Source organism: Miscanthus floridulus, chromosome 8 (genome assembly GCF_019320115.1).
Source record: "Miscanthus floridulus cultivar M001 chromosome 8, ASM1932011v1, whole genome shotgun sequence".
NCBI lineage: Eukaryota > Viridiplantae > Streptophyta > Magnoliopsida > Poales > Poaceae > Miscanthus > Miscanthus floridulus.
In genome coordinates, this window is record NC_089587.1 from 37,595,238 (window position 1) to 37,664,117 (window position 68,880).

At 45.7% G+C, this 68,880-nt stretch overlaps 10 protein-coding genes and 2 long non-coding RNA genes across 17 annotated transcripts; 11 read left to right on the plus strand and 1 right to left on the minus strand.

Moving 5' to 3' along the window:
- Positions 1-9,164: 9,164 nt before the first annotated feature.
- On the plus strand, positions 9,165-12,822 carry LOC136471650 (disease resistance protein RGA4-like). Of its 2 annotated transcripts, none has more exons than XM_066469396.1 (2): positions 9,165-10,026; positions 10,299-12,822. In XM_066469396.1, exon 2 carries the CDS (start codon positions 11,365-11,367, stop codon positions 12,325-12,327), a length of 963 nt encoding a protein of 320 aa, XP_066325493.1. In that variant the 5' UTR covers positions 9,165-10,026; positions 10,299-11,364; the 3' UTR covers positions 12,328-12,822. Both variants share the same exon structure in this region, with proteins under 2 accessions (XP_066325493.1, XP_066325494.1).
- Positions 12,823-28,489: 15,667 nt separating this feature from the next.
- LOC136471651 (probable E3 ubiquitin-protein ligase ATL45) lies at positions 28,490-29,191 on the plus strand. Its single transcript, XM_066469398.1, has one exon. It carries the CDS (start codon positions 28,490-28,492, stop codon positions 29,129-29,131), a length of 642 nt encoding a protein of 213 aa, XP_066325495.1. The 3' UTR covers positions 29,132-29,191.
- Positions 29,192-29,787: 596 nt separating this feature from the next.
- LOC136471652 (E3 ubiquitin-protein ligase EL5-like) lies at positions 29,788-30,621 on the plus strand. Its single transcript, XM_066469399.1, has one exon. The coding sequence runs from the start codon at positions 29,917-29,919 to the stop codon at positions 30,511-30,513; it is 597 nt and encodes a 198-aa protein (XP_066325496.1). The 5' UTR covers positions 29,788-29,916; the 3' UTR covers positions 30,514-30,621.
- Positions 30,622-33,611: 2,990 nt separating this feature from the next.
- Positions 33,612-36,142, plus strand: LOC136471653 (uncharacterized). Of its 3 annotated transcripts, none has more exons than XR_010762073.1 (6): positions 33,612-33,651; positions 33,851-33,953; positions 34,025-34,256; positions 34,976-35,052; positions 35,310-35,573; positions 36,028-36,142. It is a non-coding gene; the product is annotated as an uncharacterized lncRNA (long non-coding RNA). The 3 variants fall into 3 exon arrangements; XR_010762074.1 differs by having other exon boundaries at positions 34,151-34,256; XR_010762075.1 differs by having other exon boundaries at positions 34,201-34,256.
- Positions 36,143-37,468: 1,326 nt separating this feature from the next.
- On the plus strand, positions 37,469-39,927 carry LOC136471654 (uncharacterized). Of its 2 annotated transcripts, XR_010762077.1 has the most exons (5): positions 37,469-37,722; positions 38,202-38,339; positions 38,947-39,245; positions 39,459-39,612; positions 39,712-39,927. It is a non-coding gene; the product is annotated as an uncharacterized lncRNA (long non-coding RNA). The 2 variants fall into 2 exon arrangements; XR_010762076.1 differs by lacking the exons at positions 37,469-37,722; positions 38,202-38,339 and having other exon boundaries at positions 38,613-39,245.
- Positions 39,928-40,007: 80 nt separating this feature from the next.
- LOC136468879 (probable E3 ubiquitin-protein ligase ATL45) lies at positions 40,008-40,637 on the plus strand. The gene is made up of 2 exons (XM_066467285.1): positions 40,008-40,018; positions 40,283-40,637. The coding sequence occupies exons 1-2, from the start codon at positions 40,008-40,010 to the stop codon at positions 40,635-40,637; spliced, it is 366 nt and encodes a 121-aa protein (XP_066323382.1).
- A 649-nt stretch (positions 40,638-41,286) lies between these two features.
- On the plus strand, positions 41,287-41,826 carry LOC136468880 (RING-H2 finger protein ATL74-like). The gene has a single exon (XM_066467286.1). The coding sequence runs from the start codon at positions 41,287-41,289 to the stop codon at positions 41,824-41,826; it is 540 nt and encodes a 179-aa protein (XP_066323383.1).
- A 2,993-nt stretch (positions 41,827-44,819) lies between these two features.
- Positions 44,820-45,353, plus strand: LOC136468881 (E3 ubiquitin-protein ligase ATL23-like). Its single transcript, XM_066467287.1, has one exon. It carries the CDS (start codon positions 44,820-44,822, stop codon positions 45,351-45,353), a length of 534 nt encoding a protein of 177 aa, XP_066323384.1.
- Positions 45,354-48,140: 2,787 nt separating this feature from the next.
- LOC136471655 (uncharacterized) lies at positions 48,141-48,951 on the plus strand. The gene has a single exon (XM_066469400.1). It carries the CDS (start codon positions 48,255-48,257, stop codon positions 48,939-48,941), a length of 687 nt encoding a protein of 228 aa, XP_066325497.1. The 5' UTR covers positions 48,141-48,254; the 3' UTR covers positions 48,942-48,951.
- A 1,704-nt stretch (positions 48,952-50,655) lies between these two features.
- LOC136468882 (RING-H2 finger protein ATL39-like) lies at positions 50,656-51,294 on the plus strand. Its single transcript, XM_066467288.1, has 2 exons — positions 50,656-50,880; positions 50,986-51,294. Exons 1-2 carry the CDS (start codon positions 50,656-50,658, stop codon positions 51,292-51,294), a joined length of 534 nt encoding a protein of 177 aa, XP_066323385.1.
- A 5,679-nt stretch (positions 51,295-56,973) lies between these two features.
- Positions 56,974-57,886, plus strand: LOC136471656 (E3 ubiquitin-protein ligase Os04g0590900-like). Its single transcript, XM_066469402.1, has one exon. The coding sequence runs from the start codon at positions 57,015-57,017 to the stop codon at positions 57,699-57,701; it is 687 nt and encodes a 228-aa protein (XP_066325499.1). The 5' UTR covers positions 56,974-57,014; the 3' UTR covers positions 57,702-57,886.
- A 1,154-nt stretch (positions 57,887-59,040) lies between these two features.
- On the minus strand, positions 59,041-67,446 carry LOC136471657 (fatty-acid-binding protein 3, chloroplastic-like). Of its 2 annotated transcripts, none has more exons than XM_066469404.1 (5): positions 67,177-67,446; positions 64,940-65,038; positions 60,667-60,810; positions 60,380-60,594; positions 59,041-59,398 (listed from the first exon to the last, which is right to left on the minus strand). In XM_066469404.1, exons 1-5 carry the CDS (start codon positions 67,373-67,375, stop codon positions 59,324-59,326), a joined length of 732 nt encoding a protein of 243 aa, XP_066325501.1. In that variant the 5' UTR covers positions 67,376-67,446; the 3' UTR covers positions 59,041-59,323. The 2 variants fall into 2 exon arrangements, with proteins under 2 accessions (XP_066325501.1, XP_066325500.1); XM_066469403.1 differs by having other exon boundaries at positions 59,041-59,441.
- Between the last annotated feature and the right edge of the window lie 1,434 nt (positions 67,447-68,880).

Consider the following 68,880-nt stretch of genomic DNA (forward strand, 5'->3'; position numbering starts at 1 on the left):
TGCGGCCGTTGGCCTCTTTGTTGCATAGAATGTCCCCTAGAGGGAACTCGATAGCCACGGCGATCTTGTAATATTCAAAGTAATGGTGGAGCTTGTGCGATGTAATTAGGATGGCATATAGCAGCTTTTGGACCTGAGGATAACGAGTTTTGGGTTTGTTAAGGACCTCACTGATGAAGTATACCAGACGTTGCACCTTATAGGCGTGCCTGGCCTCCTCGCGTTCAACCACGATGGTTGTGCTGACGACGTGAGAAGTAGCGGCGATGTAGATCAGGAGAGTTTTGTCTGGCCGTGGTGCCATCATGATATGAGGCTTTGTTAGGAACAACTTGAGCTGCTCGAAAGTTGTGTCTGCCTCCTCTGACCAGGAAAAGCACTTGGAGGCCTTGAGGAGTTTGAAGAAAGGTAGCCCCTTTTCACCGAGGCGTGATATGAAGCGGCTTAAGGTAGCCATGCAGCCTATAAGCTTCTATATATACTTGACGCATGTTGGCCGTTTCATGTTGGTGATGACGGAGACCTTGTCAAGATTGGGCTCGATGCCTCGTGCGCTGACAATGTAGCCCAAGAGTATACCAGATGGAACTCCAAAGATGCACTTTGAAGGATTCAGCTTCCATTGGTACCTTTTTAGGTTGGCGAACGTTTCTTTGAGGTCGGTGATAAGATCATCAGCGGTCTTGGACTTGACAACCACATCGTCGATGTATGCTTCGACGTTGCGGCCAATCTGTTGATCGAGGCATATCTGGATAGCCCATTGATAAGTCGCACCGGCATTCTTGAGTCCAAAGGACATGGTGGTATAGCAATACGCACCAAAGGACGTGATGAACGACGTCTTGATCTGGTCTTCTTTCTTGAGGGAGATCTAGTGATAGCTGGAGTAACAGTCAAGGAAGGAGAGAAGTTCGTAGCCGGCGGTGGAGTCTACAACCTCATCTATCCGAGGCAAACCGGAGGGGTCTTTAGGGCAGTGTTTGTTAACATCAGTGTAATCAACACACATTCTCCATTCTTTATTCTTTTTTCAAACGAGAACAGGGTTTGCTAACCACTCAAGATGATACACTTCTTTTATGAATCCGGCAGCTAAGAGCCATTTTATTTCTACCCTAATAGCCTCCTTCTTGTCTGGCGTGAATTGGCGGAGTTTCTGCTTGATCAGTTTGGCGGTCGGTGAGACATTCAAGGAGTGCTCGATCTTCTCCCATGGTACCCCCAGCATGTCTACAGGTTTCCAAGGAAACACATCGATGTTGGCACGTAGGAAGAAGACGAGCGCGCTTTCCTATTTTGGGTCAAGGTGAGCCCCAATCTTCATAGTTTTGGAAGGGTCATCGAGGCTGAGGCTGACCTCCTTTACTTCCTTGGACTTAGTAGATGTGCGAGGAGGCTCCAACTCTGGGATCTCCATGTCGTCGGTGGGCAACGTCTTGGTTTCGGTGACCACGCTGACCATCTAGATGGAGAGGTCGGTGGCTTCAGTGAGGGTGAGCCTCTCTTCTCGCAAGCGTAGGCGATGGAGAGGTTGGCCCGTAGGGCCAGAACTCCTGCAGGCGAAGGCATCTTCAACACTAGATACGCATAGTGTGGTATAGCCATGAACTTGGCCAGAGCTGGCCGACCAAGTATGGTGTGGTAGGTGGTGTTGAAATCAGTGACGTAGAAGTTGATGTGCTCTACGTGGTAGTTGCTTGCCGTGCCGAACTGTACTGGTAGGGTGATCTCTCCAAGCGATTTGGAGGCCCTGCCAGGTACCACACCCCCAAAAGGAGGAGTCGGAGGGTGTAAGATCTGCTAATCCGAGGCCCAACTCCTTTAGGACTCCGGCGAAGAGGAGATTCAAAGCGCTCCCACTGTCGACGAGCACTTTCCTAAAAAGCACCTTCTGGACGGTTGCGTCGAGGACGAGGGGGAAACGCCCTGTGTAGGGAATGTCTGCCCACTGGTTAGCCCTGCTGAAGGTGATGGGGACCTCAGACCATGGGTGATAGCTAAGGTTGGCAATGGCGTCGTCCGTAGTGACGGCGAGCACTCGACATGCGGTGAGCTTCCGTTCTTTTCTGCTCTTGGTGGAGGCGAGGCCCCTAAAGATGGTGGCAACCACCTTGTCATGGTCCTAGAAAGCATTGTCATTGCCCCTAGGTAGTCGGCGACCTCTGGCTCCGTCGTTGGCATCGTCATCCAGCTTTTTGTCCTAGAACTCCTTAGCCAAACTGAGGTAGTTCTTCATCTTGTACTTGACATTCTTATGGAGAGGGCACGGGCCATCAAGGATCTTTTGGTACTGCTCGTCATAGTTGCGCTTGGCGCAAGGTTCATTGACAGCAGCGATGATGTGGTCTGGCCGTCGGCGGTGATTTTGACCAGACTTGGGCCCTTCTGGCCAATCACGACTATTGTCACGATGGTAACTGTGATCGTCGAAGCGGCGATCGTTGTGGCGTCGGTCGTCGGGGTGGTCATCATAGCGACGTGTTGGGCGATGAGTGTCCGCATCCTCATTGAAGCGCACCTTGGCTTCCTTGGCATCGGTGTACCGGTTGGCGGTTGTGATCATCTCGCCAATCCCAGTGGGCGGCTTGCGGATGAACTTGGAGCGAAGCTCACGGTGATGGAGTCCTCGGATGAAGGCGGTGATGACCTCGGCTTCCGTGATGTTTGGAATAGAATTCCTCATTTCGGAAAAGCGTCGAATGTAGCTACGGAGGAGCTTAGATGACTTTTGGTTGATGCGGTTCAGATCATGCTTGGTGCTCGGTCGAGTACACAAAGCCATATAATTGTCGGTGAAGACTTTTTTTAGCTCTTCCCAAGATCCGATGGAGTCCGGGGCAAGGCTTGTGAACCAGCTCATGGCAGCCAGTGTGAGCATGATGAGGAGATAGTTTGCCATGAAACTAGAGTCTCCTCTGGCAGCGCGGATAGCAGTGGCGTAAGCCTGTAGCCACTGTGTTGGCTTCATCCTTCCTTCGTAGGGCTCAACCCCAGTGATTTTGAAACCGTGAGGCCACTGGAGTGTTCGGAGCACCCTTGTGAAAGCTGGCGGCCCCTTAGGGTTATTGGCACCATCGTCTGTAGCATTGTTGGTGGCGATTGGCTCGAGAGCTAAGTCTGGGTTACCGTACTCTCGCTCGTACTCCTGGTAGCAGCGTACTTCGTCTTCATGGCGATCGAAGCAGCATTCGTCGATACGTCGTCGTGCATCTCGGAGATTGTTGAGGTGCACTCGGACGTCCTGGTCGACCTCCTGGTCGTGTTGGCGGTGATGTTCGGTGCGGTTGACCCTAGCTCCACCCTGGAGGGGTTGCCTATCGTCGCGGTGCTGGATGATGAAGCGACTTTGGCGGTGATTGGTTCTTGTGGCGACTGATTGGCAAATCGAAGTGGTGAAGTATGAAGGTCTTTAATTCTGGCGAATCTCATTGACCTTGCAGTGCGCCGCTTTAAGCATGGTGGTGACCTTGGCGAGCTCGGGCATCTATAGGAGGTGGGCAAGCTCGTTGGCGGCCACTGCCAGATTGGCGCTTGGAGTCTTGAAGACGTCATGGCCGTCAACGCGAAGAAACTCTTCATCGAGGTTGCGCTGGAGTGGCCTTCCTTGAGAGTCGAGCTACTGCTTGGCCATTGCAAGGGCATTTTTGTTTGGTCAGCATTGTGCGCGGATGACATTCCGGTTCTCATGAGCGGCGCGTTCCTCCTCAGTCTCGCCATTCCAAGGGGGGCTGTCGATGCTGACGTTAAAGATCGCACCACCCCGGAAAGGAGGGAGATGAAGTTGCTCGGTGAAGGTTTCGGCAAGGGTCTCCATAGAGCCTTGGGACTCGGAGTCTAGATTCTCCTCTATGATGGTCTAGAGGGATGCTCCATACTGTCGGCCGACGTGGAGCATGTTGACGGTCGGCGGAGGCTTGTCGGCGATCTGGTCGGCGAGAGGATGGATGTCTCCCTCCTAGTCAGCGAATTTGCTTCTTAGGGTGTCTTGGAAGGTGGCGGCGACATTGGTGACCCTGAAGGGCAGAGCCGCACCTCCTAGAGTTTCCCAAGTAGCCTCTGATAGAGTTGGATCAGAGGGTGGTCGGCGCTGAACCAAAGTGTCTAGAGCCGATTCGACAATGGAGAGGCAATCGGCGAGCTTCAGACCGACCCGATCGATGGATTCGATCAGATCATTGTTGTTGATCTGCCTCCTCTGGTAGCGAGGAAGCGGGCGGCGAGTTATTGATGAAGGCAACCTTAGAGGTGATTCTGAGATCGGATCTACAGTCGTAGGTGCGGGGATGATCAGCACAGAATTGATCTGTGCCGGCTCGAGGAGCTCTCCAACTCCATTAGCATTGATGATCCAGGAGATTGATCCGACCGTGGAGATCTGGCTGGGCTGCGGGAGGGACAAAGAGCCTATGGAAAAAGCCCCTACCTGGCGCGCCAACTGTCGATAGAATATCGTCGGCAGTCCTCTGAGGGATATCCCACGAAGGTAGATTGATCGGTAGAGGAGCATGAGATCAAGAACAAGAAGGCAATAGAGACACATGAGTTAGATAGGTTCAGGCCGTCAGTATAACATAATACCCTACTCCTATGGTCTATTGGTTTGTATTAGCTATCGTATGATATTGCATGAGTTTGGAGGGGTCCCTGCCCGCCTTATATAGTCCGGAGAGCAGGGTTACAAGTCAGTTATATCTAAGAGATAACAGGAAAGTAATAACTGATTACAGGAATCTTGGAATCATACATATCCTAACAGATCTCGTAGTATCTTCAGGATATCTTCCAGATGTCTTGCGGGAGGCGCCGAGTAGAGTCGTGCCCCGCAAGGCTTCATCTTGTGGGCTAGGCCACCCCTGGGGGCGTAGCCCATGTGGTCTGCCATGTGTATCCGGGGTCATGCCCCCCACAATAATGGAAAATTTCTGGCTTCAGCCTTCTTTTAAAAAGAAGAAGCATTAGTCCAAACTTATTACAGTAGCACACCCATAATTAAAACTTATTACATGTTCAAAACTAAAGTCCAAGATGGTAAATGAAAGATCATCCATGCAATGCGAAGAACTCCATGGCTCTTGATTCTAGTAGCTTGCAAGCGTCAAGAATTCGTTCCTTGCCGTCATCCGAGCGCTGCAATAGAGCCCAAAACCGTAACTAGTATGTTCCCCTAAAAAGAACCTACAAAAAAGTTTTTGGGTGGGGCTATATCTACCCCTGAAACCAGCTAATACAAGTGTGGAGGAGTTGGGAAACTATACCAAGGTGTCGCTACACTATTTTAGAGCTCTTCATTTTTATAGTGCTTAGTGATACACATGGTGATTAGTTTAGGTGCTATTACAAAACGCTTAGGCTAGTTAGACCACCTCTAAATGTGCTTGCTATAGGTTTAGACCTAGTATTAGTGAGGTTTCCATACCTCTTGCTATTAGGGGCTTGCGCGCACCATGTTTGTATATTGGAGGGCCTTGTAGTCTTGTGAGACCACACCAACTGTGTATGTGGTGTGGCCACCATTGTGTACTGGAGGGAACGAGGCCCACAGTAGTTTGGCTAAGCTCGATAGTGAAGACGGTGGGGAGCGATCTTGGAGAGGCCATCTTGGAGACCCACTTGCTTGTGGGGAAGGACCGAGGGCTATCCACGAAGTTGCCTAACCGGGAGCTTGGCTCTTGCGAGGGCATCCTTGCGAGGGACTCCAACGAGGACTAGGGGAAGCGTGAGTTTCTCAATACCTCGGTAACAATACCGAAGTCATGGATTGAAATTTGCATCTCTATCACCCTTTTACCTTCCACATTTATATTATAACATTGGTTGTGTGCTTACTTTCATAGCTTAGTTTGATAGGCTAGTTGATAGGTTTGGAACCTAGGGTGCATATCTCTTTTACGGTAGGGACAGCAAACACACCTAGCAAACCTTAGTTGCACATCTAGTTTAGTGCCCATAGTTTTAGAAGTAGTTTTAAGTTGCCTAATTCACCCCCCCTCTTAGGCGTCATGGTCCCTTGAATGGTCGACCTTAATCGGTCCAGCGAGCAACACCATTCAAGACATCTCCCATCTTGCGATGGCCCAATCCCTCGCTAGCCCTTGATTCCATTCTCGTTATCTTGGTTAAGTTTTAGATCATTACTCCATCTCGTGTTGCTTGGTGGACAAATAAGCCCTACGTGCGCGGGAGATGAGAAACCCATCACCTTCTCGACTTCTATTGTCTAAGCAAACTAAGCATTGATTATGTGAAAATGAAAGTAAACAATCAATAATACAAGGTAGCGGATCAATCACAAGGGATGAAAGCTCAACTAGGTACTTGTTAGGTAACTAGTCATATTGTAACATAGCATGCATGTACTTAACATTTGTTCACATTATACAATTTGCAAAAAAAAAGAGTTAGAATGCTTAATTGCCTGCCCTGGTTCTTGGTTTGGGGCTGCTTGGTAACGACGTCGGTCACGGGGGGTCTCCTTAGGTGAAACTTCTTCGTTTGATTCCTCACCTATAGATGCATGATGCGAATTAGTACAATGATGTTAATCAATGTAGATGTCAAGCTTGCAATGATGTATAACATATGGGCTAGTAATATATACAACATTTATGTTATAGTGCAATTGATTAGGTCCTGTTACTGTCATGTCAGACTGTTCGGTTGAGCTGCCGGACTGTCTGCACGAACATGGTTTGTGTGGCTAAATAGTGAAAACAGTCTAGGTGAAATACTACTTTAGATACTAAATGTGTGTTTACCAGACTGTTCGCCTGAACAAGCGGACTGTCTGTGTGAACACCTTCTAGAAAGTGAGCCTCAAGAATGTAGGGAGCGAATTATTGGAACAGTTCGAGGGTACTTTTGGACTATCTGCGAGTGCATTGTGCCCATGAGATTAGTGAAGTGGTGATCTAGAAGGACATTAATGGTGTCAAGATGAAGCATCAAAGGATTGATCAAAGAGCAAGCAAAGCACCCCAAATAAAAGCAAACATTGAGAACTCACAAAGTGGAAATTATCAATTGGTATCTAGAATTGGTTCTCTTAACAAGTGGTATTGAAAAGAAATGAAGCAAGCCAACCACAATAAGAGAAACACTTGATCATAAGTGGTTTTCAATTCAAGTGTGAAGAATGGATTATATCTTTGTTGATTGGTCTTCACCAAGCTACTAATTGGACTTCAGATTGCTATTGGAGAAATGCATTGGAATCTAATGACTTTTCTCTTCTCTAAGAAATCAAAGGTATAATTCAAATATGCATGATCATTTCATCCCTTGCTAGTATGCGGTTAGTGCATATAGTACAAGCTTAATAGGATCATGCATAACAAATGAAAAGTTTATATTCATACTCTACCACTATTGCTTGAATGGTTGATTGATCTAGTGGTAGTATATGAGTTTGTTCATGAGCTAGTGAACACAAGTACTTGATCTATATTGGATTGCAATCAAGTGAAAAGTACAACCTCAATAAGATAATTGCTAATGGCGTGTAAAGAAGCTTAGGGAGGGTTCAAACCAAACCTAGAAGCTTAGGCAAATCAATTGGTTCAAGTCAAAATTGAGAAGCTCATGAAGATAAAAAGAGTTCAAGAAGGAAGATTACAAATGCAAAATCCAACAAGTGGTATCCACATCACCATCAAGATTTAACAGTGGAATCTAGATTATCATCAAGTGGTATGCCTCCACAACTAATGTCTAGATCATTCTATAAAATGATGTCAATGGGTGGTAACCACAAGTGGTCCTCAACTTTAAGTGATCTCCAAATGAAGAGAAGACTTCCCTCACCTACATGACTTCAAATTGTTATCAAGTGGTGTCAAGACATACATCATATAGGTGGTGTCCATAAAAAAATACAAGATTCAAGTAGTGTCAACCTTCTCGAAGCTTTGATGCAACCTTTTTGTGGCAATTAATGACGAAGGGAGAGAAATTGGTACAAATATATATGCAAGGGGGAGAAACTACACATGAACAAAGGGAGAGTTCGACATGGACATGGACTTAGGTGAAGCTATTGATCAATTGAGATAACAACTAGGATCACAAATACAAGTAAGATTGAAAATAGAAGGGGATCCAAATTCTTGAACAAAGAGAAGCACACAAATAGGGGGAGCAAGCTCATGAATACATGTTTGATGCATTTGGTTGTGCATTACGTTTTCTTGCTTGCATATGCATAGTAGTTTTATCATGTGGTATCATGCTTGTGTGCAATGTTTGCTGGAACTAAGACTTGAGTGATGAAATGTTTAGTTGGTATCTAGAGCTCTAGACTTAGCGTGCAAGTGGTAACTAGAACCTTGTTTACATTGTTGATCTGCGTGGTATATAACTTCACTCATTTCTAGCAAGGTATCAATGCTAAGGATGGTTTTCGACACCTAACTATGCACGGAAATCTAAGAATATAACCTATCCAATGGCGTTGGTCTATGTCAAAATTCCACAGGAGTCAACGGGGATCGTCGAAACAAGTCAGCGTCCAAAATCTACCAAGGTGCTGTGACACCGTCTTTTGGTTTGTTGTGTTATGTATCACCTTAGAGGCCATTAGGGGGCGTGTCCCGGGGTTATACACTTCCCCCAAAGACTTTATATTGAGCCACCACTGCTCACGTTAAGTTTTGGATTTTGCTTTAGATCAATCTGTCTTCAAATAGTCAGTGTTTATCGGTTTGTGAAACCCCATATTCTAGTGCTTAATCATACATCCGTAATTATCACTTCAATTGAATTGTGTTCTTTCGAGTTCTTGCTTATGTTCTTCAATTCGCATACAGGGATTAGCCTCCTCAGCGAGGTCAAATGGATTGTGATGCGGTTGATAACTAGAGGAGACATCATGTTAAGGTTGCAAGGTTGGAGTCTTTTGATATAAAGCCGGATTGGTGTGTCGCATCTCCACCAAATCGATAGTTACCTCCGTTTAACGGAAGATCGGGAAACCGTTACTGGAGATGCTCTAAACATTTTGCTAGGCTCATTTAAAAAACACACAACAAGCTGAGCTAAAGAGGTAGAGTTTTTTGTCCAGCTCTTAATCATTGAAGCCAAGCACATAGACCCAGCCCTCTACTCCTCTAGTGAGAAGCCCGCATTACATGTTGTCTTGCCACTTCACCTACTACCTCTTCCCTTCCCAAGTCAACCAGCACATAGGAGAAACCAGCACAAAGGGGGAGAGACTTGACTCCATGATCAATCGGCCTGCACGCCGGTAAGAGAGACGGAGGCTGCCCTGGTGAGTGGATTCATCAAAATTATTGTGCCAAGGCTGTTTTCTCTCTCAAGTGAGAAGTACAAGCTGCACAACAGCGTCAAGGGTAATGTCGAATTCCTGCAGCATGAGCTTGAGATGATTGCTAGAACTATTGATGACCAGATCTCCAGGGGAGAGCATCTTAGCTCAGCTCGAACTCAGTGGATCCAGGAGCTGCGTCAACTGGCCTATGAGATTGAGGACTGCATAGACCGCTACGTGTATCGTCTGACCTACAAGCAGCAAGCATCGTCCATCCGTCGGGCCACCATAGTACTCGCCAGCTCGCAGTTCGCCGACGAGATCCGGAAGCACCGGGACAAAGTCAAGGAACCATACGAGCGCATACGGAGGTACACATCCGACTCCCAGTGGTCTACTCCGGTTGAGCCGCCAGCGCCTGCGTATGATCCGCACACCAAGAAGGCCGACCTCGTCGGAATCGACGTGCCGCAAGAGGAGCTCTTGGAGCTCCTGGAAGATGACGAGGTTGAACGGAGGAGGAAGGTTATCTCCATCGTTGGGTTCAATGGGGTAGGCAAGACCGTTCTTGCTGAGCAGGTGTATGAAAACGATGCTGCTAACCAGTTCAGTCCGAAGGCTTGGATTGATGCACAGGAGAAGGATGCCAAGGCTGTTCTGTTATCCCTTCACTCAAGTCTTGGTCTTCACAATGAACCACAGGGTACCAGCAACGTCAAGCTCCTAAGCTCAAAACTTGAAGGATACTTGCAAGATAAGAGGTACAGAATCATACTAATTTTTGAGAAAATTCTCTCAGATCAGGCATCAATTGCTCTCTTCCCAGTACATGATTAGAAATAAATTTTAGTTAGCATTGAACAAACTAAAAAATACAATACCTCAAATGATTACACCCAATTGATGCCATCGTTTAATGCTGTCATGTAATAATGTTGAGCCGGTTAATTATCCTGCAGTAAGAGAACCCCATTGGTTACGCTGGCCTTAAAGCAGTTTGATAACTGTGCATTGTCATTAATTTTACTGTTAGGTACCTTATTGTGATTGATGACATGAGGACTGAACTACTCTGGAGTACTATAGGATCAGCTTTCCCTGATAACAAGGGTCTCAGTTGCAGAATAATAGTGACAACGCCTATTCAGTCAATAGCTTATGCCTGCAGCTCATGACCGCTATATCTACAAAATGAGAGGACTTGGTAAGAAACATTCAGCACAACTGTTCAAGAGGAAAGGGCCAAAAGTTGAACTCGAGCAAGCACAGATTTTGAAGAAATGTGATGGTCTACCACTACTTGCCCTAGTTAGCATAGCACAGTTCCTGTCCAAAAAGTGTGTGCCAAATGGAACAAGCTGTAAAGATGTGGCTAGGCTACTATTTGGAGACGGACAAAGATACCTTGGCAAGAATGCAAGGGGTGCTAGCAAAGAACTATGCAAGCCTACATGGACATGAGCTCAAAGCATGTTTGCTATATTTGGGTTTGTTCCCAAGTGAGCATCCAATCAGGAAGAAGAGGTTGTTAAGGCGTTGGTTAGCTGAAGGCCTTGTAGAAACACAAGACCTCGCAGTGATGAATTTTCAGGAATTCATAGACCGGAATATCACCAGGCCCATTGATGTGAGCTACAATGAAAAGGTGAAGACATGCAGAACTTGTGGAATAATGCTCGAGTGGATTAGACGCAAGTCCGTCTCTCAAGATTTCATTACCCTATGTTGTGACGGCATAGTAAAGTTGCTCTGTGATCAGGGGGGGCAACCTAAATGTGTCCGTCGGCTCTGTCTCCATCGTGATGGTACAGCCCATGTGAGTTTAGGTAATGTATCACTTGTCCGTTCGCTGACGATCTTCAACGAGGCAGATGAAACTTTGGTGGATTTTGGGAACTGTCAGCTACTACGTGTTTTAGATCTTGAAGAATGCAACAGTTTGAGTGAAGAAAAACTCAGGAATTGGCAACTTGCTGCTGCTGAAGTACCTTAGCCTGGGAGGAACAATTACAAAACTTCCAAGAGAGATTGCAAATCTGGAATTTTTGCAGACACTCGACATAAGGAGAACAAATGTCAGAACACTGCCCATAGACGTCATGTCGTTTCCCTTTCTCGTCCATCTGCTTGGAAAATTTAGGCTCACTGGTAAAGCCAAACAAATGAGTAAGGCAGAACAGTTTTTATCATCAGGGAAAAGCAACTTGCAGACATTGGCAGGATTTATCGTTGGTGAAAGTGAAGGATTTCTGCAGCTACTGACTCATATGAACAATCTGCGAAAGATCAAAGCATGGTGTGAGTCTATTTCCGGCAGCAATGGCACAGTTCATCTTGTGGAGGCTGTTCAAAAGTACATCCAAGATAACGATGAGGAGGAGCAGACTAACCAGGATGACCGCTCCATGTCACTTCATTTTAAGGTTTCCTCTTTGGACTTCCATTCTTTGAAAGGCCCCTGCTATCTTAGCTCACTGAAATTGCATGGCATGTTAGGGACGGCATTGCCTCCGTTTGTTTCATTATTGCGTGGTCTCCGTGAGTTGTGCCTTTCAACAAGCACCCTGACAGCAGATATCCTGGCTACAGTGAGCAAATTATGCTACTTGCAATATCTCAAGCTGATTGCAGACCAGATTGAAGAATTCTTCATAGAAGCAGGGGCATTCCCGAAGCTTCTGCGCCTGTGCCTTGTGCTTCAACATCCGACCAATAATATCCTGGTAATCAATGAGGGCGCTCTATCAAAGCTTGTCGCACTTCAGCTGCTTTTTGAAGGTCTAAATGGTCCTTCTGGCATCAATATTGCACACCAGAAATCCCTTAAGGAAGTTACACTTCATCCTGATCAAACTATAAAACTGGATCAATGGCAACAAGCAGCTAGGGATCATCCGAACAGGCTCAATGTTGAACTTATGGGCACCATTGATCCAATGGATATTGATGCTGCAGAGAATTCTCCTCTGCAAGATGAGAAATCAACTCCTGAGAACGTCACACAAAGGCCACTTCAGGATCATTCCAGTTCATCTACCAGACTCAAAGTAATGATGACGTGATGAAATGTAGGTTTGAAGAAATCAAGAAAGTGAGTCCCGACCATGAGCATTCTGTTGAAACATCGGTTTCTAACAAGAGTGAGAAGTGGGCGGAGGCCTTCGTCTTAGGACGGGGTCTCCGCCCGAGATGGGCGGAGGCCGGCCTCCACCTAAGACGGGCGGAGGTCCCTGAACGCAGCGCACTCCTGTCGGACAAAATCCTCTGTCGGAGGCTCCAGACAGAAGGTCGCTAAACGAGGGATTCAGTAGGCTTTAGCCAAGTAGGAGTAAGAGAAAGGGGCGGAGGCCCTTGGCTTTGGCCAATGCTCCGGACTCGGGCTTTGGCTCAGGCTCTGCCTGAAGGAGAGAGTGAGGATCAAGTACCGACTCACAAGAACTAGGGTTTCATAATTGCTTTACCAACCTCCCGCTCACAGTTACAAGTGTTCCCTATTTATAGGGCTCAACTACCACTTTACAGAGTTTACAACAGTGCCCCTCAACTGCTACGGTACATTCCAGGAATATTCCAACCCTAGTGTCTAACCTCAGGGGTGTTCTCATCACACCGTCTCGCGATGTCTTCATCTTGGGCCTAAGCCGACGCCCACTAGAGGCCCATCAACTGTCCCCACGTATGCCTTGCTGACCTGATCGTTCCTTGATGGGCCTCCACCGCCCTGGGGAACACCTTCGCCATGATTACTGCGCTTGGCCTCTGCTGTCCTGGGAGAAACTCCACCGTCATTCTTGTACTAGGCCTCCGCCGTCTTGGGAAGAGCCTCCGCTAGCTAGGCCTCGCCGTCTTGGGGAGAGCCTCCGCCGGCTAGGCCTCCGTCGTCTTGGGGGGAAGCCTCCGCCGGCTAGGCCTCAGCCGTCTTGGGGGGAAGCCTCCGCCGGCTAGGCCTCCGCCGTCTTGGGGAGAGCCTCCGCCGGCTGGGCCTCCACCGTCCTGGGGAGAGCCTCCACCGGCGAGGCTTCCGCCGTCTTAGGGAGAGCCTCCATCGGCCGGGCCTCCGTCGTCTTGGGGAGAGCCTTCGCCGTCTAGGCCTCCGCCGTCTTGGGGAGAGCCTCCGCCATCTTGGGGAGAGCCTCCGCCGGCCGGGCCTCCGCCATCTTGGGGAGAGCCTCCGCCGGCCGGGCCTCCGCCGTCTTGGGGAGAGCCTCCGCCGGCCGGGCCTCCGCCGTCTTGGGGAGAGCCTCCGCCGGCTAGGCCTCCGCCATTATTCCTTCATCAGGCCTCTTCGAGGGGGAGTTGACCTATACTCCGTATGGGCTCCCCCAACAGTAGCCCCTCAGCTACTAGGTTATGGATGGTACTACATGACCTGGTAGATGTTCATACAAGAAGAGGCACTATACAACCCAGATCTTGGTAGCGAGGATTGCCCTCCGCAACCCGTTCATGCACGCCTCGCTAAAAACTCCATCCCAAAAACCCTGTGGGAAAAAAGGGCATGGAGAAAAGAGCACGCGCATGACTCTAACCTATACATGCACTAATTCCTTAGGCTTTCAGCTCTGGGTGCCTTTATCTTCTAGATTTCTTCATCTATGGCCTTCGGCTCCTTCTGCTGCTTCTATGGCATGGTTCATCGGCTTCGCTCAGTGCTCTAGTCTTCATTTCTAGGACCTTCACGATGCGTAGGTCTGTATCCTTGAGGCCTTTGCTTCTGATGTCTTTTTGGCGCGTAGGTGTGTCTCCAAGGCCTGATTGTATGAGCCTTCGTCTATGTCTCTTCTCGGTGCAGAGGTCTTCACCTTCGGGTCTTCCGCCATTGGTGTCATCTCGGCGTGCGGGTCTCCGCCTCCGAGGCCTCCCCAGGTCTTCATCTCTGGGGTCTTCGCCTCTAGTGCCTTCATGATGCGTAGGCCTTTGCTTCCAAAGCCTTCGCAGGTGTTCATCTCCGAGGTCTTTACCTCCGAGTCTGGTATCGTCTTGGCGTGCTGGCCTCCGTAGGCCTTCGTCTTTTCTTCGGGCGGAGGTCTTCATCTCCGATCCTTCTTTGGGTGGAGGTCTTCGTCTTTTCTTCAGGCGGAGGTCTTCGTCTCCGATCCTTCTTTGGGTGGAGGCCTTCGTCTTTTCTTCAGGCGGAGGTCTTCGTCTCCGATCCTTCTTTGGGTGGAGGCCTTCGTCTTTTCTTCAGGCGGAGGTCTTCGTCTCCGATCCTTCTTTGTCCTTCAAATAAATCTTCGTTCACGAGCGCCAGACAAAAGGCATCACGCTCCTGAGTGGTTGGTCCTCCGGTGCACTCCCCTAGCCCCTCTTGGCTGGCGTTTGTGGTCGAGTTTTTAGCCACGATTGGTGTAGTCGACGTAGTCATAGTAGTCGAGGTAGAAGGTTGTTGTGAGGCCTTCAAACCGTTGCTCACGAGCACCAGGCAAAAAGACTTGATGCCCTAGAGAAGCTGGTCCGTGTGCTTCCCTAGCCCCTCTTGGCTAGTGCTCGTGACCAGGTCCTTAGTGACGCTTGGTGTAGGCGACGCAGTTGTAGTAGTGGAAGTAGGTGTTCAGAACCAAGTTTGCCGATGTAGACGTCGACGGAGGTTCTTGAGCCATATTGCAAAAGTTATTTGACAGAGGCGATGTTGTTGTACACGATGAAGGTGTCGATGAAGCCCCTCGTGCTGTCGCGTTGGCGGAGGCTAGTTGTCATGGTTTTGCCGAAGGTCCTCCTGCAAAGCTGCTTGGCGAAGGCCAAAAGGTGTTTTTGGCGGAGGCGATGTTGGTGAAGTTACCAAAGATGGTTGCGGAGCCCCTCATGCCGAAGAGCTTGGCGAAGGCGATGCCTACATAGACGCCGACGCCGCGTGTCGAAGTCCGGAGAAGTCATAAAAATGCAACTGAGTTGATCTCCTGCATTTTTAGGGACTTAGGTTGGGCATTATAGCTTCGTCGAATATCGACTTGCTTTGCAAGTCTTTCGACACCCGGAAAGGCACTGGCTTTCCCACTAGCTGCAAAAGATGGTTAGTCATTTATATGATATGTGAAGGTAGCACGAGAGCCTTAGCTCCGTGACCTGGTGCCCGTGTTGGTTCAGGACTTCTTCCAGGATTTGATGTCTCAGCACGACAGCCTTAGCTTCGTGACCTGGTGCCCATGTTGTTTCAGGATTTCTTCCAGGATTTTGATGTCTCAGCACGACAGCCTTAGCTTCATGACCTGGTGCCCGTGTTGTTTCAGGACTTCTTCCAGGATTTTGATGCATAGAGTCATGGCGCCCGTGTATTCTCGGGACTTCTTCTGGGTGGCCCGGGCCATGCATTGCAATGTATTTACGCGATATATGTATGCGATGATGAGAATGATAGCATTTGCGCAAAAATATTTAAAAGGTGTAAACTTATTATGCATGCTGCAAGAATGTTGGTTAAGTTTGAATGAAAGACAAGCTATGCATATAAGAAATAATGTCCTCAAATGAGAGGGTAATAGTTTTAGATGGCTAGCAAAGGCTGCCACTTGATAGCCTGCATGAGCACAGGTAAGATTCATAGCAGTGACTATAGTAAGGATTAGTTCCCTGTGAAGGTTAGCTCAAATATTTGATTGATATAGATATTATGAAGATCTTCAAAGAATTTAGTCAGTATAGCCTACAAAAAAGAAGAAGAGGAAAACATGTTAGTGTTTGTGGGTTCGAAGGTTGGTTGGATGTCGAAAGTCAATTTTTGATGGAGATCTCCGACTAGAAGGCTGTTAATAGGCGAAGGCTGTAGAGTGACGAAGGCTACCAACCGATGAAGTTCAATGATTGACGAAGACCAATCAATGACGAAGGCTGCTGAAAACCAATGATAGATGAAATCCACTGATTGATGAACGAAGACCATGACTGACGAAGGCTCAAAAAGACGAAGGCCAAAGACTAACAAAGGTTATTGACTGGTGAAGGCCAATACGTGTCAAAGGCACCGGCGAAGACCGTTGAAAGATGAATAATCGACGAAGGTCCTTACTGACACATGCCCTGCTGAAAGTTGTAGAGAACCTTGATTGATGAAAGCCACTGACTGATGACGGAGGCTGTTGACTGATCGAAGGCTGCCCACTGACTGACGACGGAGGCTGCACTGACATATAATAAAGACCAGTCTCCGCCTAAGACGGGCGGAGGTTGTTGGCTGTTGAATACCACTTACTGGAGAAGGCCATTTGTAGATGAATATTCACTGACTCATAGAGGATCACTGAGTTATCTGATAAGTGTTGAATATTCCATGAGAACCACTGACTGGCGGAGGTTATTGACTGATTCATATAATTGTTGGACAGATATGTGACGAAGGCTGATCACTTAATGAGAAGAATTGCCTGCTTAGGTGTGGTGCATGCGTTGGATCGCCAAGGTTGCAAAGGTAGCATATATGTGATCCAAATCTCTGAAGGCTTATATAGATTCTGCACATCTTTTCATAAATAGAGTAAAGGCATCATAGTGGCTAGCGGAAGTTGTATGATCAATATGATGAGAAGATCTGGTTACGAAATCCAGACTCATAAAACTTTTTACTGGATTTTGCGAAGTTATTAGCAAAAATAGAAATAAGAGCAGAGTACGGAGTTATCAGAATATAAAAATGTGAGCAAAGATGAAATCAGAGGGTAGTGCTGCTTTTATTTCTGAAAGCCTTCTAATCTTTGTAGAAACTTTTTTAAGTAGTAGCGGCCGAAGGCTTTAGGAGTTCGGCTAAAAATTCTTCTTTTCTTTCTCTTTAGATCTCAGATAGTCTTTACGGAGATGTAAGTATGTCGTACACTCATACCTTCACCCAAAGGTTCTTACCGTCCTTTGAGGTTCACTGCCAATCTGCTAATGAAGTCATTGCAACAAAGGCTAAGCCGAAGAAGGTGCGCCGACGAAGGCAGGTCGGAGAAGGTCCTCTGATGAAGGTCTAGCTAGAGAATGTCGGCGATGAAGGCCAGTGGCGACTGGCGAAGGATGGGCTGGAGAAGGCCCGCCGACGAAGGCTCCAACTTCTAGCTCTGCAAAAAATTTCGTGCCGAGCACGGTGGGCGCCACTGTTGAAACATCGGTTTCTAACAAGAGTGAGAAGTGGGCGGAGGCCTTCGTCTTAGGATGGGGTCTCCGCCCGAGATGGGCGGAGGCCGGCCTCCACCTAAGACGGGCGGAGGTCCCTGAACGCAGCGCACTCCTGTCGGATAAAATCCTCTGTCGGAGGCTCCAGACAGAAGGTCGCTAAACGAGGGATTCAGTAGGCTTTAGCCAAGTAGGAGTAAGAGAAAGGGGCGGAGGCCCTTGGCTTTGGCCAATGCTCTGGACTCGGGCTTTGGCTCAGGCTCTGCCTGAAGGAGAGAGTGAGGATCAAGTACCGACTCACAAGAACTAGGGTTTCATAATTGCTTTACCAACCTCCCGCTCACAGTTACAAGTGTTCCCTATTTATAGGGCTCAACTACCACTTTACAGAGTTTACAACAGTGCCCCTCAACTGCTACGGTACATTCCAGGAATATTCCAACCCTAGTGTCTAACCTCAGGGGTGTTCTCATCACACCGTCTCGCGATGTCTTCATCTTGGGCCTAAGCCGACGCCCACTAGAGACCCATCAACTGTCCCCACATATGCCTTGCTGACCTGATCGTTCCTTGATGGGCCTCCGCCGCCCTGGGGAACACCTTCGCCATGATTACTGCGCTTGGCATCTGCTGTCCCGGGGAGAAACTCCACCGTCATTCTTGTACTAGGCCTCCGCCGTCTTGTGAAGAGCCTCCGCTAGCTAGGCCTCGCCGTCTTGGGGAGAGCCTCCGCCGGCTAGGCCTCCGCCATCTTGGGGGGAAGCCTCCGCCGGCTAGGCCTCCGTCGTCTTGGGGAGAGCCTCCGCCGGCTGGGCCTCCACCGTCCTGGGGAGAGCCTCCACCGGCGAGGCCTCCGCCGTCTTAGGGAGAGCCTCCGCTGGCCGGGCCTCCGCCGTCTTGGGGAGAGCCTTCGCCGGCTAGGCCTCCGCCGTCTTGGGGAGAGCCTCCGCCATCTTGGGGAGAGCCTCCGCCGGCCGGGCCTCCGCCGTCTTGGGGAGAGCCTCCACCGGCCGGGCCTCCGCCATCTTGGGGAGAGCCTCCACCGGCCGGGCCTCCGCCGTCTTGGGGAGAGCCTCCGTCGGCCGGGCCTCCGCCGTCTTGGGGAGAGCCTCCGCCGGCTAGGCCTCCGCCATTATTCCTTCATCAGGCCTCTTCGAGGGGGAGTTGACCCATACTCCGTATGGGCTCCCCCAACACATTCTCTCGTTTCAATGGACCTGTCCAATGTTGCATGTGCTACTAATGTTAATAGTACGACATGCTAGTACAAGGATCACAACTCTTACGCCTGTTCGTTCAGTGTTTTCCCATGTTTCTGTTGTCCGGTCGTTTCATCGTTACTTAGTTAGTTGATAAAGTAAGTGGTGTGCATTCTAGACATCCCTATTGTCTTGTTCAGTGCAGCATTGAGGATTGATAAAGGCTCTTATCCCATAACATCAATACTTGGTAGCATGTGGGATTTCTTAAGATTGCGAAACTATCAAACGACCACTTAGGAATAGCCATTACTCATACCACCAAAGTACCTTCATACACAATAAATCAGTGGCCTGGTAAGTGGATTCCCAGCAAGGGTTGAAAAGCTCAGGGAACTAACCAAGGTTACCCTGGCATAGATGAATTTCAATGTCTCAAATTCCTTGTCATTGAGTGCTCAGGTGTGACTGTCATCAACTTTGGCGCTAAATCCACTCCTAAGCTCAAGAAGCTAGATTGAATTTCCACTGGGTCGCACAGTATCTTACTGGAAGTGAGCAACTTCTGAGCCTCAAAGTGGTCAAACTTACAGTTACCTTCAACATCAAAAGGATGCAACAAGCAATTGCAGCAAACACAAATTGCCCCATCTTGGAAACAAATTAAACTGATGCCTAGAGTAAGACCAGCTGTCCCCGTTGCTCTTTGACTGCACTGCATGCTTGAATGTCAATTCTGGAACGGAAAGCAGCTCGAGGGAAGACTTTCTGTTGCAATTGGTGACCCAATGCTACATGTTTGATTGTATCTTGCTCTATATGTACTTTACCTTGATGAATTGTTACTGTCCTGTGTCCTGTGTCCTTTTACCCCATATGCCATTGTATGCTGTAAATTTGGACTGGTGTGTTGTATTTTATGGCATGATTATCATTCACTCTTCAAATCGTTTCAGCAAGAATCTGACCTGTGCCTCATATGTCTAAAAGGTAAAAGAAATAGCATTAAATTGTGTCAAACATCTACTTCTAAAAAACACCTGCAATGTGCCATATAATATGGTTATATATGTAATATGCCATATATGCCTCAAACAAGCAAAAATTCCCAATTTCAGTCAATGTCTAGAGTATGGTTCAGATGCACCAATAATCTTATAAGGCAAGGCAAACATGGGTGTTATTTTGGCAAGAGTAAAATTCATGGCCGGTCCTCGAACTTGTGTGGGTGTGTCATCCTGGTCCCTAAACTCAAAAAGTATGTCATTTCGGTTCTTAAACTCTATTTGGGTCTATATTCATCCAAACGGTATGAATCCAAGCCCGTGTAACACTTGATTGCTTGAAATAGAAGATTAGCAGAGGTTATATACAAAACCGAGATAACACTTGATCCAAGCTCCAGCTCTACGAGACCTTCCATAGCTTAGCCGCTGCTGCCGCTGCCGCATAGGGCGCACGAGCAACTCGCTGCCGCTGCCGCGCACAGGCGAGCGAGCAGCTGCAGAGTGAAGGAAGGAGACGACTGTTTTCAAAACAACCCTCATGAAGTTTATAAATATTTGTGTAATTTTTGTGTCTTCACGATTTTGTATATAACCCCTACTAATCTTCTATTTCAAGCAATCAAGTGTTATCTCGGTACTCGGGCTTGGATCCATACCAGTTTGGATAAATATGAGACCCAAATAGAGTTTAAGTACCCAAATGATACACCTTTTGAGTTTAGAGACTAGGATGACACACCTCTACAAGTTTGAGGACCGGCCATGAACATTACTCTTTTGGCAACATAGGAATATCTTCTCTTTATTTTTCCTCTTTTTACGTGGACTTTTTTCTGTTATTTTTATTTTCCTTATGTCTCGTTCTATCTTTATTAATCTTTCCTATTTTTGATATGTTAAGTTATTTATTATTTCTATATATTTTATAGATTTTCTCATTCATTTTTCATCTATTTTAATGATATTATAATACCATTCACATGACCATATATTGTTTTTATCCTAAATCTAAATATTATTCTCCTTAACTTAGAACATTTGTTTTATGATGACGAAACATTTAATCATGGACCTAGAACATCATTGTACTCAATAAAAACAATTGTTCTATCATCATGAGATAATTATTCGTTAATAAAATTTTATCTAAATGTATCTATGTGAGATCTTGTTTTGAAGAGATTATTGCAAGAAATATGATGGCGAATTTAATTTTGATGCTTGGTTTAGTAGCTATGATTTTTTTTTTGTTTACTTCAAAAGTATTACACATGTGCTGATGTCAGTAATTTTGGATTTTTCATGCATGCCACGTTGCTATAGTGAAAAATGGGTCCAAAAGCGCATAACACGCTCCCACAATTAGCGTCTAGCGAAGTTCCGTGCGGAGAGGGCCGGCCCATGCGCGGAAGCAGCGAAAGCCCATGCGCAACGCGTTGCCGCCTCGGAATAAAATCGTCGGCGCGATGTTAGCGTCCTGCCGGCCGGACCCTAACAGGCTAACACCATCCCAGGAGCACCGGAGGCGTGAGGTCAAAAGCTCGTGCTGACCAGCTGGACTGCCATGCGCCGTGGTCCACTTCAATTCTAGTGCGGCTGAAAAGTAAAGAAACAAAAAAAAAATGAAACATAACACAACATCAATAAAAACCGAGTAAAAACAACTCAGAAAAATAACCGGCAAAATCAACTCCTTTGGTAATTGGTACTTGTAGAAAAGAAAAGAAAAGAAGTCCACATTACCCCCTCAACTCTTCGTATAGTCTAAAAATCAACCTCCCCCCCGAATTACACAAACCGGGTACGTGAACCCCCCCCCCCCCCACCCCACGCCCATTCCAGCTGGTTTTGATCCACGCCGGCCTCCACGTCGCCCAGCCTGCCGTCCGCGTCAGCTTTGGGCTAGATAAAAGGAGGAACAGATCACTCTCCCCTTCCAGCCGCCAGTCCAAACCTAGCAACTCATGAGCTCATGTTGGTGAAGATTAGGTGATTCTGCACCAAACTGAAGGAGATGTGGTAAGACTTGAAGAGATCCTCGGTGATTTAGGTGAGTCCCTTCTCTATATGCTCTAGATCTATATGCTTATCATGATAGGGTTGGGAGCTAAGATTTGTTCCGGTGCTTTGTATACCTCAGATTCTCGTCAATTTAGATGGATGATATGGATAGCATTGCTGTTAAATTTCATTTTGGAGGAGAATTTTTCTTTGATGGGAAGATGATGCATTATATTGGTGGGTATGAAGGAATGTCTTACATAGATCGGGATTTAATTTCATTGCCTGAGGTTAATGGTCACCTTAGGGATCATGGAGTGGTCTCAGATGAGATTTTGTTGCATTGGTTATGTCCTGGTAAAGACCTAGACAGCGGGATTCGGGTCTTGCATGATGACAAAGTGTGCCAATTAATGTCAGATTGTGTCACGGGCAATGGAGTTGCAGATGTGTTTGCTGAGTCAATGTCAATGCAACTAGAAGCACCTGCAGATGATGAGAGAAGTGATGGTGAAGCAAATGACAATGCAGATGAGAAGGGGGAAAGAGCATTTGTTGATGGTGGTGATTGTAGCTCAGATGAAGTGCAATTCATTGAGGAGAAGAAGGTTACTACTATCAAATCCCCTCCTATCAAAATAGAGGAGCCAAACCAGGAGGTGCAGCTATCCAACTACAAGGTTGGAGAGGAACAAGAAATAGACAACAGTTCTGATAGTGATTACCTCCTTTCTAGTGAATTTTGTTTATCAGAAAAGGATGAGGAAGCACAAGAAATCAACAAAAAAAATCATGGATTTCAAGAAGAAAGTTAAATCTAGTGAATTGAATAGTTTAGATGATGCTATTTTCAAATCTGCTCCTGTCAATGAAATTGGTGAACTTGAAGGATGTGATCTTGTAGAAGGAAATTCCACTCCATATGGTAACTCTAGTGATGAAGATGAATCATTTGAGGAAGGCCCTGATAGAGAGATTATTAGAAAACAAGACATGTTTCCTAGGTTTGATAGGAAGGCTCATGTTCCTAAATTTGTTATAGGAATGAAGTTCAGTGATAAGAAAGAGTTCAAGGATGCAATTATTAAGTATGGTCTCGCTGAAAGAAAGGTTATGAAATTTGTCAAGGATGAAGGAAATAGGGTTAGAGCTATATGTGATTGGCCTTTTTGTCCTTGGGTGTGCCTTTTGAAGAAGACATATTTGGCAGAGAGTTGGCTTGTGACTAGCCTGCATGATGAGCATAGCTGCCCCAAAAGGAGAGACAATAAACTAGTGACATCTACAAGAATTGCGGATAGATTTGAGAGTTTGATTAGAGCAAATCCAGCATGGAGCTTACATCACCTTCAAGCAACTGTTCAACAAGAAATGTTTGCAAATGTCAGTTTATCTAAGTGCAAGAGAGCCAAAGCAATAGTAATGGCTAGACGGTTGGATAGGACAAAGGGAGAGTGCAGCATAGTGTATGACTACCAGGAAGAACTTTTGAGGAGCAATCCAGGAAGCACAATTGTTGTAAAGTTAGACAAAGATTATCAAGACCCTTTGTTTCAAAGGTTCTATGTGTGCTTAAATGCTTGTAAGAAGGTTTTTTTGGCAGGATGTAGGAAAGTAGTTGGTCTTGATGGCTGCTTCTTCAAAGAGAGGAGGAGGGAAACTCAAGAGAAGCCAAAGGGCAGAAGATTGTCCAAGAGAGGAACTGTTACAGGTGCAGGAAATGCAAACAAACTAGGCATAACAGGAGTACTTGTGATAGGAGGAACAGTGGAACCTCAAATATGGGAGCATCTCCACCAAATGTGCAGCCAGCTCAGTCTCAATCAAATGTGCAGCCAGCCCAATCTCAAGCACATGTGAACTCACTAAATGCAATGGTATGGACTGATACTTCATCTATTTATTCACAGGTACCTTTCCATGACATGTATATTTAAATAATTGTTGGTGACTTAATATGCATGTACACAGGTATCTTTGCCAATTTCACAACAGAGTGTCACAAGTGGCAGGAAGAGGAAGGGTCCTTCAAGTAGTAATGTCAGTGCTCCAAAGAGCAAAAAGAAGTGCTCTGGTTTAGGAATTATCTACTCAGAGAGGACAGGAACCACAATACAAAATGTAAGTTAATGTACTAAAATATCAAACATAAATATTAGACCATTGCTTGCTCACTTGGTAACTAATTACAGCCTGGGATGTCAAACCAAAGAATTGTTATGTCAACTGCACAAGGAAGGGTGGCAACTATACCTGGTGGAACAGCTTCAATGAATATAGAGGCCAATCTGCCATCATCACAAGCTAGAGCAAAAGTGTCCATTAATGTCACATCAGGGACTGCAAGTGCAAGGGTTAAGGCCTAGGAACCATCCAGTCAGAAAGGCTGCATCCACATCTTCTGTTGTCACCCAGGGGATCACATGTGTTAAACAACACACAGTGATGTAATAAGATAGATTATAAGCTATTAAGAAATGTAATATGCCAGACAATAGGCTGCTAAAGTCATGTAATCTGCCAAACCATTGGCTACTACTTTCGGTAATATGCTGCCAACTTGTAGGTTGCCACTTCCTGTAATATGCCAAACTAATGGTCTTATGCCAGTGCAGTGCAATGTTATTGTTGTACAAGCATGTTGATATTGGTTCATTGTTGTACGCGCTTGACCGGGATGAGCTCGCACTCCGGGCACTCGCCATCCCCCTCTGTTGACCGGGCTCAAGATGCAAAGAGAGAGGAAATGAGAGAGATAAGAAGAACGCCACCGACAGAGAGAGATAAGAACAGGTGCTGAGCGTTGATGTGGAAGGCGGGTCGGGTGACGTGGAGGCTAGCGTGGCTCAAAACCAGCTGGAATGGGCGTGGGGGGTTCATGTACCCGGTTTGTGTAGTTCAGGGGGTCAGATAGACGATTTCGTAGTTGAGGGTTGATATTTAGACTATACGAAGAGTTGAGGGGGGTAATGTGGACTTCTTTCAAAAGAAAACTATCCACCAGTGAAACACATTATAAACAAATGTTCATTTTTTATAGAAGTCTGTTTTGATCCATAGTTAATAGCTAGTTGCTTAGTGTAGAGTAGCTCATGTAGGAGTGATTCCATTGAATTCCTCAGAGGGAGCTGGGGAGCTAATGAGAATTGATTCTCTGCGAATCAGGGTGAAATAGGTTTTTTTTAGCTTCTAGCTCCTAATGTAAATGATGAAGTGATTCTCTCCTGATTCACGCCTGAATCTATTGGCATTTTGGGCATTTGGCTGGTTGGGAGTGATTCTCTTCAGAGAAGCTAGAGCTGGAGCTCTCCCAAATGGCCCCCGTAACAAATATATGCCATATGCATGGGAAGCCCCAAACACGTACTCTCCATCTATGATTCTGATTTCTCTCCCTTTTCTGTACAAAACAACTGTTATGTGGTTGGAAGTATTAAGAGGACACAAGGGAGTTTTAAGAGGACTCCACACCTCTCTCAAAATTTTGGGGAGGTTTAAGAAGACTCCCATCCGTGCAATTTTACATTGCACGACACTTTTTGATGGACACCATTAGCGCGCAATGACTCATCTTCCTCTTCATGATGCCTTCTCCCTTCTTCCTCCCAGCGCCCCTCCCCCACCCTCCACCACCGGTGGCTAGTGGCTCCCGCTGCCCCGCCCACCTCCCGTCTCCACCCTCGCCCTCACCCTCCCCTAATCTCATGGAAGCTCGCCAGCGTCATCCTCGCCCCTGCCTCCACCATCGGCGGGCGACGGTGAGCCGCCTCGATGCGCCACCCTCAACCCGCTCCCACCCCTTGACCCCGTCAACCCCAATCCTAGGGCAGGGTGCCGGCGAGATCTGCCATGACGCCTAGGCCACCGGCCCTGTCCAACCGCCTTATCCCATCGCCCCGACCACAGCGGGCGGCGCCACCGCCGCCCCACCCCATCACCGTCTCTCCTGCCACCACCACTGTGTCATGGCCGCCTCCCCCCAATCCCTCTTCAACTACTACATAAAAGATTTTGCAAGGCGGTGACCTTTTAATATCTGAGGTAGGCGGGCTAGGTGGCCGCCTCGGTTAAAGACTAACGGAGGCAGACAGCTTTATGCGTCTACCTCCATTAATGCTCGATTAACGAAGGCTCTACTAATGTATTAACCGAGGCGGGCACCATCAGCGAACCGCCTCGGTTAATAGAGCATTAACCGAGGCGGACGCCTTATGCCGCCCGCCTCAATTAATCCATTAATGGAGGCAAAATAACTGCCACCTAAAATTGATTAATGGAGGCGGGCCTCTCCAAAAATGGAGGCCATATTCGGAGGCGAACGCCTTATGAGGCCCGCCTCGGTTAAAAGGCCTGAGGCCAACACAACAACCCACTCCAAACCCTAAGTAAATATACGTAGCCCCTCTCTCTCCACATCCAATTCTCTCCACCTAGCTGCCGCACCGAAGCCGCACGACATCTCCCTCTCCCTCTCGGCGCATAGAAGCTGCACCCACTTCTCTCTCTCCCTCTGCTCCGTCTTCGTCTCCCTCTCCTTCTCTGGTCCCTCTCTCTGCTTCCTCTCCATCGCGCGTCCTTCCCCGACTATGGCCTGGAGCTCGGCCCGCGCGGGTCTTCTCCACGACGGCTCGTGCCAGGGCTCGGCACGGTGCCCCTCCGGCGGCGGTCCTCATCCGGCGGCTCCTCTCCTCTGATTCAGCCACCACAGACGCGACACAACGGCGAGGGCATGGATCCAGCCATCACCGACACAGATACGGCCACCAACGGCGGCGATGGCGCGGCTCCGGCCACCAGCGGCGGCGAGGGCGTGGATCCGGCCACTAGCGGCGGCGAGGGAGCGGATCTGGCCACCAGTAGCGGCGGGGGCGTGGATCCAGCCACCAACTGCGGTGAGGCGTGGATCCGGCCACCATAGACGCGGATCTGGCCACCAGAGGTGGCGGCAATATTCCCTGAAGTGGGCTCAACGTTGGGCCTGTGGGTGGACTCGGCGTCAGGCCTGGGCTTTTTTTGTTTTAATCGATTTTCGCAGGCGGGCCCCTAATGTGCCCGCCTCCGTTAATAGATTAACCGAGGCAAGCCAGGCAACCGCCTTCGTAGGTCCGCATTAACGAAGACCTGTGAACGGAGATGGTTGCGTTGCCCGCCTCCATTAACCAAAAAGGCCTACCTCCATTAAGCTATCTGTGGTAGTGTTCTAAGCCTACCGGAGAGCATATCCCTAACGCGCCAAAACCCTAGCTGCGGGCGTCTTCTTCTTCGTCTCCGGTGGGACAGGGGCAAGTGGAAGAGCGTGGGAGCGGGAGGGGAAGATGGAGTGTGGGAGCGGGTCACGCCGTCGCGCTCCAGCGTGACGGTCGTGTATTTGTGTTTCCCCTTTTGGATAGAACAAATGGTTTTCACTCTTAAATTGGGACCTAATCTTTAAATAAAGTGAATGATCATATTTCTTTTGACTAACAAAATAACTCAAGACTCATATGGACTATACATTAATGTTCAAAGAATGATGCCATGTGGTAAATTTGAATTTAAATTCAAATCATAACATCTGAATATTTGAATTTGAATTGTTGTTTAATGTTATACGATGAAATATTTGTGATGGCTGGCAATGTTCACATGAACTAGAGTGTTGTCGTAGAATGAAAGAGAAAGGAAAAGACAAGATGCATAGACGGCACAAACCATTGGGTACTATACTTTTATCGTCCCTCTATTTGTTTGAAAGAGCCATCAAATACACACAGATGGGGACAACAAATGAGGCAAATGGCTGGAGCTGCTGGGTTATTTGGATCCACGGGCTAATCCTCCATCTGTCCTAAATTATAAGTCATTTTAATTTTTTAGAGAGTCAAAACATATCAAGTTTGATCAAATTCATACAATAAAACAATAATGTTTATAATATTAAATAAGTAACATTAGATTCTTCACTAATCATATTTTCATAGTATATCTGTTTGATGTCATAAATCTTTATAATTCCCACTATAATTTAAGTTAAATTTAAAATATTTTGACTCTCTAAGATAGTTGGAATGACTTAGAATTTGGAAAGGAGCGAATAAGTGATTGGAATCTTAGAATTCTTAATGCCCAGTCTTTAGTGTGTCCACACATACTGCATCGGAAGGGGAGGTGGGAGCGCTGCTCGGCTGGGAATTTCTTCGTAGAAGCAACAGCCGAACAAACTATTAACTAGGTGTACAAGTCTTTTGCTATTCTCCTTGTGTCCTAAATTTGTCTGGATGTCAGTTTGCCTCACTGAATGTAAATGCTGCCATTGGATAACAGCTATCTAAATGCGAATCATGCAGTGTGAAAATAGCTCTGTAAATGTGAATGATGTTGTGTGAAAACAGCTCTATGAAATGTGAATAATGCAGTGGTGAAAGTAGCACTCTGAAATGTGAATAATGCAGTGGTGCAAATAGGTCTGAAATGTGTTCACGCGTGAAAGCTTCTAGTTTGATATACTCCATTTCATATCCTATGAATATTCAAGATAATTAAAATATTTTCATTTACAACGTTAATTTGCCATGTGACAGTTCTAGTATAATACTACAATAATATCAAATGGCTACATAGTTAACATGGCATACTTGATCACTACAGAATGCAGGAATTAAATGCTGCAGCTAGCCTATGAAACAGTGAAATAAAACTGTGCATTGAGAAGGTTTATTTCATACTCAGTATCACGTCTTGAAAATAGTGAGACGAAACCTACCATTGAGACTGGCCTTATGCTTTGTCCTGGAATGACAGGATTGACATCCACGAAACCAAAACTGCGGCCATAGGCAGTTGGTAAGAGCAAATCCTGAAAACCACGTGCCCAAACTGCGCGCGCTATGCCAGTCGTATTGGCAGTTTGTAAAGCAATTGTAACCTCAGTGTCAGGCGTTCTCATACTCATAATGGGCAGTACCAGCACGATTATGCTCTCCGCCGCGAGTTCGGCCGGCGGCAGCGATGACGACGATGTCGAGTGCCGCACCTGCTACGGCGTCGTCGTGGCCTGCGTGTCGCTGCTCCTGTTCTGCGTTCTCGCGGCCACCGCCGGCGTTGTTAAGGCCTGCGCCGTCACCGGATTCACCGTGGTGTTCTTTGGCATAGTCGGCTGGTTGGTACCCTACGGCGCCACGGCTACCGGGCGAGACGCCATGGGCGCGCGGCGAGCTACTCATCATGATACAGGCGCCAGGGTCGTGATGGCGCTGCGGCGGGCCGGCTACTCCTGCCCGCTCGGTGGCGCGGCGGCGACCGACGTGCCGCCGGCGTTTGCCTACGAGTGTCCCGCCGACGACGAGGGCAGCGGCAAGTCTGCGGGCAGCACGCTGTGCGCGGTGTGCCTGGAGGACGTGCAGCAAGGCGAGACGGTGCGGCGGCTGCTGGCGTGTGGGCACCTGTTCCACAAGGAGTGCATCGACATGTGGCTGCACTCGCACACGACGTGCCCGCTGTGCAGGTGTGACCTCTCGCCGCGGCGGCATACCACGAAAACCATCGTGACGACGGTGGCGGCGCAGTCGTCGGCTGACGCGCTGCCGCCGGTTTAGTTTCCCTTTTTCAGATTGTTTGCCGCATTTCTTGGTCCGGCACATTATAGCGGGCCATAGTGTCTGTCTCATGTGATCTGTATATTCCTATGTGGGTTGTACATTGTTCGTAGGGTAAATTTGGTCCACGGTGAATGTTCAGAATTCAGATAGATACAGGTTCATCATCAAGCCTACCAAGGTGGTGGCCAAACTATTCGATGATCGATATTCCTATGTGGTGAATGAGCGAACACTGGTAAGCATTTAGCAAATTAGTATAAAAAAAAACTTGTTGCAGCTAATGAAGCCACTGACGTATATGTCAAGCTCTAAAGTTTTCCTGTGTAAGAAATGCTGAAGGCAGTCTGTCAGTCGTTTTCGATTTTGATATCTGAAGTCTCGATCAGGCTGGGAAAAGGAACATTTCTCACGTCTAATCAACGTGCCCCCCTGACCAAAGTGAGGAGATAAGATCTTTCGCCCAAAAAAAAATGCGTTTACGATCCGCCAAAAGCGGCCGGAATCAAAACCAAATCAAACAACCAAAACTGCGGCCACCAGCGGCTAAGCCAATACCTCGGGCGAAACCAAACCTGCCGCCGTGCCGCGCTCGCAAATGCGCGATTGGAATCGGAAGCCGAACGCGGCCGGCACGCCGCGGAGTCCAAGCACTAGCTGCCTATTTCTTGCGGCCGCGACGCTGCGCCATGCCAACCTCGTGTCGTGAGTCGTGACGACACCGCTCGCGCGTGTGCGCGCGCACAACGCTTAGCACTTTTTGGCATCTTAGATTTGCTTTTCTAATGCTCAACCCGCACCACCAGCGACCGCTGCCGAGCGGCGCCCGACCCAACGACGGCTCCCTCGTCTGCTATGGCATCGTCGTCGCCACCGCGTCGCTGATCCTGCTTGCCATCCTCGCCGCCACGGTCAGCGTCGTCAAGGCGTGCGCCCTCGCCGGCGCGGTCGCGGTGGTGTTCATCGCCGCCGGCTGCGTCTCCCGGCGATGCGCGGCAGACGGAACGGCTCCTGCCCGGCCCATGACAGTGGCGATGCCAGCCGCGCGCGCCCGCGCCGCGTGTGGCCTCGTGGACGCGGCGATCGACGCGCTGCCGGCGTTCGCGTACGCTCGCCATGCTGGCACGTGTGGCGCGGAGGGTAGTAGCAGCAAGTCCGGAAGATGCGCACTCTGCTCGGTATGCCTGGAGGACGTCGAGGCCGGCGAGATGGTGCGGCAGCTGCCGGCGTGCGGCCACCTGTTCCATGTGGGGTGCATCGACATGTGGCTGCACTCGCATGCGACGTGCCCTCTGTGCCGGTGCGACGTCTCGCCGCAGCCAGTTGCTGTGAAGCTGACGGCAGCTGCAGATCCACGGGATGGTGCGCTGCCGCCGGTGTGAGCCGCTGACATCATACTCACGGCCGGGAGTGGGTCCTGTTTCGGGAAGAGACAATGATTCTTCAATTCTTGTGACCGATTTGTCTGTTTGTTATATACTGGGGCTTGAGAATTCAGTAACCACAGCTGATAAACTGAAGAGACTCACTGGAACCATTACATCACGTGTTCCTATGAACAGTGATCTAAATTTTAGATCATTTTAGCTCTTAAAGGTTTCAAACAAGAGGTCTAAAATGTTGCCTAAAGTTTAGCTAACTTCATAAAAACTTTAGATCACAGAAATAAGGTAAAGTGGTATAAACATTTATCTATCAATGTTACTTTCTTTTTTTTTTACTTAGTTAAACTTTAGATTAGACAATCCAAACATACCCTTACATTGCAAATGCATACGATGAGTGGTTAGATGCAATTATTTTAGGCTCTAACCGATGACCCACGTCACTGTTGGGCTTCCAGGTCGTTGCTTCCTCTGTAGAAACAAAAGAGGAATGCTATACATTGCCCGTGTGTTTTTTTGTTTTGCAGCACATGAATTTTGTGGCCGCTGGATGGGCATCATGTGTCTCCATGCCACCGTGCCGTTTCTGTCTATGATTTGGATGGCCCACTTGCTATCGCCCCACGCGCTGGCAATCCCGGCCTCGGTCATCTCCTGGGCCGCGCTGTCCCTCCCCTCCGGTGTTGCCCAGATACACGCGCTCCCCGCCGTCGACGCCTCTACCCGCTTTCCGTGCTGCTGACCGCCTACTCCTGTCCATTTCTGAGCATTTCATTTCCTCTTCGCCTTCTGTACCTCGACGCGCGCCCAAGGCGATTCCATTGGCGCTGCGGCGATTGCTCCGGCGAAGTCGTGCTTCCCCGTTTCCGAGTGCTGGCGAAGGTCTGTTCTCGATCCCGTTTCGTAATGTGGAGTAGGTTTTGTGGATTCGTACTGTGATGAGGTGGGCGGGTTGGAGATTTGAGTGGGGGATTTTGAGATGTAGCCGGGCGGCGGGGATCAATGGGGTAGCAGATGGGAGGACCAGCGCCGCCGCCGACGCCTCGGCTGCCTCGTTGGGGCAGGTGTAGACGAGGTCGGATTTTGCGTTGTATTTTGCTCCTTTGCTTGCTGTTCATGGATCTATGGAGCTGGAACCGTTGGCCCCTTGTTTAGCTGTGGATTTGGTTGCGGCAAGGGTTGTGGCAGGGGCGGCTGCTGGAGGTGCGTGTCGCATCGTGCCAAGTGGGACTTGCCTGCGGGGCATGCCTATGGCAAGCAGTGGCATGGATTAGTCATTTAGATATTGCAAGGCTTTGTGCTTCTTTTGGTGCTTGCTTATGGTGTTGTATTCAGACTTGCAACTACAACTCAAGATCTGTTTTGACATTTTTTCCTCCTGAACAAACAACAATTTTCTGCCTGCAAAATCCTTGTGGAAATTTTGTGTTGACTGAGCATTTCCAAATCCTTGTGGGAATTTTGTGTTGACTGAGCATTTCCAAATCCTTGTGGGAATTTTGTGTTGACTGAGCATTTCCTACCTTACCAGCTACTACCTACCAGTATACTAAATGGACGAATAGGATAGTTGAAAGGCAGTCTCTGAATTATCTTCTTTTGTACTTAGCATATATACATATGATCCATACGCTTGCTGCTCTTTTGCTCATGAAAGAGGCATGACTCCTGTTCTGTGAACATGGTCTGAGAGCTAGCAATGAGGTCATTAACATGATTTTTGAAGTTCTTTATTTGGTCCAGTAACTGAAGTAGCATGGGTTTTGTCATTGCTACATTTTGATGCTAAAGGGTCGTTTACTCTGAGGCGGTGTTGGTTAGCTCGAGCATGGCATGTAATTATGGTATATTTAGCATTCTTATGTCAGATAGCTCTTGGATGTGTGATCTTTTTTTGTTGCTTTCGTCCTTGATCTGTTATGATCACACTGCAGCCAGGTAAGGCATATTTTCCACGTTGGTGTTTCTCTGATGAGTTAGTCTGTACTCTAATGGCTTGAATTAGTTACTTGTTGATCCACAATTTATGAGAAAAAAACACTTTTCATTATTGGATACCACATGTTTGGACGTTTCAATATTACTTGAGTGACAACTAAAGTTATTTAAAGTTCAGGACACAGGATCAGGCTCTATTTGTCCATGGACACTTTGGCTTTTTATTGTTGAACTAGTGTGCTTGCTGATGATATATAGACTGCGTAGTCTCATGTATGACACTGCTACCAAGCTTCTTAAGGGTAATTTATTTGATATGAAATTGATATGCACAATCTGATAGCTAGTGTGTTCAGCATACATCACTACTTTTGAGTCTGCTTTTAATTTGCTTTCTGTTTTTAACTGAATCTTGTAATTCCATTGCTAGGCGATGCTTGTCACTCTATCCATCGGCAAATTGTTCCTAAACTCCTGATTGGTGTTCAGTAGAACATCCTTTAGGCTTTAGCTTGATTGCTTGAACCTATTAAGTTAGAACTTTTCAGTTGGCAATTTGAGCTGATAATATTTGGACTTTGTGTATGCATGTGTATGCAACCGGCATGTTGGAAAGTGGGAACATGTGCTTCTATTGCCTTTATTTAATTTTCAATTCTTTGTTTTCACCTGATCACAGTATTGCATTGCTTTGCAATAGCTGCATCCTATAATTGCACATTTGAAACAAATAACATTACAGTGATTTCTGATTCCTGTGTATCCACCTCAATCCAACTTTCTGTTTCAGAATCTTGTGTTTCCTTTGCCTTCCATGTTTTAGTGAGGAACACATGTCTGAATAATCCTAATGTGTAGTACTGTAGTTTGCGTAGGCCTAAATTTTTTCTGTAGCTAGGAAGCTAAGGTTGCTCTATATATAGCCCAAAGGTACAATTGTTGATTAGTATTGAACCACATTTTTTATTTTCAGCTCTATTTTCTGTAGGTTTGAGCAGCAGCTCACCGTGTCCTCTTTGTTTTCTATCTTTGTGCAGACTTGTGTTCTCTTTGTTTCTAAATGTAAACTTGCTGTATTTTTGTCATTTTTGTGCTCTCTAGTATGGTCTCTAGTAACTTTGATTGGACTACTTGCAGAAGGAGTTTTCAAGCCCGGAGTTATTCTTGCCTGAAGAATGTACAATGGCCCAACCAAAGGTATTTTGTTCTTAAACACTAGGAAAAGAACAAATAATGAAATTCTAATGTATGTGAAGATACTCCAGAAAGTTATCGTGTTAGATTAGCCCATTGATCTGTGTTCCTCATTTGTTGCTTGATTTCCTCGATCCCTTTTCCTGATGTGGTGTCGATTTGCTTGATTAATTGTATTTTTGTTTTGTTATGGCTCCACCAGTCTAGTTCATGTGAGAGGAAGATGGCACTGATTATGGTGGTGGAGACTAGTTCATGTGAAGCTAGAAGATTTACATGCTCCACTCAGCTGTGTATAGCCTTGGGTAAGCTTTTTTGAGTTAGAACGAGACATGCACATTTTGGTACTGACCTGAGATGTCATTCAACTATGCAGACATATGAACTGCCACTCAACTGCAGTTTAGTTTAGTGTTGAAATGTCCAAAATTTCAGTTAGGATGGCACTACACATTGTATACTTTCATAATAGAAATTTGATATTTTTTCGATACCCATGGAGGAGGATGATTTCATTTCTGACGGTGAATCTGTAAATGGTGACAATGACAGTTGGTTTTGATATCAACTCAGAAGACAACAACTCTGCTTCTCTTTATACTGGCAAGGTAATAACTTTTGCAATGCTAATTTGTAGATGCATGCCAATTGTACATATTTCTGAAAATTTTGTTTAGTTTAAACATGTCGTATATATACACATGCTAATATCTCCTCGTTTAGGCTTCCTAGGATGAGCTACTGGAAAACATAGTTTACAATATCATGTCCAACACATACATGTTGTACTGTCCAGTAAGCAGAAAATTAACCAAAAATCTTGAGTGCCGATCTTAGGTTGCTTACTTGGATCAAAGGCACTTATCGCAATCACTGATAATGTAAATTGCAAGTAACGAGCATTGCAATTTTAGTTATGAGCATGTGCAATATGTGGAACTATAATGAACGTGAAATATGTGCAAATTTCATGCTTGTCTTAAGTCAGAGCTCAAGGTTCATGCTTGTATGTGTTTGTGATCTTTAAAAACTTTACCTGTAAGTTTTTTCTTCTGTTATATAGTTTTCCATATGAATTGTTGCTGGTTTGAGCGAATCAAATTTGGTTGGTCAGTGCCTCCAAGTTAATGCATGAATGTCTTATTCTGTGGGCTAATCTACGCTGATTGTGGTGCATACCTAGCAGTAAATTGGCAAGTATGCATTCCATTGTCTCCAAGCGTGCTGTCTTTTACTGGCCCATCTTTGTCCTAGCTGTTCATTTCAGTTATTTGTCTTTGTCATACTATATAAATAAATTTAACATGTCAATTGTGATTTGTGCCAGCACACAAGTGAATGTTTTATCGCTCTACGGTGAAGCCAGAAGATTTACATGCTCCACTCAGCTGTGTATAGCCTTGGGTAAGTCTTTTTGAGTTAGAGTAGGACGTGCACATTTTGGTACTGACCCTGAAATGTCATTCAGCTATATTGTACGTCAGCTATATATTAGGTCTTGTCATTCAACTATAGACATCTGTATAGTTTCTGTGGTCCATATGCACCAGTACTATGTGTTTGTCTTTTGATTGTTCTGATCTGATGCCTCTCCAGTTATGTCTAAAGCGGCGATGCCATGTTGTAGTAACTTCTGTAGCACATGAATTTTCTGGCAACAGGATCAGCAATCGACGCCTCGGCGCACCTAGCTTTCTTGTGACACTGACTTGCCGGCCCCACTCTGGATGTTACTGTTTTGAATCAGAGTCGCGCCTGTATGATTTCCCCCATAACCCATCGTCGTCTCCCTCCGGCAGCTTTCCTGGCCGGAGAGGCGATTTGAGAGGCGACGTCGCCGTTCCGCCCCTCCCCGTCTCTGTCCATCGTCTCGCTCCTGGTCATCACCGCTTCGCTCGTCGTCTGCCATTGCTAGAACTCTGGAGGTACCTGGTTTGGCACTTGCTCCCCTTGTTTTTGCACTTATTTGTGATTTGGGTGGGGGATCTGTTGTTGGAGATGTCGCCGGCGCTTGCTGATGATATATAGACTGTAGTTTGCCATGTCATACTATTCCCTAGAAATGAATATATATTTCAGTCCTATAAATTTAGTATGATAGTTCTACTCCCTGGAAATGAGTATATTTTTCACCCACATTTCCACACAGCTAGTTGTTTCTAAGAAGGAGATATTAGTAGCAGTGCATTAGGTTCTAAGGATTGGGTATTTCACCCACATTTTCTATTTCACTGTATGTGCTCTATATTTCATATCTGTATGTTCTATCTTTTATTTATTTTTTTTGCCTTTGTGTTGTGCCTTGGTACTGCTATACATTGGACCAGCAAAGTTGGTTAAACAATAATGTTCTGAACACACTTTCTTTCACTTTTTCAGGTATTCTGTATCATCGGCAATGGATCTACTCCATCCACTTTGGATCTACTACATTTGACCAACTTTGTGTTGTCTTTGAAGATGTTGCAGCCCCTAATTGCCTAATGACCACTCCTTATATGTTAGTTGATGGAAATGCCTTATATATTGTTGTGAAATACTTTTCTGTGAACTTAAGCAAATCTTTGTGTAAACTTGTGATTATGAGGTTGCTTGCGTGGTCCAACTTAGTCACCATTTTCTTGATTTCAAACTTGTTACCAGTAAATTGCAATGTTAAACTACTGCAATTTTGGTGTGTCTATTGTGCAAATTTGGGCCATGAGTGGAAACTCAGTCTTTTTTGGGTCTAGGTCAATTGTTTGGCTTTTACTTTTGTTTTTCTATATTTCTGGGCAATCTCTTCGGACCATATTTGGGCCTTTAATCTTTTATTATACCTTCTTCATGCTACTTATAGACTTATGGGTGCTTTGTAATAAATTGTTTTTTATATGCATACATATATTTATATTGTTTATTTGTTTGTTAAAAGTTTTTAACTCCGCCTATGGTGGGTTACCTATCCATATATGTCTGTGATTGTGTTGATTTCTTGACAATATCTGTCTATTGTCCTTCCATAGAAAAAAAAATTGTCTATTGTAATTGTTTTTGTGCTGTTGCTCCCCATCTTTGCTTGTAATTGTGCTGGTCTGGGGAGAAAATGTTGTCTATTGTCCTTCCATAAAAAAAAATTGTCTATTGTATTTGTTATTGTGCTGCTCCTCCCCATCTTTGCTTGTACTTGTGCTAGTCTAGGGAGAAAATTTTGTCTATTGTCCTTCCACAGAAAAAATTGTCTATTGTAATTGTCTCTTGTAATCTGTGTTTGTGTTAGGTGAAGTAAGCTGGAGGTAGAAGATTAGCTTAGGATTGTGTTAGATGAAGGATGTTGGATGTAGGACAAGAGTTGGGACTTGTTTCTTGTGTTTTCTAGTTATTAAATCCAAAATTTAAAGGCCTATGATGCAAACTATTGTTAATGAGGTGGCTGCCTAGTTGCTCATTGGCTGTGAGCTTCTAGTTCCACTTCTTCGGAATTGGTATATCACACGTGTGTGTTTTCTTTGTTTGCAACACGGCTGCCCGATCTGTCTCTCGCTCCATCTGTGCACTCCCTCAGCCGCATCCGCTCCTTGGTTTCGATGTGAAGCTGATGGGCTGGCCCCACCACCTTGTGCACTATTTGTATCTCGGGTCTCGCTCTGGGAGCCGAGCGGTCGCTTCCTTTCCCCATTTCTTCTCGCTCATTTCACATGGCAGGGAATGGATGGTTAGATGGATTCCATGGTAGCCACCAATGGTTATAAAATTCTTGATGACTCCATCTGAATGTTCAGCTAAGGCCAAAGTGCTACACATGCCACTGAAGGCTGGCGGTTTTGCATTTTTTTTTGCCATTCTAGATGATTTGATTATCTAAGTGCATGTTTTTTTTGTCTTTGCTCTATGGCATGCTGCCATTGTAGCTCTAATTTAGTTTTTCTTTTGTGTGTGTTCATGTGTATGTAGACCTCTTATTCACATCCTTGGTGATTGATTTCCATTGCAAGTTAAGTCAGATATCCTATCAATCCTGACAATCATCATCATGAAAGGTGGAATTGCACTTAAGCCCTTCTCTATCTCCAAGCTCAAGCAGCTTGAGGACCTGTAAGATCTAGCTCTCTCTATTCCTATTTCCTGACTGCCTTTTACCAAGAGCTGTCTTTTGAGATATGGTCACTTTTGCACCCAGGCCATCTTTATCTTAGTGTGTAAATTGCATTAGTGGCAATTAGAAGTTACACTATGTGAAATGTGCAATTTTTATATTTGTGTTTTGTAATTTATTTATAATAGGAATATGTTTGTGTTAAGTTACTCCTTTGTTTCTGTTTGTCTTTTGTTTTCTTTTGTGTGTAGCATACTTAGTCTGTATTTATAGCTGGCATTATAATGCATTTGTTAATGCAAATGGTTTTGTGACACCAAATCCATCAATATAACAAAGTGGATATTATTAATTGAATATGGTATCTTTGTGGAGTATAACAGTTGAATCTGATATTTGAGAATATTCAGAGAGATGTTGTGCACTTTTATTATTTTATTTGTTAAAGAGATGGTGTCACTCACCTTTGTTTTTACAGGTCCAGAAGATTACTAGTAATATTCAGTTTATCTTGGAAATAGTCATCCTAAACGTTGTGGAAGTCTTGCCTTGCATCTGGAACAATAATCAGCATGGGACATCTGTATATTTTATTTTCTTCAGTTTTGAGACAATGGTAACAGAAATGTGCCAATTAAAAGCCTCTCCCATCTCCGTATTTCTCTCCCAAAACTTGTTTAAGACTGTATGCGCATTAAGCTTTGTTAAACCAGGAATCAGTTGAGTTAGCATTGTGTTGGATTTTTTTAAAAAAAAAAATCTTGTGCAGCTATTTTGTTACAAATGTAGCCTAGTAATTTGTAACGACTCATCAAGTACTTGCTCTTGTGTGATTTATTGGTTGATTGATATGATCTAACTGAATTAGAAGTTTGCCGTATATTAGAAGTCTGCCATGCAGCAGTATTCTTGCTGCTTTGCTGATAAATCAACAACGAAGGAAGAGTAGCTTTATCTCAAAGAGAATTTCTATGGGAGAGTATCTTTGAGATTTTTAGCGCTGTAGTTTATAATTTTAGTTGATTCTAGCTACGGCAAAGCTTGAGATCAGCACTGAAGATATTTCTTACATAGAGTTCAAATGTGAAGTTGAATATCTTGTTGTGGCCTAGCCTAGTATCTTTCTTGTATCTATTATATACTCTGCTTTTAATCTAGAATTTGTATGGAACTTATCAAAGAACGTTATGCATTTGTTGATAGTTGTCTCTTGATTTTTCCAGAGGGTGCCTCTGAACTTTCTGACGTAGAGTCCTCAATTTTGTCATAGATCAGAGAAATAATGGAAGAGTTACAAGATTGCAACTCAAAAAGCCTGGTTGCCCTTCTGGGCTCTTTGGTTCTGCATCTCTGTCGGCTGTTTGGCCAGCAGGATCAGAGTTGATGGCAGAAGTACATACTAGCTTACTTTCTGTTGGTCAGGAATGACTACTTAGATTTCTTTCTTCCATATGCTACAGATTTGGATAGTGAAGAACTGAAGGACCTATTCCGAAGGCTCAATCGGGAGGTGATTCAAGTGGTAACAGATCAAATGATCGCTACTTCCCAGGCCTTCATTATGACCTGTCTCAAGACTGCCTTTCTTGCATAACAAATATGTGTGGTGTGCCTGCAAAGTATATAGAGATTGGCCAAGAAAATTGTGATTTTCTCTCTACGTGTGTGAGATTATGCTATCTATGTGATGCTCTTATCTCACGTAGTGTATGCTGGATCCTCTCCTTATTCACAGTGAGGAACTAGGACAATGCCCTGTTGTTGGATCAAGCACAAGTGCTGATGCTGAAGGCCATCCTGTTGCCCTCTCATGACCACAAATTCCATGGATCTAACACATACAAGCAGATTGGATTCAAATGATGGGTGTGCTAACCATGTCTGTCGAGGTGAGTGCTTTTTCTCCTTTGATCTGTTGCTTCTTGCCCCTCAGGAGACGAGAACAGAGGTTTTCCCAAGGACAACTAATCTGTGTATTTTCTTCTCAGACAGAATACAACAACAGAGTACAACTACAGCAGAATACAAGTACAAGTATAAGTATAACTACAAGTAGATTCGTGTGTTGTTTTCTTGTAAAACACATGGTTTGTCTCTCAGCATGGAATTTGTGTGCTACTGAGGGAAAAAACACACGTTTTTTCCTTTGTAAGGTGGGACTTGCTTGTTAGCTAGGCTGCCCAAATTTGGGTGCTAGGTTGCAAATAAACACACATTTTTTGTGGGAGAAATCTCTGTGTTTTCTTTCCTGAAAACACTTGTGTGTTGGTTGGCTTCAAAACACATGGGTATCAGGTAGACAGGCTCGAAACAAAAATAGAAAAAAACAATACGAACCTACAGGACGACGACTTTTTCAGATGGGTTCTAGTGAACTTGGAAAAAACACACGTTTTCTGATCTCGGATACCTTCGGTATTATTTATTACTCCCTCCGTCCTAAAAAATAAAATACAATTCAGGAGTTTAAAATTTATCCCTAGCACAGGCGGTGCAATCGAGGCCCTTGCCGTGGGCTGCGCTTGAGAACGCGCTCCTCTGCTGCGTGCGTTGCACCAGATGGCTGCTCTGCCTTCCCTACCGGGGCGGCGGCAGCAGCGGCGGAGGCAGCACCTTGCCGGAGTATGTGGTGCAGAGTCGAAGTCATGTCATGAACGAGTTTCCGGGGGAGCCCACGACGCGCGCCGGCGGGGCACGTGTAGCCGCAGCGGCTGACATCCCGGCGTACGAGCAGCGCGACGCCGGGCAGGGGCAGGCAGATGGCGCGTCTGATTGCGCGGTGTGTCTTGGCGAGATGGAGACGGGCGAGATGGTGAAGCGGCTGCCGGTGTGCCTCCACGTGTTCCACCAGCAATGCGTCGACAAATGGCTGAGCAACAACTCGACGTGCCCGGTGTGCAGGTGCGGGTTATAAACTGAAGAGACTCACTACAACCATTACATCACGTGTCCTATAAACTTATGAAAATGTTAGATTACTTTAGCTCTTAAGATTCCAAACGGGTAGATCTAAAGTGTTACTTAAAGTTTAGTCAACCCTACAAAAACTTTAGGATATACAAATAAGTTAAAGTGGTCTAAAAATTTATTCGCCAACTTTAGCTAACTAAACTTTGAACCGGAAAATCCAAACAGGCCCTTACCACACAAATGCATATGATGAATGGTGGATGCAATTATTTTAGGACTTGAACCGAGATGACCCACGTCACTGTTAGGCTTCCTGATCGTTGCTTTCTCTGTAGAAACAAAAATAGAAAAAAAAAACAATTCGAACCCACACGACGACGGCTTTTCAGACGCGTTCTAGTGAACATGGAAAAATCATACGGTTGCTGATCTTGGATACCGGCGGTGCAAGCGAGGACCTTCGGAGTTTCCGTAGTCTTTAGCCTTTTCCGCTAGTTAATACGTACAAGAAAGACAAGAGGTCCAGCAACCCAGCCGGCATCGCCAGACAAGACTAGCCACCGTCGGCACGGGCGGCCGTGAAGAAGCATCCAGCTAGCCAGCTAGGCCTGACAACCAGGTCGAGGCGAAGCACTGCATCCCAGTTCCCAGCCATGGACTGGTGCGACGGCTGTGTCCGCGTGTTCATGCTGGCCTTCGTCAACTCGTTCTTCCTGGGCAGCACGGGGACTTTCTTCTACGTGCTCGTGCGAGATCACTCCGGCAGCACGACCGGCACCGTCGGGCTCTCCGTCTTCCTCGTCTTCTGGGGGAGCATCGGCGTCTTCTTCTGCTGCGTCTCCTGTGGCGCCTTGGTCCCGTGGGCTGCGCTTGGCAACGCGCTCCTCTGCTGCGTCCGTCGCATCGGCTGGCTGCGGCGCCCCAGCGGCGGCGGATGCGGCAGCACCTTGCCCGCAGCGACGGCGGACATCCCGGCGTACGAGCTGCGCGACGCCGGGCAGGGGCAGGCAGATGGCGCGTCTGATTGCGCGGTGTGTCTTGGCGATATGGAGACGGGCGAGACGGTGAAGCGGCTGCCGGTGTGCCTCCACGTGTTCCACCAGCAATGCGTCGACAAATGGCTGAGCAACAACTCGACGTGCCCGGTGTGCAGGTGCGACGTGTTCGCGGCGCTGCCGGGGCAAATGGTGTGACCTTGATCTATTTCCCTGTTCTCTTTTCGTGATGTGGCTGAGAAAATAGACCCCAGCTGCCTTGATCTATTTCCCTATTCTCTTCTCGTGATGCGGCCGAGAAAAATAGACACCAGCCCAAATCCACGGACCACTATCTTTTTATACCGCCGTATCACTGCTGGTTAGTGACACTTGTTATATTACTATTGGTTGATGCTTTCACCTAACAGTGATAACATGCATATTCCCACTGTTGGCTCAATACCCGGTAGCGTGATAGGCCACCCCCATTACTGTTGATTGCCCTCTGCCAAACTCTATTCCTGCAGGTGATGCGGGGTTTAGGTCAGATAGTGATCGTCTGTTCTGACGTACGGGAGGGGGGTGGTCAAGAGACTTGTCACATGATGCGTCGAGCAATGGAAACAGGAGGAAGAGGAGGTTCCTTCGTGTACCTCGGCATCGATCTCCATACAACCCGACCCAGGGGCGCACACGACGGCCAAGGCAGCCCTCGGGCATGCCTGGCCAAGGCAGCGCAGCCACCACTGCTACGTGGAGGGAGAGAGAGGAGAGAAGAAGCTCAGGGGAGAGAGAGCTAGGAGCAGTGTTTTAAATCTCCAGCTAAGTCATTTAGCCCTCGACCTTAAGAAACAACAAATAGCTGGCTATAGCGGTAGCTAACAACTAAATTGTGTTAAGATATGACGTATGTATAGTTCGGCTAGGTTGTTCCTACTTTGTTGTCCAAGATTGTTTGGATAGATCTTGTTGAAGTTTATCTGTTATAATCCTTGATTGGTGTACACGTCACGCCAAGGGCTTTTCCCTCTACCTACTTAACATGCAACCGAGACCCCAAGGCAACTCGTTCAACCACGTTCAACTCGTTCCACCGGATGGTGCGCTGCCACTGGTGTGAGCTGTTGAGATCATACTCACGGGAGTGGGTTCTGTACTCTTTGTTATGGTGCAACTAAGAGCATCTCCCGCAGTACTACCTAAAACAGGCTACCTATTTTCTTATTTAGGTAGCCACCTATTTTAATACTATCTATTTTTGGCTTCCAACTCCGGCAGCGCTACCTAAACCATGGCTCCAAAATTCATTCTAGCAGTCCATAACATGTGGAACCCACATGTCATCCTCTTCCTTATCACCGCCGACAAACTCGACCATCGGGACGGCGAATCGGGAGTGGGCCGTCGCCTGGGGAGTCATCGGAGAAGAATTGGGAGCGGGAGAAGGTTCTGCGGCGAAGGGAGCCACCGGGGAGAGACTCAGCTGTGGATCTGGACTGCGTGGCCCGTTGGTGCGACTTGGAGGCGGGGAAGAAGCGGGGCCGGCATGGAGGCGCCCTCGCCGGGAGGCACGCCGCACCGGAGAGCGCCCGTTCCGGGAAGGAAACCGGCGGGGAGGATGTGTGACCGGCCGTCACAGACGAGGCAGCTCGACCACCGTGGAGGAGGAGGCACGCTCGGCCAGTGTGGAGCGATGGTGCCGACGAGGAGGAGCCGCGCGCCGCCCAGGTGGGAGATAAGGCCGGCGTCGGAACATGGAGACGCCGCACGTGGAGATGCGGCCGACATCGGGAGGGAGGCGCCGCATGCAGGGGTATAGGAAACTGCTGTGAAAATTTAGGTAGCCTGATTTGTTGGCCCAATATAGAAGTAGGCAATGGGAGGAGGAATTTATTAGGTCAACAAAAGTAGGTAGTCTGATAGGTAGCTTGTTGGAGTGTGTTTTTTAACCTTCACTACCTAAATTAGAGATAGGTAGTGGGTTTAAAGAGCCTGTTGGAGTTACTCTAAAGGTCATCGATTCTTGTTAAAGCAGAAGTTTGTGCATGTTAGGGTGTAAACCATAAAAAACAAAGTCATGTCTCAGGAAGAAACAGTGTTTCTTCAGTTCTTGTGACTGAATTGTTTATTTGCAATATACAATATGCTGGGACTGAATTCAGTAACCACAACTTATAAACTGAAGAGACTCACTACAACCATTACATCACGTGTCCTATAAACTTATGAAAATGTTAGATTAATTTAGCTCTTAAGATTAAAAACGGTAGATCTAAAGTGTTACTTAAAGTTTAGTCAACCCTACAAAAACTTTAGGCTATACAAATAAGTTAAAGTGATACGAGGACCGAGCCTTAGCTCGGTTGGTCTGGCTTTCAGGTGCGAAGAGATCGCTCGTGTGTTCGATTCCCGGTGGAATCAACTTGCTTGCCTCACCGGGGTTTTTCCCCATTAATTAATTTGCAGGTCATGTTTATCTGCAGCCTCACGCGTGGATGTGCCACAATGATCAGTGTGACGTGCCCGTCACGTGCGAAGCCTAGTGGACTTCCGATATCTCTCAGCCACGTGCAGCCTCTTCGTGTAGGTGTAGGTCTAGCGTGCACACTAGTGTGTGTGTGAGTTTGTATGCATGTGATGATGTGAGTTAGTGTGTACGTTCAGATCCTACAACTTGTACTCGAAGAGTTGAGGCATAAAAAAAAGTTAAAGTGATCTAAAAATTTATTCGTCAAACTTTAGCCAAGTAAACTTTGAACCGGAAAATCCAAACAGGCCCTTACCACGCAAATGCATATGATGAATGGTAGATGCAATTATTTTAGGACTTGAACCGAGATGACCCACGTCACTGTTAGGCTTCCTGATCGTTGCCTTCTCTGTAGAAACAAAAATAGAAAAAAAAAACAATTCGAACCCACACGACGACGACTTTTCAGACGCGTTCTAGTGAACATGGAAAAATCATACGGTTGCTGATCTTGGATGCCGGCGGTGCAAGCGAGGACCTTCGGAGTTTCCGTACTCTTTAGCCTTTTCCGCTAGTGAATACATACAAGAAAGACAAGAGGTCCAGCAACCCAGCCGGCATCGCCAGCCAAGACGAGCCACCGTCGGCACGGGCGGCCGTGAAGAAGCATCCAGCTAGCCAGCTAGGCCTGACAACCAGGTCGAGGCGAAGCACCACCGCTGCATCCCAGTTCCCAGGCATGGACTGGTGCGACGGCTGCGTCCGCGTGTTCATGCTGGCCTTCCTCAACTCGTTCTTCCTGGGCAGCACGGGGACTATCTTGTACGTGCTCGCGCGAGATCACTCCCGCAGCACGACCGGCACCGTCGTGGTCTCCGTCTTCCTCGTCTTCTGGGTGAGCATCGGCGCCTTCTTCTGCTGCGTCTCCTGTGTCGCCTTCGTCCCGTGGGCTGCGCTTGGCAACGCGCTCCTCTGTTGCGTCCGTCGCATCGGCTGGCTGCGGCGCCCCAGCGGCGGCGGAGGCGGCAGCACCTTGCCCGCAGCGACGGCGGACATCCCGGCGTACGAGCTGCGGGACGCCGGGCAGGCAGATGGCGCGTCTGATCGCGCGGTGTGTCTTGGCGAGATGGAGACGGGCGACATGGTGAAGCGGCTGCCGGTGTGCCTCCACGTGTTCCACCAGCAATGCGTCGACAAATGGCTGAGCAACAACTCGACGTGCCCGGTGTGCAGGTGCGACGTTTTCGCGCCGCTGCCGGCGCAAATGGTGTGACCTTTAGCTTAATCTGTTTCCCAGTTCTCTTTTCATGATGCGGCTGAGAACACATGTACAGCTGTAAATTGGTGACTTGTGTGAATCTCAGCCTTTGCCTGGTGCCCGCGTTTCACGACTCGGCTGAGAAAACGGAAAACTAAGATCTTAACATGTAACTGTAAGTATGTGAATGTCGGCATTTGATGATCAAATTCACAAGCCTGTATATATTGGCCAGTCAGACTGGCTCAGTAGGATTTTATAAAAGTTTATTATGTATTAAATAAGCTACCAACTTACACCCTCATTCCCCATTATAAGATATTTTAGCTTTTCTAGATACATAACTATTACGATATACTCTCTCTCTCTCTCTCTTTCTAATTATAAGACGCTTTGACTTTTTTAAGATACACTAGTAAATGTTTTTTTTGAAGGGGTATACACTAGTAATTGTGTCCATGCATTACAATAGAATTTAATATATAGATGCGAGTTAAATGTTATGAGTTCGGGTCATATATATGAGACGCTGAAGGTGTTATGGTAGTTTGAGAAGTTAAAACCCTGGTTGGCTACTTGGCTCCCACAACCCCCGGACGCCAGAAACACTGAGGCGTCGCTCTCGTTCGTACATGTTGAGAATCATTATTAATGATAAATTAAAAAATCATTTGTGTCTTTTCACTCTATCTCTCTTTGAGATTGCCTATCTGGGCTACTGTATATATAGACAATCACTATTCAATAGCTAGAAACACAAAGAATGATTTGCATCATATGTTAGCAACCCAACTGGATTGACTCACAGATAACTTGATTTAGAGCAAGCAGAGTATAGGACCTCAGGGAAAGGGAGGTCGAAGCAAAGAAGAAAGGGGAACCGGGTACAGAGATAGACTTAGGCGGCGTTCGGTTACGCCATTCCTGGCCGTTCTTGGCTAGGAATAGTTCCCGCTCTATAGAAAATATTGAAAGAAACCGCATGCCAGGAATCCTTCTGGCCAGGATTTGTGGGAACCGAACAAGGCCTTAAGGAGGAAGGAGAACGGTAACCTTGGGAAGGAGAAGTATTCCTGCTGCAGCCTCAATGCTCTCTTGTAGATGTTGTCTAGCGGTCCAGCAGGAATCACTTGACCAGGCCAAGGCCTATGGCCCATATGAAGGCCCAACCATGGTGTAGATGAGTTGGGTGTCCACGCTGGTCCTCTTCCTCTCCTTAGCTGGTACTTGAAGGAGTGACGTCCTCGTCAAAACCTTTCCCCTAAACCCAAAATTTCTAACTCATGGGATCTAATACTAAGTCATACGCACCACATTCTCTTTATCTTATCCTCTTGTCCTCCTGAGTTCCCTCACCTAGTCTCCCTCCCAAATACCCTCTCTCCCTCACCCACGGCACACGATGACGAGTGACGCGACACCCCCTTGGCTTGGTAAGGCTGGCCGAATCTGCATGGTGGAGGAGGATCCCGTGTTTTTCTCTTGGCCGTCAGCGTCGAGGCCCCGTACCCTCTCCCGGTGCGGCAGTGGTGATGAGATATATGTATTGTTGTAAACCACCGAGCAAAATCTGCAGTGATGGGATTTTGAGGTCCGGTGGTGATGCGATATACTCCTCTGTTCCAAATTATATTATTATTTTGCTATGTATCTAAATATATTATTATACTCTCTCCGTCTCTGAAAAGATCAATTTCTAGCCCAAAAATTTGTCTCCAAAAGAATTGATTTCTAGAGGTGAATGGTCCACAAATCCACATTAATCTCTCTCGTTGTCCTGGTCGCATTAACACAACATCTCTCTCCTGCGCTGCTATTGGATACCCCAAACAACACTATTTAATTAGGCTTCTCGGTAAATAGAAAGGTACTAAGGTTCAACAGTTTAATGAGGGGCAGCATGGTATTTTATCTTCGTTGCTAATCTGTTCTAAAGTTGCTAGGAATTTATTCTTTCAGGGACAGAGGGAGTATCTAGATGCGTATCAAAATGGATGTACAAAAAAGTCAAAGCGACTTATAATTTGGAACGGAGGAAGTATGTACGCGTTCTTGTTGCAAGACTATATTTGGTTTGAGAAACTATCCATCCTAAATTAGACAGTGTGCATGGTGAATTCATCCAATAAAATTTGATGAATGTCTTAATTCAAAACGACTATGCTAATTATTAGCTTGTAAAGGACAATGCGGTAACAATCAACATATTTCAATCTACAAACAAAAAAGTAAAAAAAAAAGACATGTATATAGATATGTTAGCTTAATCTTTTGGCTGTACTTACAGGATAGGGTTTACATGTGTGTATTTATAGGGACAAGTGAATACGTGTGCATTTGTGGATGTCTGTGTGTCTTTATCCAAACAGAAAATAAAAAGCGAGAAAACGTCCAGTTTCTCAGATCAAACACACCAATCATATAATGATTCTATTCTATAGACGGTAACAGCGGCAATTCTCGAACTACAAATCGCGATCCGAGGAAACCATAGAAAATACCGTCGGCCGGCGCTAGACACGAAATCAATGGGCCCAGTTAGAATATAGGCGTGTAGAATGTTTCTGGTTCTGTGATGGTTCCTTCCTCTCAAGTCTACGGTTTCGTTCTCAACTATCGAAAATTCTTGCCCGACGACACTTTCGACTTGTGAGTTGTGAGTTATGACATGTGAAGCCCAGAATTACCACGCGGCTTCGATCATCATCATCTCTCCGTGTTGCCATTCCGCGGGCACGAACTAGCAATAACCTCGTAAATTCCCGATGAACTTCTGTGCTGTTTACTAATCCAGTCATCTTATCATACCATGCGCCCTCCGATCCATCGGTGAATTGAAGTTGGCTGCCGCGCGGGCAAGCTGTGAATCATCTAGCTCGATCGGCCAGAGGCAAGTCGATCGATCTCGCGGTCGCCATGGACTGCTGCCTCCGCGTGTACGGGCTGGCCATCGCCAACATGGTGTGCGTCGGCGGCACGGGCTTTCTCGTCTACGCGCTCGTGAAGCTCGCGAGGACGCCGCACAGCACGGGCGGCATCGTCGTCGTATCCATCTTCCTCGTCTTCTGGCTGGGCGTCGGCGCCAGCATCTACCCGGCCTTCTGCGGCTCGCTCTTCCCGTGGTCCGCGCTGGGGCGGTGCCTGGAGCCGCCGCTCAGCGCGGTCCTCTGGCTGCTCTGCTTGCCCTGCAGGTGCGCGCGCGCCGCGCGGCGTCGCCTGATGCGCGGTGGCGGCGGCAACGACGACCAGGGCGCCTTGCCGCAGTTTATTGTGCAGAGTCACCAAGGCTACAGCATCGGCATCGGCGTGCTTCCGCGGGAGCCACCAGTTGGTAGCAGCAGAGCGCGGCGGGTGGCTGCCACAGCCACAGCTGCCGACATCCCGGCGTACGAGCAGCCGGACGGCGAGCTGCCTGACGGTGACGGCTCGCCGGACTGCGCGGTGTGCCTTGGCGCCGTGGAGAAGGGGGAGATGGTCAAGCGGCTGCCGGTGTGCCTGCACAAGTTCCACCAGGAGTGCATTGACCTGTGGCTACGCAACCATTCCACATGTCCAGTCTGCCGGTGCAACGTATTCGCACCGCTGCCGGACCAATTAGTGTGAACTTTTTTTTTTTTTGAGACGACCAATTTGTGTGAAGTTGTTCTGTATAGTATAGGCACCCATATGTAAAGAAAAGGTGTATATAAAAGAAGAATTGATTATACATTTCTTTCCAAGACAGCATAGGATCCTCAGTGTTGCTCTGCTGTGTATCGAACTCCATGTGTGTTTTCATCGATTTGTACAATTGTACCCGTCGACGTGTTAGTATTTTAGATGGTTCTCTGATATAGATGGAAACAATTTTGTGTCCAAGGTTATCCTCCCTTAATGAACAACTGCCCATAAGTCAATTTGGCACCGGTCGCGTTACTTCCATGTACTTGAAAATAAATCTTTGATTAGAAATACTTTATCATCACATATATTTGACTTTGCACAGTGTTCGGATCAAATATTTGACCATTATTTTCTTTCAAAACAAATCCTTTTGAATTTATAAGATTTTTATTTTAATATTCTTGAATCCAAATCATCACATATAATTTACAAGTTTGTAACTTAAATAATTTTGAAGCCATTGATATATAGTTTATAGCGTCATTTAAGGTTTGGTCACTACTATGAAAACACTTACAAATCAGTCATTGATAAGTTTATTATAACTATATAGAGACTATACAGTATCTATTATTGTGCCTATGTCTTATTGTGTTTGAAATGAATAGAAAGAAAATATGTACAATTTATGTAAGTACTTTTTATTAGTCAGAGGTATCAAAGAGCAATTAATAATGTTGATGTCTCATAAAATTCTAGCTTGTGTTAGAACAAGGAACTGGTGTATTAGAAAAGAAAAAACAATAATACTCCCCCAAGTTAATAAAAATATTTGTTATATTTGATTTTGCTCAATCCTGGAATCGTATTGTTTCAGTTACTTTCTTGTGGAATGTATATCTTAATATCCTTTAAACTTATGATATTTTGCATGTATTTTGAATACAATTCTACACACATAACTTATATTTTTAAAATACTGATGTTGTAGTTTTACAAGTTTGATTACCGAGTGTTGTTGTAAACGACATGTTTTTATGATATGAGGGAATAATTCCAACAAGAACATGCATGTGAGATTTTTTTGTTGTTGCAAAACACAGTATAGACGCAAACACTCATGTATGCATGCATGCACACTCAACGCGCACATACCCTATATGACCTACCTCTGAAATACAAGTCACAACATGCGCCTCGCAATACCCCTATAAGCACCTTCGAAATATTTAGTCATCCTCTCAAAAAAGCAAATATTTAGTCATCAAAAGCGCTCATCGCTGTCGATAGTCACGTCATCTACCAATGATAGAATAATGTCATTAAAGCTGTTAAATCTTAAATAAATTCAAGGAGAGATTAACAAAGTGCATAGCAATAAAAGAATAACACCATTAAATTCTATAATAAATCGAGAACAATAGGAGCACCAAGTCAAGTTAAAGATTTGAACCAGGATTAACAGGCCACAACTGAACCAGGTGAGCTACACTATTAGTGAGAATTATTATTATTGGCAAAAGTACAAAAAGCTTTCGACTAGGACATCTCTTGTACCCATTTCGCGGGCGAAGACACCAATGAAATTCGATCATCTTTAATCCTGTCACTCCAGCACTCGGTGTGTGTATCAAGGGGAGCAGGTAATTGATAAGCATTCCGGGCACCTAAGGTCAGCCGCTGCAAGGTGAGCCAACGCGCGCGTGCCGCAGACATGGCGTGCTTCGGCTGCTCCTGCTGCACCTGCCGCGTGATGATACTGGTTTTCATCAACACGGTGGGCATCGGCGGCACTGCCTTCGTCGCCTACACGCTCGTCCGGGGCATGAAGGCACCCCACGTCATCATCATGCTCCTTGTCTGCGTCAACGCCAGCATCTACCCCGTCTTCTGCGTCGCGTTCTTCCCGTGGTCCAGTCTAGGGCGTTGCCTGCGTGGCGTGGGTGTGCTGCTCTGCCTGCCGTGCGGGCGCATACGCCGGGCGTGGAGCGCCGCCGGCGACGACGGCGATAGTGGCTTTGATTTGCCGGAGATTGTGGTGTAGAGACAGGGCCAGGTCAGGAACGTGTTTCCTAGGGAGGCGCCGCCGCTTCCTGGCGGACCTGGTAGAGTTGTTGCTGCCGGCGACATACCTCCGTACGCGTACGAGCAGCAGGCCGGCGCGGTGCCAGACGGCACGTCGGCAGAGTGCCCGGTGTGCCTAGGAGGGATCGAGAAGGGGGAGATGGTGAAGGGACTACAGGTGTGCCTGCACGTGTTCCACCAGCAGTGCATCGACCAGTGGCTGCACCACCACCCGACATGCCCGGTCTGCCGGTGCAACGTCTTCACTTCACTGCCACTGCCGGGCTAAGTAGTATTAGTATAGCATGACATCGTCCTTTTTTCCAAGGGGAAAGACTGAAAACTTGAATTGCAGGGTTTTGCTAACTGTACATTTAGTGATATTTGAGGGTGAATTGTTCTTTCTTTTATTTCAGATGCCCATAGCACAGATTATATATAGCCTCGATTTGTCGTGGGCTCGTGGCTTCTTCTTCAACTTTGTAACTTGTTTGAAGCTGTTTTGTGTCAAACCGGTATTTTGCAAACAGCTTCACAGACGAAGCTCTTTAAACCTATTCTCACATGGAAATTAGGGGAGGAGAGGACAAAGACGAAAAAAGTAGTTTTTTCTAGTTTCATCACCGTACCCCGGCTTGTGTGGAAGGCGGATTTGCCCCTGTGCAGGGGTGAACGTGGGCGTGGCCATTAGGGTCGTGGGCGTGGCCAGGGGCACGAGCGCCGCCGCGGCCTAGAGCGTGCGCCCGTCGGGGGCGTGGGCATGGGCCAGAGGCGTGAGCACCGTCGCGGCCTCGAGCGCGCGGCTATCGGGTGTGTGTCGTGGCCGGGAGGCGCGGAGCCGCGGATGCGAGGGCGCGCGCGAGCGTGGCCGCCAGCACCAGGGCGCAACTGCTTTGGCTCATGGGCGACAGGGTGGAGGGCCGCGCGCTGGGCTTCTGGTGCACGGTCGTCGGGTGCATGCGCAAGAACATCGGGAAAGAAGAATAGCTTCGGGAAGAAAAAGAACCGTGGGGATGGACATGAGGAATAAAATAGATGATAATAAGAAAAGCAATGGTATTATAGTTATTTTATTCTTTTTGTCCATCATGTAAAGCTATTTTGCTACATAAGTCTGTAAAACAGCTTTAGCTTAACCAATGGAGGTGCTCATTGAGCTAAAAAAAACAACTTTGCTAATGAAACCGAGCTGTATCAAACGGGACCATAGTAGTTGGATTTTGCTAGAACAAGGAATGTGTAGTCGCTCTGCTAGACTGCATTATTTATGGCTGCAATTGCGGTTGTCATACATCAGTGCTACACTGAATTAGACTAGCGGCTGTTGTAGCTGCTAGTGCAGCCGAGCATAACCAGCAGCTGCAAACTATAAGCATCGCTTAGCTGGTTGGGTTTTTTTTTTGTGGATCCTTTTCATCCAGGTTCAGTCCTTGACTTTGATACGGATGCTCGTATTTTTTTGGATTTATCTTGATTTATAAGTTTAACTTAGATCTTCGGAGGTGCTCATAGTGAAGAGTCTATGCGTTCATAGATATGAGTGTGTGCTTGTGTATATAAGCATCTGGTCTGTACAGGGTTTCACAAGAAAAAAAACTGTAGTAGCTGAATATTGTTTTCCTCTGTACATATAGCCAGCACATTAAAGGGTCTGATATTACTAGTCCATCAAAATATGTCCATGTATGAGCTAGTAACTTTAAGAGACACTATCATCCTGTTCGCTTGATCGTTTCTGTGGCTTATAAGTCGGCTGATGCTGTTTTGTTGTAAGAGAAAAACGCTATATCATAACTGATAAACATGGCTGATACGATCAAGCGAACAGGGTATGTGTAAGAAATTCATGCATAAATGTGAGGGACACCAGAATAGCTTATCCTTGGAATTCTCATCTTTGTGAGCGCACTCTTTCTCCTCTGTTTAGATTCTAAACTAAATACATAGGCCTTGTTGGGACTATCAGAATGGATTTTAATCTAATCATGATTTTTTATAAACTGCAGTCTAACAAATCTCTTGTGTAGAGAATCAGAAATATTTAGCAATCCTAATTATATGGCAATCGGGAGTGTAAAAGGACACGTCGCCTCTAACTGGAGCCCGCGCGGGGCGACAGGGGAGCGACCGAGACGAGTGCGGACGGGGGCAGCGGCAAAGCGGACAAGAGGAGCGGTCTAGCGCATTGGCGGTGGGGAAGCGGACGCGGAGGGGCAATGGGCGAAAAATTACTAGCGGCGGTGAAACGGTGATGTTTGGTTGAAGACGTCCGTCCGAACGGACGGATCCCCACCAGCGCGGTGTGATAAAAAAAAAAGAGAGAGAGAGGCGCGCGTAGCTGCAGTCAGACAGGACCACACTCGTTCTTTTACGCGGGTCAGTGCTTTGCTGAAAAGCCAGGCTGAAAAGTACTCTTCGCCGATTTGTTGTGAGAGAAAAACACTATTTCTTTACTGAAAAAGTACGTCTGATAGGCCAAGCGAACATGACCTTAGGATCGGAGCACGTGTGCCCACTCGCTCGGAGTGGGATGCATGCGACGCGTGGGGCCGTGCATGCATGGTGTGACTAGAGAGTGCACGTTGACGAGAGAGAGAGAGTGACTGGCCCTGAGAGTTCGTGAGAGGAGCACGGGCCCGCATCTGTATGCACTATTTGTTGCTCCCGTGACTGGTGATCGTGGGCATCGAGCTCCGCGTCGGCGTATATGTTTCAGGTGTATGTTTCATATGTTTTATCTGGATGTTGCATATGTTGCAATGGCTATAGATGTACGTTGCAAGTGTGTTTTCCAAATATTTTAGCTATTTATCTGGATGTTGCATATGTTGAAGTAGCTATACACATATGTTTCAAACGTATATTTCAACTGTTTCACCTTGTTTCAGTATGTTACAATAGGTGATGCTCCCCACGTGCTCTGACTCCCGGGCAAGCACATGTTGCACCAGGCGCACCTGCACCACTAGACGTGGCCCCCCACGGTGGAGCATGCAACCGACTCAACACATGTGCATGCGCGTTGTGCTCCCTCCCTTTCTCTCTCGCATTGGGGCACGCGTGTTGCTCTCTCACTCTTGTATTGGGGTACGCGTGTTGTGATCCCTATCTCTTTAGCATGCAGCTGGGATCTCTTTCGCATTGGGGCACGCACGCTACTCTCTCTCTCTCATGGGGGTACACCTGCTATGTTCCCTCTATCCCGCGTGCAGCTGGTGAGCCCATGCACATGCTCTTCCGGGCAGGCGCAGCAGGGAGGAGGAGGAGGCATGGGGCGCAACAGCAGGAGGAGGACGCGCGCGGCGCAGCAGCACGCATGGGCGTCTAGATGCGCGTATCCATCCGACGTCTGGGCACTAGTATGGCCTACGATGAAAACACGAGTGGAAGGCTGCGGTACAGAAAACGCGGCTCCCAATTCAATTACGATTGTGTTGACCGCTCGATTTCTAGACGATCTAAAACAATAAAGGACGTTTAAATGGGATTCTCCATGGTCTTCGCCTAGGATCCGATTGTAACCGGTCCAAACACACCCGCACACCCATAGTACTGCAGGAAGGACTCGCTATCTCTCCCATCTGTTTAGATTCTACCTAAATTCATAATACTGCACGAAGGACTCAGTATAGTAAGATATGGCGCTTGCCGTACCTCAGCTCCAGCATGGATACCCCTCGAATCCCCGGCTGAGTGGCTGACGTCCACCATTGCTGATTGGAGCCTCTATTTCACAATCACAGCGCGTCTGAAGAAAGAAGATCAGTAGATGACACTCGACCACTTGCGCTAAGACAACGGTTTATTGTGGGGGGCAACCAGTGTGTATTCCGTAGCCCAGCCGACGTGCTTTACCAAAATCTGCAGCACGTCAATGCCCTGTTGCATATCCGCACGTCCCCGCAACACACAGCGTCAAAGATGAATCCGTCAACGCCGCGACCACCGATTCGCGAGCCTATCCACGGCGGCACATGTGCAGGTGTGATCTGTGCGAGTGTGACTGTGCCAGCGGACTGCCGGTTGCGCTGTCTGTCGACTAGCCGCCGGTCGCCATGGTCACCCGGCACCCGCCAGCCTGTTCCCTCCACACAGCCGAGAGCCTGGCAGGAGCTGAAAATTCCTTCACTTTACTAGTCTGTTTTCATTTGATTTCTAGTTAATTTATTTATTATTTCTTGTTTCATTATTTGTTCTTTGCACCTAATATGACGAATATTTTTTTTGTCATGATTGAAACATTTGTTACTAAAAGCTAGAACATTTTTCTTTAAGTTAGAAATATTTTTCCACTGAAGATGGAACATTATTATTTTATTTAGCCAGAACACCTTTTGTGATAAACACAAAGCATTTATTCACTTTTGATAGAAAACTTTTATTTTAATGCTTAGACCATAGTTCTTGTGAAGCTATTAACATTTTAGTTAATTATAAGCTAAGATTTTTTTTATGAAGCTTTTCATTTATGCTAGAACATTTCTTTTTAATATAAGACAATTTCCTTGTGAAGCTACAACATTTTTCCTCCGAAACATAAGACATATTTTCCTTTCGACCTAGAACATCTTCCTCTAAAGAAAAAAACAAAATTATTCTTTACAAAATGTCATCCATGTATATTCAAGTAGGGCCTTTTTTTCAAAAGATTTTATTACAAGAAAAAAAATAGTGCAATTGAAATTTAACTTGGATGCTCAATTTGGAAGCTATGTTTTTAAAAATTTTGCGGGAAAGATGACGTCGCTATTTTTTCTCATCTCTATTAAATTTTGCCTTTTACGTGTGTGTCTGAGAGAGAACCGTTAAATTTAGCTGCTACGTGACTACGTCAATGAAATTGTCCAATTCTCCAATGGCCGTGTGCGCTTGGTTTGGCCCAAACACAAGCGGTAGCCCACTAACGATGGCGCAGTCCAATATAACAAAAGGACGCGGCCATGACTAATCCGTTCCAGTCGCGCAAGCGACAGGTAGTCGCATCCTAGGTGGAAGAAAGTGGAAACAGAGATAAAAAGACATTCTCGTGTGGGTTTTTTGATCTCATAATTAACTACAGTAGAAAATAAAACACAATGAAATTTATAAAACTGAGAGAAGAGTTAGATTTCATCCTTATGAAACATGATGTACACAATACCTACGGCTATAGAATTAAAGCAAAACTAAGAGCAACGCATTTCATCACGAGGCCTTTGGAAGATCTCATGTTGTTGTCACTATTGAAATTGCGCAAATATGTGTTTCTAGGATTCAAATCTAAGACCTCAATGTTCACGTTCTCTCGAATTAAAAAAAAATTATCAACTACAAAGTGTTAGATTTGAACTTTATAATTTTGATATAAAATATATCTTAATCCGACCTTATATGAAAAGGTTATGATTTTCTATCGGTTGAAGCCACGAACCAACGATGGTAGTCAACCTATCACTGCATGTGCTATCAGTGCCGATTGAAGTCACAAAACGGTAGTTATAAACTTATCAGCGCCGATTCTATGGCAACCGACAGTTATTACCTGTTCACAGTGGGGATGCAACAACCAAATCCAGTACATATGCCCGTCAAAAGACTCAACTGGGTTACAGGATCAAGTTTTTTTTTGTCCATTTCCTCGATTTTCTAAGGAATCTACGGTGATTGTGAAAGATAAATTGAAAATCCACGTGGTGATAGTTCTTGAAATTGAAATCGATGCAAACCAATCTGTTGGATGAGGGACCATATAAAATGACTCGCTAATAATCGAGTCAACACAGAATATCGAAGGTCGGTTCGTTCGCTCTCTGAGGTTGTTTCCGCCTGCACGAACCAAGCAGTTAGTTGACTTGGAGAAACGACACGGTTTCAAGTCTAACCCATCTCTTTCAACATTTCGCGAGCACACGGAGAGTAAGGAACTCGGAAATTCCCCGTAAGATACTTTTGAGCCCACCTCCCTTATCATATGGTCGCGAGGCAGGCAACCAGTTCAGCTTCAGCATCTCGGGTGTACGCTGTCCAGCCATGGATTGCTTCGTCCGCTTGTTCGGGCTGGTCATCGCCAACGCGGTGTGCATCGGCGGCACGGGCCTCCTCATCAACTCGCTCGTCCGGCGCGCGCGGAAGCCCCACAGCACGAGCGACATGGTCACGCTCTCCATCTTCTTGGTCGTCTGGGTCAGCATCAGCGCCTGCGTCTACCCTGTCTTCTGCGGCGCGCTCTTCCCGTGGTCCGCGCTGGGGCGGTTCCTGTGCTCGCCTCTGCGCGGCCTCGCCTGGCTGCTCTGCCTGCCGTGCCGGTGCGCGCGCACGGCGCGAGCCCGGCTACGGCACCGGAGCAGCGGAGGCGGAGGCGGCGGCGCTTCTGCCGCCTCTGGTTCTTTGCCACGGTTCGTGGTGCAAGGACGACAAGAAGGCCATGCTACCATCTACGTGCTCGCGCGGGAGCCGCCGGTGCGGGGTGGAGCGCGGGTGGTCGCCGTGGACGACATCCCGGCGTACGAGCAGGAGGAGGACGTGAAGCGGGCGCCGGACGGCCCGTCGGAGTGCGCGGTGTGTCTAGGGGAGGTGGAGAAGGGGGAAATGGTGAAGCGGCTGCCGGGGTGCCTGCACATGTTCCACCAGCAGTGCATAGACTTGTGGCTGCGCGACCACTCGACATGCCCGGTGTGCCGTTACAACGTCTTCTCTACGGTGCTACAAGAAGCATGACGTCCTTCCTAGCTAGTCTTTTTCTAGGCTCTTCATAGTGACGGCCAACAACGGAAAGCTGAAAATGTAAATATAGGTAATATGTAAATTGATGGGATACTAGGAGAACCTTGATCCTATATATCCTATTTTATCTAAATATGTACATGCAGTACTAAAGCAGATCTATGATACTAACAATAAGAAATGAAGTTACAATTACCGGCCAAGCAAATTAGAAAAATATTAAGTTGACCAAAACAGAAGCAGTTCTTTCCAACACCCTATAGAATAATGTATGTATTGGTACGCATACGAAGGAACACACTACTAACAAGTGAACTTTTGAGCACGGAAGGGCTATCAGACAGAGCACGGCATGAGCAACGGATGACACTCAATCACTGCTCCATAAATTGTTTTTTTCGAAGGGGCGGCAAAAGCTTTGCCGCGATTTTTATTAGACGGAGAAATTAAAAATACAAGTGTTCGGCTCAGTTTTTGAGTGGAAACCGGATAAAAAAAACCACCAACTGGGAGAGTGCACTACTCATCCCGACTCATAAATTATTTTCACTAACGGAATTTTCACCAGACGGTATTATTAAAACCGATGGTGATAATATATATATATATATATATATATATATATATATATATATATATATATATATCACCGCCAAAAATCATTTTCACCGTCGGTTCGGACAAAAAACAGCGTTGAAATCTATAAAGACCTGACGGTGAAAACCGCAGTTGTAGCACCCACGCGCGCCCCGCCCCCTGGCCAGCCTACCAACCTGGTCCATGCGCCCATGTGGCCCTTCGATATTTGATTGTGAGGCGTAGACATTGGAATCATTTCGACACCTAAAATGGCTTGCCACCTTAACGGAGCGACATTCTAGGCATCATCAGTTCATCATCGTACACGTCTTATTCATTGCAATTGCATTTTCTTCTATGTTAATTGCACATTAGCAAAGAAAGAGCAAAGACTGCGACTTCTTTGTGAGTGAGAAAAGTTACAGTGACAAATGTTAATTCAAATTGATGTACAACGTGGTGCATATATATGTTCATCAATTGGAATGTTAGATGTTGACGTACATGAAATAATCGTGATGATTCCAACTAAATTACTAAATATACAATATGTCACTAAGTTTATACTATATTGGTATCATACATGTGGCATGGATTGAATTTGATGAAATTGGCAGGAAATGAGATCTTTCAAAATTGCCGTGAAACTTTCAAAAATGTGAATCATTTTTCAGGTGTGGTTCACAACATTAGTTTCTACTGCCCCTGAAAAATCCATTTCCACTGAGCAAGTTGGGCTAGGCAAGTTGAATGATGGAATGTAAAGCAATCCGCCAAGCATAATATCAACACAAGGGCGTGACAATTCACCATATTTCATCAGGATGACAAAAATGTTACATATGAACTCTATAATAATTAAATTAATTTCCTTTATGGGAACTATGATCATGGACGTCCCCAGCACATCTTGTGTTCCCTCGGGAAAAAAGAGAGAATGAAGGGAAATAACCACTCCTAGCAACCATTGCTAGAACCACGACTGAATTGTCACTTCTAAAGCAGAAGCGCTTCCAGCAATTGGGCTGTAGATGATCTCAAAGAAGGGGACACTGGGGATTTACCAAAGAAGCCATCGTATAGAGCATAATTAACAGTAGCAGATTCGATCTCTGCATCAATTTGACGTAAATCTTGATTTTCGGAAATGGAGATCTACAGCAATAAAAGTTAACAGCATTCAAATTGAGCTCACTCTCTACATAAATCTCTACAAGTCCCCTTTTTCATACTTTTATTTATTCACAAACTTGAGTTGTTACAGTTTTTCCAGAATGCAATGATCATTTTTTCAGTAACTAACAAAAATATAATTTAATGTCAAATATTCAAAAACTACAAAAATTGAATAAATCCATCAGTAGATTAAAAGGAAATCTGACGACCAAACAGAATTCCAGCTTCACTGTTAATCTTTGTTGCAATTCAAGCTTTTTGTAAACCTCAACTAAGCTTTAAGGTCTACAGTTTAGAAAAGTTTGCTCTATAGTCAGTTAAAACCAATAAGATTTGAATCCTAGTAGTAGACTAAAATATAGATTTGCTTTTTTTTCATTGGATAAAATAGGTGCCAATGCGTCTGGCTTTTCTGACTTGTACAAGTTGTCAATTCTTGTGCCACTTGTGAACTAAGCACTATTAAATTGTTGGTCTCTCTATAATACAAGCAATGGCCAATGCATGCCAGCTTTTATTCGGCCAGGTAATGTAGGTAAATTTACATGACGGAAAGAAGTTAGCAGGTCATTTCCATTTAATCCTATCCAATCGAACCACCATCTATTGTCATATTTACTGTTTGAATTCCACTATTTTCTATGTTAGAGGTGACGGCATTAGCCTCATTACCACGGAATGCTACACATTGGATAATGATCTGACAGAAGTAACAGTACAGACAAAAGTGAGCTCCAACCTTGAGGTATCAAGTCCTAATAGAACTAGAAGCATTGCTAATTCTTGTACGATGGAAGTGTATTCATTGTGGGATAGTTGTTTGTTATTTCTAAATAGTTTATACAGTCAATATTCAACTTTGAGGAATGAAACACCGTCGAAGATTCATAATATTCACAGAATTGAATGTGACTCACCAGCATTCTTTTGGGTTCAAGCCAAGTTAAGTATATGCTTGTTCCCTGTTTGAGATTGCGCCCAAGAAAGGTATTCTGCAAGGTTGACAGGGAAGATTCTTCCTCAGCATTTGGGTTTTTTATTTGGCGAGCAATGACATCATTTAGAGCATTCACAAAGGTCTTGCCATCAACGGCTCTAACAAGAATTATACTCAATGATTTCACAACTGGTGCTGCAAAATAAACTAGTAACATTAGCACATATTACGATTCCTTAAATTTTGGAATTGATAGTTATCTCTTACCCTTAAAAATGGAGTCAAAAACAGAGGAACCGTCAAAGCTCTCAATACCAATCTTTTCTTTCCATTGCTCAGTATCAAGGCGAAGTGAGTAATCTACATAGAACGCCGCAGCATATACTTTGACAAAGAACTTATCTCTGTAACCTGAAAGTGAGCTAAAAATAAAATTGCAAACTATAACTATAATAATACATTAAAGTTAAGTCTGAAAACATATTTTTTACTTATATATCTATCTTGCACCCCTGATGCTGGGAGCACAATAGTTAACTTTGAGGTTGCCCTGGCTGCTATTGGGTTTTCCCTACAAACTTTAGCTTGAGTGAGCTTATCCAAAGAGAGAGAGATGACTATATCAAAAATGAAAGGAGGCTTCTGACTTCTTTCCTAGTTTCTTAAGAATATGCCATTATTGAGTGTCCTTTTAGTTGGAGCCGATCTATTCTAGCAAACAAACTTGATACCCTATGTGAGGTTTAACCGGTTAAGCAATCCAACAAACCTAATCAAACTAGCTTGAGAAATTATTTAATATTTTGGGTTCCTTGCTGCACCAATCCACCTCAAGTTCCAGCTGCGCCAATATGGCACCTGAACCCCGATGCAGCACAGCACTCGCATTACCATCCCAGCATAACATATAACATATGCACACAAAAAAGCTTTCCAAAATACTTTATTAGTTTCAACTCATCTTAGCCTTTATTGAAGGCAATTAGTGGGTAATAGTGGCTACCAGGGCTCGAACTAAGATGTGCTGGCTGTGTAACCTCGGAGACTAGCAAAGTGGCCTCTGTCCAGTTCCTGAAACACTTCAATTTGAGTTATCTATTAGCTTCTAGATAAGACCCTGTCCTCTCATAGTAATGCTTCTGCTTTTGCCTTCATATCACCTAAAAGGGTTAGCCAACTTCCTATGGATTGTCCACAGAGGATTGCATGAACTCTATATATGACAACAACTCAACAAGAAACAATCACCTGGGTTAATCTTTTTTTAAGGGATCCCAGGGGAAAAATAATTCCCCACCTGAATATATTGCATTGGAGTGGCAACATAAATTACCAGTCAAGATGATACAACAGAGTATGTACACTGACAGCACAACACCAACAACAACACGCACAAAAGAGTGAAGGACGACACCACACAACACATAAGGGGGGATAAAAAACACTCCCATAACAAAAGCATGTCATTGTTCACCAACTAACACCACTATCAAGTGACTGTATTCGGGCGACCTCCATTCCACAAGCGACAAGCTTTGAGCCGAGTGTGGCCGACAACAGCCATGATTTACAATGTCTTTAAAGCACATCTAGGATCCAATTGATGCCCACCGACGCCCATTGAGAGGAGGAAGCCTCAAAGGAGGGAAGGTCGGAGATAGGAGAACAAGGAGATCCAAGAGAAGATCATGGGCCTGCTAACCCGGCATTCGGTCAGACAAAGCAATCAAGGATCATGGATGACGGCGGAGTAAGGACACTGACAATGATATTTGCCAGTTAGTAACTTGTGCAAATATCAAGGGTTTGATCACCGAAGGTGGATTTGAGCTGTGTGCAAGGATGAACATCCATGAGGTGTATGTGGTTTCCAAGTGCGACGCTTCCAGGAAGGGAATGACATGAAAGATGCCACCATCGCACATTTGGGGACACCGGATTGGGTTCACCCTAAGACCACACACACGGCAATGTGGCAAGTGGTTCTTCGAAGACACCTCCTAGAAGGAACATGACGCATAAGGATGCCACTGCCACCGTCACGGCTATGAGCCAGGCTAGACTTTTGCCAAGAAATCACATGACAGTCAAGCACCCCATGGCGAACAAAGGCTGGCATCATACCATACCTGTATGTGTACCTTCAGTCGAGTACGGGAGCATGGCGCAGCAGATGGAGCTGCCACCGAGCACCAGGGCCGCGTAGGCGAAGCCGGCCACTCAAGGCCTGTCGAGGGTGCAGATCTAGTCAAGGGATGAGGAGCTGGCCACACCCGGCCTGCACTATCGGGGGACGCAACCTTGAGGCAGTTGCCGGCGTCAACGCTACAGCACTGCCGTTCTCCGCCCGGACATGCATGGGATGCACCCTGGCCAGGGAGCTCGAGGAGTCCGCCGGCCCAGCCACCAAACGCCTAGGAGGAGCATGTCGGCAGGAACCGTGAATAGTTCTCTCAAGCCACCGGCAGATCCGGCGCAAGGAGGACTGGATCTAAAAAAACTCGACCGGGGGGTTAAGACTGCCCCCGCAACATTACAAATAAGAAGAAGGACCTTCTCACCCGGCCGAGAAAACCCCCGAACCCCCGCCCCCACCCTTACACGGTGGCTTTCCGTCGCCCAAGTGAGAATTGGGCCGGTGCCCCCCCAGTGCATGTCTGGGCGGACGAGGGGATTTTTTTAACCTCAGCCTGAAATTCGCTCCCACGGGGAGTCGAACCCAGGACCTGAGGAGTGCTGCTGGGTCACCTAACCGTTTGAGCTAGGCGCCCTTTGGCAAGGAGGACTGGATCTGGTCCTGGGAGCTCCGGATTTGCCAACATCATGGCCGCAGCACCCACCCTGCACGCTGAAACACCAGCAAGAAGGAGAAGAAAAAAGAGGGGAGGATGGAGGTGCAGATGCACACTTTTTTTCAGTGACAGTGCTGGCTGCCACCGCCGCGCGGACCTGCGACAGCGGTGGCCGGAGGTGGAGGCTATGGTGGAGTTTTTGGGCAGCGGCGGTGGCCCTCCCGTCGCCCTGGGAGGTGACATGGAAGGATCCTAGTGGAGTTAATTGCTGAGGAGCCTATCAAATCACCTGGGTTAATCCCACATCTCCAATGTAGCATCCCAAAAATAGTTCACATTTGGGCAATGTTTCAAATAGGTAATGTTAAACAATGTTCTGGTATCTCATTTTATTCTATCAAATATCAATCATCCTTTGACAAAAATATCATCTCTTTCTGAAACAGTGAAGATTTGGATACGTTGACATGCCATTTGGCACTTCTACACTTCATTGATTAACTGCTTTGATTCCAAGACTTCTACACATTCGAGCTTTTGCTGTTTCTTTCTTATAATAATTAGTATTATTTTAAAGTGAATATGACCTCCATGGATACATTTGTTAGAAAATAATCAACGTGCGGAATCACTACTCCAAGAGTGTCTGAAAGTGCACTGTTTAAAATATTACTGTAACGTTAAATGTGTTAACCTTCGATGCTTCTCAAAAAATACACAACCTAAGTACAACATAATATTAACCTAATAATTTAATAATATGGTCCAACTCAGTGACTAGAGACTGCTCATAGTTACAGGAGATATTATGTGATCAACTTATACCAAAGGTTTTCATTCTGAACACAAATAGGCATATAACATAGAGTGCAAAGCTTTCCTGAACATCTTGATAGTTTTGGAGAATTAGTTGGTGCGTAAATTCAATGTGTGAAATAGTCAGAAGTCCTGAGTTTGCAAAGTAAACTTTATTAAGTTCAATAAAAAGTAATTGGACCTACTTTCAGTTCACACCATAGGCTTAAGGGAGGCTGGATGTAACCATGGGAGATTCAAAGCATATTGGCATATTTTCTTGACAGTTTTAGCTTTTCCTAATAGAGTCTAATCTCAAGACTTCTATCTCAAAATTCTTAAAGAATTTGTACAGTTAAACCATAGAAGACACACCACATTATATTGAAAAGATAATTTAGATAGAAGTCACTACTTGAAGAAATCTCTGGTATCACTGTTATATATAACAATCAAATCATAAAAGAACTACAACAAAGGGGGTAGGTTAGAGAAGGATCAATTCTGAATCATAAATTCTTAAGAATTTTGGATCAAATATTACAGAATAGTATGAACTGTCAATAGCAAAGGTGCAAAACCTTTATTAAATGTTTTCAATCCATCTAACTGCAAGCCATTCTAGCAATTAATGCAGAAATGTGATGAAGAAAAACAAATGGTTCATCTGGTTCCATTATTTTTCCACAAAGACAAACAATGTGATAATAACATAAAAAAGTTCATACTGTTGGATAGTTAGAAAATATAACATATGATCATAAATCCAGTACTTAGATCAAAGGTACCCACCCAGCTTTACAAGAAAGCTTAACAGACATGTTATAACCCATTTATTCGACCACTTAAACCCTCTATTATCACAGACTAACTCAACCACAAAAGTCAGTACGAGAAAAGGCTGAAAGAGCAATACGGAATTTAGTTTGATATTGACATACAGCGAAATATACCTGTGCCAACTGCAACCAAAGGGTATGTATAGCCTGGAACTGTTAGTTCCCGAAGAAACTTCACATTTGTTGTGTCCTCAGTAACAAAAGCATCACCAACTACAGAGAAAGAAGATGGGTTGAGTCATTGTAAATAGTAAATATTCTTGAGAAAAAACTAAACACGTTTGAAGAGAAAAAAATCATGACAAGCAAACTTGGGACGGACAGTTTATCTAACAATCCTCTTTTCTAAAGCTTGAAAAGCGAAGATAGCGAGCTTTGCGGCTAGATGATTGGTTGTAAAATTTTAAATGTAAGACTCCTAATAAACCAATGACAACTTATAACATATTCATATGTCTAATTTGAAGATGCATATTCTGAGCACTGTTATATGTGTATACATGAGACTTAAGTGCAAGTCCAACAGATTGACAGTTATCAGGGGAACACCAAGAATCAGGTCTTCTGTAGATTTGACTGTGGCAAGAATGATTCTTTTCATACTTGATGGTACGACCAACCTGATATTAAAGGAGCAACAGAAGTTCTATAAAATACATGCATTGCTAGCTAAGATGTGTGTGCACACAAAAGGGAAAAAAATAGATAGATCAGGTATCAGTCCCAATCGATTTCTCCACCCTAAAACTATTTTGATCGCACTTGGTCATCTGGATCCATATTTCAGGCAAGCCACTACCTAGCTTTTTGGGTACTGGAACTGTGGTTGGTGCAACACAAGATGTTGATATGCACATGTTCCCGACAAAAGGTGTGATTCAACGACAGGTTGGAGTGTTGAATATGGAACAATTCCCATATGCCACTGATCAAGGTGGGTTATGACATAACTTTCACTTTAGAGGCTGATGAAGAATTTATACCAGCCATCCCACCACTTGAGATTGATCCCAATGAACAAGATGATTATGGCAATGTGGCAGAAGACAAGACTGGCAATAATGGTGTTCGTAGTCTGTCAAAGAAACACAAAAGTTCAGAACCTAAACAGAATGAGCACAACGCTTCATCATCAGGTCCAGCTCCCATGCAAATAGCAGAACACCTTTCCTTAAAACTGCTCTTGCAGCAAAAGTTAGTGCTTCAGAAGTCAGCTGAGTACAATAAGGGGAAGCTGAATACATCTCCTTTTCCAGCTGCTAAATCCACTTCTTTTTTAGCGCCAAGCAAGGTTGGTTTTCCTACTATAGACCAAGCTGCTTCCTTGTATTCAGTGGCTACACATAAGCCTGTGCAGGTGCTCTCTCCCCAGTGACAGCTCACAGGTTTGCCTGTGGGATCCCCATTGGTGACTGATATGCTAGCTGCAGATACAGGTGCTACTCCACCAGATTTTCTGCGTGGGGATCACAAGACTGCTACTGGAATCCTTTGTTCACCAAACTCCAGCGCTCTGCTCCCAGTATTGCTGCTTCTCCTAACTGGATTGTTGTGCATGGATCTACTGATGTAACACAGTAAAAATGATTTTTCTAGTGAGTAAATAATTTTGCCTTGTTTATTTTAATTTTCTACGATTTTACATAGGCCAAATAATAATTTTTCACATAGGAGTTTCAACCTGCACTTATATTTTATAATAAAGGACAACATAAAGAGCAGACAACACCTTTTCCCCTTTCTGATTAAGATGGATAGAGTCAAAGTTCTAGCACACCCTGTAGCAGTCAGGCTACATAGATTTTGGACAACAGGAATATCCACTCAGGCCAGAGATGCTAAACATGGAACAGAAACAAGTAGAGAGCATAAAAGAGGATGAAAACTACTGTTAGTCAAGTATCCTCCTGAATATAGATAACGTGAGTATGTATGAATCGGGATATGAATTGGCAAGTTCTTTTGGCTAACGTCTCAAGTATTAGTGCTCATCGAAGAGATATGAATTGAGGCCACTGGAAATTGCACCAGTTCATTCAAGAACTTAGATCTGATTCGGTGACTCATGCTGTTGGATAAGTATGAAGCGAACGCCTTATCTCCCTCAAGAGTGCCCCAAGCCCCCAACCAAACAAATTCCTCCCATGCTGCATCACCAATTACTCAAATCTAATTTTCTACCTTTTTTGAACATCCAATCATTCAACATCAGTATCTACATTAACATAATTTCAAAAAGTAAGAACCTAATTACCTAAAGTTAGTAATTATACCCCAAGTTCGAACTGAAGGGAAAATTGGGAACCAAAACTTGCAGCAACCATAAATAGATGAGTCACAGAGACCCTAACCTGCGCCGCCCCCCGCTGCACAGGAGACCGGCAGCCACCGGGCACCACCGCCCCCGCTGCGCGCGACGCGGCAGGCCAATCCGCTCTTGGAGGCCGCCGCATGCGTGTGGACCCGACAGTGGGTGTGGGAGCCAGCGGCGGGAGTCAATAACGCGGGGAATGCCTGCGCGCAGGGAACGACGGACGCCAAATTCATCATGGCCGTTACCGCTGCTCGCCCGGCGATCAGGGACCGAAGTGGAGACCGCTGGTGAGTGGCGAAGGATGCACGTGGCCTTATCTGCAGTGTCTCCATGAGGGGGGCTCCTTTGCATACCCAAACGGCCAAACCAAAGCAGGCTGCTGTGCTGTAACCGCGCCTGAGCCGAATCGGTGCCAATGGGCTGGGCCGAGCCCATGCGGGCCCTTTTCTTTTAGTTAATATTAGATTCCCCTAAAAAAAGAGTTAATATTAGATTTTACCTTTTCAGTTCAAACTGACATCTTGTGAAATTCAAAAATCAAATCAAAATCTAAAAATAGCAAACCAGAATTCCGTAGACTTATTATACATAGATCTAAATAGTAAAAATACTGGTACAAGTGAAAGGACTAGTTTAGCCCTTTAATAAAATAGGACAAAATTGTCCATAGTTATTTTAGTCATGCTTTCATATTCATCCAGAACTTACGATAAATTGATAGTATGACCACATCACTAACACATTGTCATACTAATAGTTTCAGACCCAGAAAAGTTCATATAGATGTGTACATAAACAAAATAGGGTTTTTGTTATTATTGTTATATTTTTGTAGGAAGTTTTTTTTCCAAATAAATCATGGAAAACTTACAGTAAGTTAGTGGAACACTATAGTAAAAGTTTCACGCTGAAAGAAGCCAAAATCAGGGAAATATATATGGATTGTGTTTCTAATGCAGTATTTTTGTATGTTGCATATGTTATCCAAATGTCGTGAAATTATACATTAGTCTTGTTATTGAGGTATGGTGTTACTATGAATTTGTTATATCGAGAAAACATAGGATCTTATTACTTATTTAGCTTATTCAAAATGGATAATGGTAGTAAATGAATTAATACTTATTTTCACATGTTCGTTAGTTAATTTTATTTTATTTTCTCGAACATGTTGTAGCACGTTTTTCATTTAGGGCCCGTTTGTTTCCCTAGAATTGAATCTTATTCTAGAAATGAAATTCTAGTAATTAGATTCGATAGGAATTGAATTACTGAGAATGTGATTTATTTCAATTATCTTGTTTGGATGGACGTGGAAACTCATTCTTAGAATTACATTCCAAATGTTGTTTGGATGCTCAAATATTGAAATACATTGCGACTACTACACTCCAAAGAGGGTTTTATCTATGTACCATTAAAAAAGATGGTCCTTACCTATAGGCCACTAAAAAGTTCGAGCGCATCTAGCTGCCACTCACACTAAACTTTTTTTTGTCGCCCAAGCCATTCCGTCCACTTTTACCTCTAACGGTGTCAAACCGCAGTGAGAAAAGTCTAAAATACCCTAAAGTCTGAACACCATGCAAAAGTTCACCGTTCCTCTAGTGCCACTGACCCTCAGTGCTAATATGCAAGGATTATAAGGTAGTTGGTTTATTAGCCGTCGATCATTTGTGCTAGCAAAGAAAAAAAAAACAGAAATTATGTACGTGTACACGTACGAAGAAATCAAGAAAAG

Excerpts from the sequence above, each read along its gene's own strand:
- LOC136471650 (XM_066469396.1), top strand. The coding sequence starts at position 11,365 with ATGTCGTTTCCCTTTCTCGTCCATCTGCTTGGAAAATTTAGGCTCACT.
- LOC136471651 (XM_066469398.1), top strand. The coding sequence starts at position 28,490 with ATGGGCAGTACCAGCACGATTATGCTCTCCGCCGCGAGTTCGGCCGGC.
- LOC136471652 (XM_066469399.1), top strand. The coding sequence starts at position 29,917 with ATGCTCAACCCGCACCACCAGCGACCGCTGCCGAGCGGCGCCCGACCC.
- LOC136468880 (XM_066467286.1), top strand. The coding sequence starts at position 41,287 with ATGGACTGGTGCGACGGCTGTGTCCGCGTGTTCATGCTGGCCTTCGTC.
- LOC136468881 (XM_066467287.1), top strand. The coding sequence starts at position 44,820 with ATGGACTGGTGCGACGGCTGCGTCCGCGTGTTCATGCTGGCCTTCCTC.
- LOC136471655 (XM_066469400.1), top strand. The coding sequence starts at position 48,255 with ATGGACTGCTGCCTCCGCGTGTACGGGCTGGCCATCGCCAACATGGTG.
- LOC136468882 (XM_066467288.1), top strand. The coding sequence starts at position 50,656 with ATGGCGTGCTTCGGCTGCTCCTGCTGCACCTGCCGCGTGATGATACTG. Across the intron at positions 50,881-50,985 it reads TAGGGCGTTGCCTGCGTGGC|AGACAGGGCCAGGTCAGGAA; the intron begins GTGGGTGTGCTG and ends ATTGTGGTGTAG.
- LOC136471656 (XM_066469402.1), top strand. The coding sequence starts at position 57,015 with ATGGATTGCTTCGTCCGCTTGTTCGGGCTGGTCATCGCCAACGCGGTG.
- LOC136471657 (XM_066469403.1), bottom strand. The coding sequence starts at position 67,375 with ATGATGAATTTGGCGTCCGTCGTTCCCTGCGCGCAGGCATTCCCCGCG. Across the intron at positions 60,811-64,939 it reads TTTGGTTGCAGTTGGCACAG|GTTACAGAGATAAGTTCTTT; the intron begins GTATATTTCGCT and ends GCTCACTTTCAG. Across the intron at positions 59,442-60,379 it reads TTGAACCCAAAAGAATGCTG|ATCTCCATTTCCGAAAATCA; the intron begins GTGAGTCACATT and ends TTATTGCTGTAG.